This window comes from Gossypium arboreum, chromosome 4, assembly GCF_025698485.1.
Source record: "Gossypium arboreum isolate Shixiya-1 chromosome 4, ASM2569848v2, whole genome shotgun sequence".
Classification (NCBI taxonomy): domain Eukaryota; kingdom Viridiplantae; phylum Streptophyta; class Magnoliopsida; order Malvales; family Malvaceae; genus Gossypium; species Gossypium arboreum.
This window is the reverse complement of record NC_069073.1, coordinates 29,894,403-29,966,491: the sequence shown is the minus strand read 5'-3', so window position 1 is coordinate 29,966,491 and position 72,089 is coordinate 29,894,403. Positions and strand designations below refer to the sequence as shown.

General features: G+C 34.3%; 1 non-coding gene across 1 annotated transcript; it reads left to right on the top strand.

Annotated features, from left to right (window-relative positions):
• Window positions 1-31,210: 31,210 nt before the first annotated feature.
• On the top strand, window positions 31,211-31,317 carry LOC128292428 (small nucleolar RNA R71). Its single transcript, XR_008282413.1, has one exon. It is a non-coding gene; the product is annotated as a small nucleolar RNA R71 (small nucleolar RNA).
• The last annotated feature ends 40,772 nt before the right edge of the window (window positions 31,318-72,089 follow it).

Here is a 72,089-nt window from a genome sequence, read left to right as displayed (position 1 = left end):
GCCGGAATAGGGTTACGAGGTATTACCTGACGAGACACAATTTTTTTTATGTCCTGTGCATATACTTGCTCAAACTTTTAAATCAATCAAATGTTAACATATATAATTAATTTTAAAATTCTTTACGAATCACATCATATCCTGTCTCATGTCAATCATATATCATATTTAATTATCACTAGCTATATTCCAAAATCATACCACTATTACTTTAATCATACATCACTCAAATCAAAAGATCATCATTTTAATAATATTTGAATAATTAATAAAATAAGCATTTTGATTCAAATAAGCATTTTGATTCATACTTCATTCATGCACATATTAAATCAAATAAACCATATAATATAACCCATTATTCAATAACATTCACGGCATTAACAACTCAACAATATGAATGAATTATGCAACATTACATATCAAAGCGTTATGCACATATAACCACATCCAAATCTATGCATTCCATTCATAAACTATGTGCACATATTTGGGTTCATTATTAGGTTAACTTTATTAATTCAAGTCACATTTAATATTAATCATTACAAGCCAAACCTATTGATTTTAAAATATTGCATTTGGTCTCCTAGAATAACATCAATGCATTTATATATATGTGTATATCAATATCTATACTTTTCAACATACACATTTTAGCTTAAATTAAACTATACTTTGTAGCTATATAATAATGTTATACAAATACAAATAAATATACCAAATGATGAAATTTCATATACATCATAAACCAATATAATATTTATATTATTCACTTGACTAACATAAACCATTTTACAAGCACTTTAACCTAGTCAAGATGAGAAAATTCCATATAACTTAGATCCATCCAATGTTTCACATATACAACTCAACTACTTTGTTATATACCTTCAACTATATAATCAAATTTTCAATATATATATAACCAAATATCCTTAACAACTTTCTTACATAACATTTACAGTATAAACATTCTTTATCATACTAAACCAAATAAAATATCAAATCATTCATCATGTTTAATAATTATAATTACATAATCTCAACAAATTCATAACTATCACTTATATTTTATCACCTAACCAAATACATAATTACATAGACAATCCATAATAATACATAATTACATAGATAATCCATAATTTAAACACATTCATTAACCATACATATATATGCCAAGCTTTTATTTTTATAGTAGTAATCAAAAGCCATGTACAATTATTTCATACCAAATCATATTTTATACCTAGCATCACACAATACCATTCATTCATAGCACGTAGCATTTTAACCAAAGTGAAATTAAACCATGATCAAACATAATCAAATTCAAGCATAGAAATCAGGCCATTTTCGCATGAGTTAGATTTATACATAAACCAAAATCCAAGAACTCAAAATATAATCCATCCTATACATGCCATATGTAACATTCCTTACCCGTACCTGAGGACGGGATAAGGTACGAGGCATTACCGGACAAACATACAAACATTAAACTAAAATACAGGCCATAAAATTTCATTCATATTTCAAAACGTTCATTCACTTACACATAGTCCCTTATTTGAGTCTACGAAGCCCAAAACATACTTTAGAAATGGTTCGGGACTAAACCAAGAACTTACAAAAATCTTGGAAATTTCATCCTTTAAGGCTCCACACGCCCGTGTCCCAAAGTCGTGTTTCATACACGCCTGAGACATATGGTCGTGTCTCTGCCTGTGTGGAATATACCTAGGCTATTTTCCAAGCTTTGGTCAACCTTAATCTCTTACACACTTATACAAAATCAAAAGCATATAACATGGTCTTCATTTAATGATTAAATATTCTCAATTAAACCACAAACATAGCATTTGTATGTCATCATACATGTGTATCTCATACTCATTTTACCTTGTTTATTATAGTACTACTTATACATTTATACCAAGATTATCATCTTACCAAATATCTTTAGCTTAATCATCAAGCATTCATATTTAAAACTAGATCATATCTTTGTAAAATACCACAATTCAGATGCGCAAAATAACATGTTTGCTTGAAACATTTCAACTCAACTCCATACCCAACAAGCATTACATTGAGACTAGTCATATATATATATATATACATGTCATGATACATATCATTCTCTTTCTGTTTTCTTATAAACACATATCATTTATTTCATTATATCAATATTTCATATACCATAGTTTCCATGTATTCCACATATATTTATTTTCCTCCTCCTCTCCATTCCACATCCTTAATGTATATAGCATTCTTGTAAGTACGATTTCACAATTTACTAATAAATGCTCACATCAAACTGTCCACACGAGTCATAGTCACTTACTTATTTATAATTCGAGCTACAGAGCTCTAAATTAAGATCCGTAAATTTCTCTGAAACTAGACTCACATATCTTTCCACCATAAAATTTTCATAATTTTTGGTTTAGCCAATTAGTACAGTTTATTCATTAAAATTTCCCCTGTTTCACATTCTGACAGTTCTAACCTCTCTTCACTAAAAATTAATTATCTCACAGTACAGAACTTGGATAATGTTCTTGTTGATTTATCTTAATAATAGACTCATTAGGGATTTTAAAAATATAAGTTTAAGCCTCTAATTATTTTTATCAAAATTTTTGTGATTTTCCAAAGTCAGAACAGGGGATCACGTAATCATTCTAACCCAGTCTCACAAAAACATAAATATCTCCAAATATAAAACTTCTTTTCTTACTCTGTTTCTTTTATATGAAAATAGACTCATTAAGCTTTAATTTTATATCTCATTCAGTCTCTGATTCAATTTCTACTATTTGTGGTGATTTTTCAAAATCACATCACTGCTACTGTCCAAAACAGTTTTATTGCTAATTCACTCTTTCACACTTTCTTTGTATTATCCTCATTTTAACATACATATCACAAATCATTTTCACCACATTTCATACATCACAAGTATAGGCCCATGATCACAAGGTCACCATAAAATCATCCTCATATATAACTTACTTGTTTATAACCTTACCACATCCTGGTTACTTAATGAACACATCATTCACATAACCAAGTTCCTGCACTTATTCATCACAAAACTCACAAAGCAATACATAGAGAGTCTCCCGTTGAACACTTCGGATCAATCCTCGATACTTGGTGGTTTCAGCACATAGCTCCACCCATCATATAGTTCGGCTCTCTTGTACACATGGTGAACACTCAGTACCACCCATGTGACCTAGCCAATTTATCTCGTACCTCTCTTGTCTACATGGTGTCCTTCACCTGGAACCACGCATGCGACCTAGCTACATATATCCCATAGCTCTCTTGTCTACATGGTGTACACATAGTATCACCCATGCGACCTAGCTACATCATAATGTCCTGTAGCTCTCTTGTACACATGATGTGCACTCAGCACCATACATGTGACCTAGCTACATGCTATCTGTATCATCCAATCTTTCCGAAGGTTCAACCGGGATTTCTCTCTCTTTTCCTACAATTTCACCAATCAAGTAATTATCCACAAACATATTTCCAATATTATTATAAAATATCATAATACAAGTAATATTGATGTATTACTTACATATAAACTTACATCTCATTTAATATCAAGGCAATAACATTAAATTACACATTGCCTTATTAAAATCATATGAACTTACAATTTCCCATAATATCCATAATCATAGAAATCACATTTATGTATGATAATTCAATGCACTTCATGTACCATAGACATATTTTTAAATCAATTCATAAACTTGGCACCATAATCAATTAATTTAACATAATTCAATTAATTCACTAAATTTAACTTTCAAATATAAATTACAGCATTATTGTTGTATTATTATCATACCAACTTACATACTTTCAACACCTCGAAAATTATAATAAATATATCAATTTTACATTGAAACATGCATAAATTAATGCTTATTATACATATGAACTTACCTCAATGCTAAAACGGCCATTTTACCAACTTTCCCAACTTTCGATTTTTCTCTCATTCTAGGTTCAAATCTCATTTTCCGGGATCTAAAACATCATATTTTACTTATTTAATTAATGTACTATTCAAAACAGTCCTTAACTCAAACTTTGGAAAATTACAATTTTGCCTCTAAACTTTTGCATTTTACACTTTTGCCCCTAGGCTCGGGAATTAAACTTCATCCCTTATTCTTATGTTTTATGACATCATGATCACTTTTACCTTCTATGGAAACATCAAATTCCCACTCTAACATATACTTATGACTATTAGGTATTTTTACCGATTAAGCCCTTTTATTCGTTTTCACTCAAAACCGAGTAGCACAAGTTGTCTAACATAATTTAAAACCTCATATTCTATCATAAAACAGAAAAAGTAAACACATTTCACCTATGGGTATTTTTCCAAATATGAACCCTAGCTTAAATTATTGCTAGAATAAGCTTAATCAAATTACCGGGATTCCAAAAACGTAAAGAACTTGAAAAACGGGGTTAGAACGGACTTACTATTGAGCTTGGAAAGCTTGAAAACCCTAGCCATGGATTCTACCATGCTAATTTTGGCCTCCATGAAAAAGATGAGTCAATTTTGGCTTTATTTTCCCTTTTTATTTCTTTTAATTACCAAATGACCAAAATGCCCTTCTTTAATAAACTTTCAAAAATTCCATCCATGTCCAATTTTTTTCCATCACTTAGAAATTGGTCAAATTTCTATTTAAGATCTCCTAATTAATATTTCAAAGCAATTTCATACTAGAAACTTCTAGAATGCAAGTTTTGCAACTTATTCAATTTAGTCCCTAACTTCAAATTGAGCACTTTATGCATAGAATTTCTTCACAAAATTTTCACACAATCATGCAATCATATCATAGACTTCAAAATAATCATAAAATAATTATTTCTCTCTCAGATTTTGTGGTCCCGCCATAGGTTCAAAAATTCAGTTTATAAAATACCAAAGGCGGTCGATAGTGTGATAAACTTTGCTGATGATCCCTGAGCTCGTAACTTGAATCCAAAATCTATAAAACAGAGGTAAACATAAATACACAAAGTAAGCTAACTTAGCGTAGTAAGTCATAAGCAAATTAACCATTCAAAAGTATAATCAAAGAATTTAAAACAAACCAAATTATAGCATTATTATTATTATACTTGGTCTCAAACATATCATTTCATTTATTTATAACTTATACTTTTACACAAATAAGTTACCTTGGCCGAATACTCATATATCACATTTAGCATAATATCATTCAACTTTCAAATCCAAAATGACATTGTACCAAGTATACTTACATTCATATACACAAACCCATGAATCAAAACTCAAAGTCTATATATATACATATATATAGACGAACCTACTTTTCATATCTACTCACGTTCTTCACTTGTATCTTACATAACTTGTAATAAATATCAAGAAACTTACTTAACTTGTTTCAGTTAAGTAATAAGCTAAGTTCGTACCTAGTTGTTTTAGCTCATTTTACACATCCGTTCACGATTTACCTTTGCCTGATGAACCATTCGGAATTGGGTAGGACACTCGGATAATCACATATGTATCGTACAACGCCAGCGTCCTAGACCTGGTCTTACATGTAATAACATATCGATGCCACTGTCCAAGATAGGGTCTTACTCACACACATATATTGGAGTCACATATCAATGCCATGGTCTTACTCACAAATCACATATCGGAATTCTATGTCATGACATATGTATCGTAACTATTCCCAAGGTTCATACGGGGCTTTCGGACGTCGTAACTCAGTCTAAACGAACTCGAAAATGTAGTAGCCAAACTTATTCATATTCGGCCATAGCATGTATAATTTCATAAATTTCATACCAGCATATATTTTTAACATTTAACTACAATTTAGCACGTCTATTTGCTTATAAACTTACCTTGGACGATGTAAAACAGAACAGGGCAGCTAGTTGACAACTTTCGTTTTTCCCCAATCCAAATCCAATTTCTTTGGTTCTTGATCTAAACATATTCAAATTAAGCTCATTCAAACATATTTTCATTCAATTTATTCCAAAAGCACATAAATGGGAAAATTACCATTTTACCCCTAACATTTACAATTCTTGATAATTTAGTCCCTATTGCACAAAACACAAAATATGAAAAATCTCAAAATACCCATGTTAGGCCGAATGTTCCTAGTGTTCATACAAGTCCATATATTTCTTTATTTCACATTTTAGTCCCTCAAATTATTATTTTTACAATTTAGTCCTAATTACTCAAAATCATCAAAAACTCCAATACAAAACATGTTAATCTAAAACATATCTTTCTTATTTCATCATCAAACAACAAAACTCACAAGCTCTCAACAATGGCACAACTCAAAATATTCATCAAAATATAAAATTCAAGCATGGGTTTTGTAATACTCGAAGCAATGATTTCAAAAACATAAAAATTATCAAAAATCGAGCTAGACACATACATTGATTGAGCTTAGAAATGGCCGAACCCTAGGTTTCTCTTTTTCTTTTCTATTGTTTCTAGTTTTGGTCAAAAATAATGAATATAAACATGGCTTATTTTATGATATATTTTATATTATATTGGTTTATATTATTAGTTTACTAAATTAACCTTAATGAAATAATATAAAATCATATAACACATGTCTATTACCATCCAACCAATAGACTAATGGGATATTTACAACAAAAATACTCCAATTTAAAAAGCCACTAAATATTTAAATAATTTTTAAATATTTTTCTGACTCGAATTCATGGTCCCGAAACCACCGTTTCGATTAGGGTCTAAATCAGGATGTTATAGTGTCTCCATGGAAAATGATTTTGAGATTTGGTAGGGAAGGCAAATTAAGTCCACACTTTATTGGATGTATGAGATCACTGAGAGAGTAGGGCCAGTTGCCTATTGGTTAGCCTTACCAGTCGAATTGGAAAAGATTAATGATGTGTTCCATGTGTCTATTTTGCGCCGATACTGATCTGATCCTTCACACGTGATTTCACTGACAGAGGTTGAGATCTGACCGGATATGACTTATGGCGAAGAGCCGATTAAGATTTTGGCCCAAGAAGTTAAGAAATTGAGAAACAAAAGTATTGCTCTTGTGAAAGTTTTATGGAAAAGACATGGGGTTGAAGAAGCTACATAGGAGACCGAGAAAACATGAGAAAACAATACCCAAACCTTTTCACCGGTAAGATTTTCGTGGATGAAAATCCCTAAAGGAGAGAATTGTGAGATCCCGAATTAGGGCCTAGTCAGAATTGTAGTTTTGAGACCATAAATTCAAAAAATAATTAAATATTTTATGAATATTATGAGGTCTATGATATGATTCTATGCTTGTGTGAAAATTTCATGAAGAAATTTTGTGAGTAAAGTGTCCAATTTGACTTTAGGGACTAAATTGAATAAGTTGTAAAACTTGTGTTCTAGAAGCTTTTAGTATGAAATAGCTTTGGATTATTAATTAGAGGTCCTTAAATAACAATTTGCCCAATTTTTATTTTTATGGACAAAAATGGGCATGCATGGATAAAATTTGAAAGTTTAGTGAAAAGGGCATTTTGGTCATTTGGTTAATAAAATAATAAAATGGGAAAATCAAGAATAATTTTCTCATCTTCTCCTTGCCATAGCTAAAATTCTCAAGCTCTCCATAGCTAGTGTAATGCCTCGAATTTGGGCCTAAAAGTATTGGGCCTTGAGTATGGGTCCATAAGGAGGTTGTATATAAGTTTTTAATTGTGCTAGGAAATGACACAATTAAATGTCTACTCAAGGCGTTAAGGGTCCTTAGAGGAGCTGGAAAAGTCCTGGGTTCAAACCTGGGCTTTAGTAAAAATTTTGGTTGTAAGTGAATAAAACCCTGGATACTTGGATGAAGGCCTTTTAAATTATTGTGTTAAATAAATCACACAAGGAAGCATGTGGTCTAGTGGTCGTAGCATCATTAAGGTTGCAAGGGAGCCTGGGTTTAAGTATTGGCTCTTGCAATTTATTTTGGTTTTCTTTTTAAAGGAACCTGGACTTTGGCCTATAGACTTTATAATTAATTGAGGATATTTTGTGACACAAGAGAGCTTGTGGTAGGGAGGCAAGTGGCGTGTGGAATGGTGTTAAAGTTCTGAGATTTGAGCGTGGAGCAGCACTATTGGGGTATTTATTTTGTAGTTGGTTTCGGCCAGTGGTTGTGTTACAGTGAAATTTTGATGGAGGGGTTGTGGAGAGTGGTGATGAGTGATTTAAGGAGTAAATCAAGGAGGGATAAGGGGAGAGTTGTAGTCGATTGGTGGATTGGAGTATGCAAATTTAGCTATGAGATTCTCCTCCCATTTTGGTGAGTTTTGGTCATTTTTTGTTTGTGACTCTTAGTGCCGAAAGATATCTTTTTTTGCTCTTTGTTTTGGGTTATTGGTGTCGCGAAATTGACCATTTGGGAAGCTAATTGGTGTTGTCGAATACAACCTTTGTTGACGGTTTTCTCATTCACTTTTAATTCTACTTCTCTTTTCCTAGCTGAATATACTATCTTTGTATCCTCTTTGCCCTCGTTTTATTTTTTCCATTTCCTTGAGTAGTAGCCGAATATCTCTTCTTCATCTTTTGTCCCAATCACTTCCTTTACCATCATCTCTTTCACTATACTGATTTCTTTTCAGTTCTCCCCCAATAGATTGTTTTTCTTAATCTCTTCATTGCTTTTCCTTCTGGTATACCCTCTGTATTTGATTCTTGGCCGATTGCTTTTCACTTCTTCTAGTGACATACGATTTCGATTTACAAGGGTTCTGACAGACTGGCAGGTACTCGCGAGTTCTCTCTTATTTTTCTATTATAGTTATATGTGTTCAAACACGTTCTTCTATCTTTTCTAAAAACTGATTACCTGTTTCTTTTCATGTACCTGGGTTTTCGAAATCATGATCCCTTCCTTATGGGGTGGTGGTTGTTGGATTCTAGGTTTTCAGTGAAGCGAAGGAGTTTTCGAAGGTAGTCATCGGAACTGTTTTCTTACCACGCGATTTAAGGTAAGTATTTTGGTTTAGGACTATGGGGTTGGCCGAATGCCCTATCTTTGGTTTTGGGTTTTTGTTAAGCAATAAAATAGATTCAAGTGCTAGATCATGCATTTGTTGATTAATGGATTCCTTTGTTATTACAACGTTTTGGCAAGTAAGAATGTAGTCATCTTTCGATTAACATTACAAGCAGACAGAATCACACACTTTGGTTAAGGTGAGTGCCAATGCCGTTCTTTTGGGATTAAGTGTTAGTTAAAGGTATTGACATTAACCGAAAACATTGATTGATGTAGGGTTGGTACTGGGATTTTTTGCGCTATTCCGAAAAACGTGTGTAACCATACACTATTTTGTATTGTCAAAAGTCAAAAAGATGTGTATTCACACCCTTGTTTAACTGTGAATCGGCAAAAGTTGAAAAGCCAAAATGCCGAAACCTCGGCATTCGGGGCCTTACGAGAGTGCGAACGCATGTGGGGTGAGCTGAGCCAAAAATCGTGGGCAGTAGACTGTAAAGGCCACCACGTGCATTTTCGTAGATTGGGGGCTGTTATGGGCCTCGATGGGCAAAAAGGGTCGTGTAGGCCAAATGGGCTCGTGGGCTACACATGGATTAAATCTACAATTTGTGATAAATATTGGACTGGGCTATGTAGGTCACATAGCCGTAGCTGAATTTGGGCTAAATGGTCCACGCGAGCGTGTGGGCCCACTTGGGCCCAACAACAGGTTTTGGGCCCATATACACTGTTCTGGCCATGAATGTTATCCGAGTAGCTCGAAGTGACGATAGACCTTCTAGGAGGTTGTAATAAGTACTGAAATACCCCTGATTTATAAAATGATCGTAATACCCCTATAGGGTAAAATGACCATAATATCCCTGTATAGTAGAATGACGATTATGGCCTTATGATCCTTATGATTGATGTGTTTATGATTTACATATATGACTGTACTAATTATGACTTTGCATACACGTATTATTATGACATGACATACTACATGGGGTTGGGTTATTATTGACAGAGGAAGTGTACGGCCTATAGCCGTTCTGTGCAAGGCTTTCAGCCTTTCTATGATACTTATGGCTTATAGCCTTTCTGTTAACTGGTAGCATTGCTGTGATATTTATGGCCTTTAATCGTTCTGTCTACGGTGTTGAGCCGTTCTATGGACTTAGAGCCACAACCAGTGCTGAGCTTGGTGTGTTCGCTGAGTGGGTCGATTTTATCCCCACATGGTGGGTTGGTTGGTACGGGTGGTGTATTGGTTGGACTGGGCTAGGAATCTATTTGCATATCTGCATCGATATTGATTCTGTATTGGGCTAAGGCCCACCTGATACTATTTTTGTGATAGGCTCAGCCCTAGTCTATTTCTGCATACCGTATATCTGACTGCTTGTATTTTTAAGGGATTGCACACTGAGTTTTCGTAAACTAACCCTTTCTATCTAACTGTGCTGGTAATACCCAGCCTTAGATAATTTGTAGCCGCGAGGGACTCGAAGGTGGCCATATGGTTGCAGTGGATCTGCAACTTGACTTTATTTATTTTAAATTTCATATTGGGTTTTTGATTATGTAATAAGGCATTTGTGGGTTTAAGTTTTAATTAGGCTTTTGATTTCTTATATTAAACTACTAGTCTAGGCAAAATCGAGTTTTCAAAATTATTCACGGTTTTCTAAAGAACACGAACTTTAAACAACAAAGTTTCCAAAAGAGCATCCGCGATTTAAGTTGAATTAATATTCCAAAGGCAAATATTTTGGCAAATGTTTGTGACGAGATGATTTGCTCACCCTGTACAAAAAGGTTTTAATTTTAGAAATAAACTTTTAACGACAACTCGATTTTTTGAGTGACACTTTGATGCAACACTCCAGATTTGACCATAACATCTGGGTCAGGTTTGGGGTGCTATAGCTAGGGTTTTTCAACTTTTCAATCTTGATTGTAAGTACTCCCTAGCCTCATTTTTTATGTTCTTTGCATTTTTGAAGTCCTTGAAGCATGATCTATCCATTTCTAGCCATATTTTAAGCTAGGGTTCACGTTCAAAAACTTACCCATGTGTGACATGTTTGTATTTTGATGTTTAATGGAAGAATACAAAAGTTTGATGTGTATTTAACATCTTTTACTATGTGATTTTTGATAGAAATACATGGAAAGGACTTGTTTGTAAAAAAGGTGCAAATATGAATAGTAAAATGTGAAATAAAGGAAAATGTGAGCTGATATGAGCATGGAATAGGTTCGGCTAGGCTTGGGTAACAAAGAAAATTAACACATTTAATTTTATGAGCCTAGGGACTAATTTGTAAATATCTAAAAAATTAGGGGCAAAATTTTAATTTTGTCTAAATATAGTTTTTTGACTGATTTGAATAATGTGATGATTAAATGAGCTGAATTTGCTATTATAAATCAAGAAAAACAACGTCCGGATCTAGACCGGGGAAAGAACAAGGTTTTAGACTAAATCAAATTAATTGTCCATATTTTTTACCGAGGTAAGTTCATTTGTAAATAATGCAATGTAGTATCATGTTTTAATGCTTCATTTCTATGTTTAATTTTTACAATGAGTGTATGAATGATACTATGGTGAATGAGAGTGACATTGGGAATGAGTTCGAAAAAGATGAGACGTCGAGAAAATCCCGTTTGAACCTTAGGAATAGATTAGGAGACAAGTGACATGTCACTAGGAACTATGTGATTATGAGCTCATGAAATTATGTGTATATGTTATTATGTGAATCCAGGTGCTAGTCTTGTACGTTCTACTGATGGTTGGGTAGCCTGGCATGTGTTGCGGGTACCTGTCAGCTTGTTTGAGCAGCCCATGTAGTTACGTCCTGACTATCAGCTTGTGTGAGTAGGCCCGTGATTAGCTTGAGAGTGAGCAATGTGTGATATGTGATATGAAGTAGCACGTGGCTATGTTCGAAGCACTATGTGCAAGTCTTCCATGTATCCGATAGTATTCCAAGTGTTCAATGGGTAAATCTGTGAGTTATTCGACAACTAAGTCAATGATGAGGAAATGTGACAATGTGTTATGAGTTGGTACAGGTATGTACGAGAAATGTGTATGAATGAGCTCGGTATGTGATGAACTTTTGGTAAGAATGAAGTTGTGCAAGTTAAGCCTATGAATTTATGGTAAGAGATAAGTAAACTAAGTTATGCCATTGGTATTTATATATATATATGTGATTATGTTTTTATTTATTTGCATGTGAACATAGTAAGTTTTATACTTATTCCCTTCTCATTTCCATTTCCTTATAGTACCACCAAGCTATCTCAGGAATCGAAGGACATCCGATGCTCGACACACTATGAACTGGACATTTGGGTATAGTTAGTCTCCACATTTTGAGTATGGCATGTATAGGGACCTGGTCTTTTGTTATGTGTCATATTGATTAGGCAAGCGTGTTGGCTCATAAATTTATTACGATAATTTTGTATATGGCCATGAGAGTTAGCTCATATTAATTATTGGGTTGTAACCCTAATTATTGTTGTATGCATGCAAATATGCTTAGGCTTTGATGTGGTTATGATTGCTTATGGCTAATGAGTGTGTGATGAATGGCATGTATGTTTGGTGTATGAAATATGAATTAATGTGCATGACAATAAAGGTGAGTAAGTTTGTAACTTAAAAAAAACTAGATTAGCAAAGATGATAGACAAATTTGAAATTGGTGTGGAATGCTATATGAAAGTATAAAAATTTTCTAAGTGTAGTAGAAGCTCTGGAAGTTTTCGGTTTAGTCCCGAACCACTCCCAACGTATGTTTTGGGCCTCATAGGCCTTTATAAGGGACAATTTCCATGCGATTCAAAAGTTTTAAATTTAGATGAAATTTTATGGCTTGACATTGTATGTTAGTTTACGTTTAAGTCCGGTAATGCCTCGAACCCTGTCCCAACGTTGGATACGTGTGAGGAGTGTTACACTACTCTAGTTCCTACTCCTTTCACTATAAATTCCACCCATCTATTCTTATTTTTTTCCATTCATACACCATTCCCTCCAATTACACCAAAACCCTTAAGTGCCGAAACCTCCTAGCAATTCCCTAGCCACAGCATCGCCCAGCTGAGCGGTCAACAGCATGCCGCACGCCCACCTTGTTCACTCCTACTCCATTGCGCACTGCATTGCGTACCTGGTCCTGCTCAGCACCTAACTGCTCCTTGCCCCTCCTACTATTCCAGCTCCACCTACCCAGGCTATGTCCCGCATCAATGCCCAGCTTCTGTGTGCGCCCACAACAAGCCTGCTCAATGATCCGCACACTGCTCACATCCATCCTCTGCTGCGCACTACTGCCTTGCACACCCGAGCAGCACACCACCCTTTCACGCATCCTTAGCTGAAAACCCCTCTTTTGATTTAAATTTTTTTCTTAAAAGCTCTTAATTGAAAAAAAAAGGTTTATCATGCCTCATAAGAGAACTCGTGCATCTGCCCAAATTGACCAATCACAAAACAAGTTCCACTATGAAGAAGCCAAAGTAAGATACGAGAGTATCTTCAAGAATCAACAAATGCATCCAGATAAAGGCTTCACATTGAAAGAGAGTAATTATATTGATTTTATGGCACGTATCCATTAGGTTGCTGAAACTCTCAATTGGGAGTTGTTTTGGGAAAAGAGACCTACCATGGATAAGGAGTTAGTTCGTGAATTTTATACAAATTTAACATCAAGCGAATTGATAGAAGTTCTAGTTCGCGGAATCAAGGTACCAATAACTTCAAATGCTATTAATGAATTCCTTGAATTACCTAATTTCAAAAACAATGAATATTCTTACTTGATGAGCAATATTGAGCCTGAAAATCTGCAAAAAATTCTCGAGGAACTTACAGTTCCAAATTCCAAGTGGACTATGTCAATTCACACTTGTTGAAGAGAATATTTGGCACCACTTGCGAAGGTATGGTTCTATTTCATCTGATTCAGCCTTATGCCTAGTTCACATGGAACTACAATTTCATTAGAGCGAATGGTCTTATCATACTCTATTTTAACTGGAAAGACCATTGATGTGGGAAAAATCATCCTGAGAGAAATGCAGAATTGTGCCGTTAGACATTCTGACCAAGCTTACTTTCTTTTTACAATAGAAATTCTATGCTTGAAAGCTAAAATTATTGCAAATAAGACAAGTTATAGCCATGGCACAACCATAGATTGGGACTTCTACCGAATAGCTGGAGACTCTGTTCTACAGAAACGAGTTGAAGAAAGTGACGACCCCGAAGAAGAAGAAGATTCCACAATGCAATCAGCTAAAATTCTAGATAAGGTGGAACCAATGGAACCAATAGCTGAACCTAATGTTGAAACTTCAATGTTCAGAGCTCAATCACCTCACCCAAATCTCCAGGATGAGCTGTCAAAGTTGATGGACAGAATGCAACATATGCAATGGCAGCAACAAGCTTACTAGAGATACTAAAAAATAAGGGATGGCTCTATGAGAAGCGCTTTTACAAAAATATACAATGACTCATTTATTTTCGTTCCTGAGTGTCCAGATTTCATATTTGAACCATGGAGTCCACTATCGAAGAGGGAGCGAAGCGATTCATGTAAAAACAAAGATGATGGAGCAAAAGATGAGTCGAATTCATAAGGATCTGCAAATAAATAAAGGGGGATCTCGACTTTATTTTATTTCTGTTCTTAGGTTATTTTTGGATTAAGTTTAATTAGGAAATTTTATTTTCGCATAATAAAACAAGAGATGGAAATCATTAATAAAATTGAACAAGTCGCAAATTATAAAGTGTGGCAATAGATATATACATGTCTAGGATTGGATTTAGAAAGAGCTTGGTACTTAAGCAGTCAAATTGACTCACCTCCACTTTTCTAGAATCCTACCTAGTGTATAATATCTATTCACTTTAAACAATGAGGACATTGTTCATATTAAATAGGGGGACCAGAAAATTTAAATTATTTCCACTCAGAATAAAATTTTCTTTTAGTTATGATTAGGATATACTTTGTTCGATAAATTTGAAATTTTGTTAAGTATGCTAAACTTTACTATAAATAAAGTTCTATTATTTCAATAAATTATTATGTTAGCTTAATAATGATATAAAATATTTTTAATAATACGTGCAAATCGTACCATAAAATTTTTAGTTCCTTAGGAAAGTTAAACGTGCATGAAAGTTTAAGTCTTTAGAATTGACTTAGTAGTTTCTTGAGGCAAAATCCTAGGAAGCATGGAATGTTTAAAATGATTTAGGCAACTATTGTTTGGGCCATTTGAGCCTTTCAAACCAACCATGATGAAATTTTTATCCTTTGAAACTCAGCTTTAAAACTATATGGCCTAATTTTATTTGAACCCTTACACATTTAGCCATCACTTCTCTTTTAACTATCTTAAAATTGACCCAAACACTAGACTCAGTACTATTCAAAGTATTCTTTGAAAAATAAGTTTGGGGGAGTTGAAAAGAAGTATCAAATGCTCTAAAAAATTATAGTACATACAGTAAAATGCTCGAATTAAAAAAAAAAAGAAAGAGCATGAGTTCTTAAAATAAGATGTATAAAAGAGCATGTGAAAGCAAAGAAAGTTGATGTATTGAAGGAAATTATTTTGAAGTTCCGATGCAAGCTGAGTCTAGGGGTTTTAGCCTAAATTTATCTATCTTTTACCTACCCCTAAGCCCAGCCACGTTACAACCTTGTTAAAGACGTATTGATTCAAGTTCTAATACTACCTACATTAGTGGAGAGAAATTGATACGTGCAACATATGAAGGCATAAGTTAACCTTAATGAATTAAGTTTGGGGGTGTAGAAACAAGGAAATTTATGCATTTTTACATACCCTTTTTAACTTAAAATCATACAGTTTCGATAAAATTCTTGTCGAAAACTAATTAATTTTTATAAAATAATTAAAGTGCACTTAAAATATGAACATATTGAATTTTAGTTAATTTTATAATTATTTTTGATGAATTTTGGTTATTTTCAACAGATTTGCACAAAGGGCGAAAAATGGTTTGGCAGACACTGCTAGAAGCACAAAACCAAGAAGCAATTTGAAGTATCGAGGCGAACTAAATATCAACCTAAGACGGTCCAAAATTATATGTATTAATTTATAATATAATTAATTTTAATTTATATCCAATTTAATTTGGGTTAATAAATTATTATTAATTAATTATGAAAAAGTGGTCCAGTTGAACTGAACCAAGTGAACCAAAATACCAAAGAAAAGAATAGGCCAAAACCGTCCCAAGAGCTGACTGAAATTAGCTTATTATCTCATTATTTAAGCTTGCAAAGAGGCCCTCAAAGTCTTGTTCAAGTTGCATTCAAACCCCTCCACAATTGGTGGATTTGTAGATATGCCCCAAGCCAAATTTAGCAAAGTTGAAACCATCAACCTTGCCACATGTGTAGCCGGCCAAGGGATGGCTCTTTGGCTGCTATTTTTAGCTAATTTTAGCAGCCATTTGCAGCTATAAAAACCCCCCTTTGGCTGATCATTCAACACACACCCCAATTCATTCACATCTTTTCTCTCTTCTTTCTGTTTTCTCTCTTATTTGCATTTTAAATTCTCTTGCTCTCTTGCCAATTTCCTCCATTGGAAAAAGGGTGTCCATCAGCCATTTTGGAGCAACATTGAAGTGTTCGTACCAGCATTGATCAACGAGGATTTCATTCTGGATTTCATTCTTATTCCTTATCTCTTTAATTTTTGTTGTTGTTATGATGAACATATCTATGAATATTTATGTTGTTGGAATGGTTAATTTAATTAGTTTACCTTGAATTTAATTCATGTTAGGTTGATTGCATTCCAACTTCTTAAATTGTTAAAATTGTGTTTATGTTATTATAGGCCTCGGTAAGATGCCTGATTACGTAAACTCGTGACTAAGTTATTCTTGCAATACAATTGTTAGGTAACTAATGAATTAATTGCTAAATGGATTGAAATTGTAATTAATAGACACAGTACTTAATCAGTGCATGTTTAATCATCTAAGGTAGCTGAGGGTTAAATTAGCAATGGTATCTAACGATACATTTGCCTTGCATAACTTGCAAGATTATTGTGATTAAACTATTTCAAGGTAAGGATACTTTGTTACCTCACATAGACTTTTATGTGCTTATTAAATCGAGTTAATTGTTTGAATTGACATAGGGATATGTTTAAGAGATTATTTCAATTTAATAAGTATGTATGTACAATAACATCTTTGCCTATTAAGATTTGTTTAATCGATTGAATTGACATAGAGATATGTCCCAGAGATGAATGGATTTTGGTAGGTGAGTATGTTCATAAGTTAGCAAATTACCAAGTTGCTGTGAATTTATTCGTAACAATATAAACATGACTTTAATAATTCTAAGATAAGAAATGTAATTAATCTAACACAATTATGTCATCTTGATTAAACTCGTATTTTGAAATCGTGCATTTGAGATTTATTTATTTAGTTTACTTAGTTTAAAATCTTAATTTTTAATCATCCTCTTCAAACAAAATATTTTTCTTCAGCAAAGTGTTTTAAATAACATTCATAAATAGTTCTTTTCACAGTCCCTGTGGGTACGTGATCGCGTGATTCGTAACAAGTAATAAATATTTATAATGAAGATCAAACCTAGACTAACAATTATCACGATGAAAAGGCAAGCGCACCTATCGAACAATAGTATAGTAATGGCAAGACCGGGATATCGTACCCAAGGGAACCAAAAGTACTAGTAATAACTATCTTTTTATTATTTAACCTATAAATAAAGAGGGGTTATTTATTAAACTAATTAACTAAACTAATTAACTAACTAAACTAAAGCAAAGAGAAAATTTGGAAAAAGACTTGAAGAAAAGTAATTGATAAAGACGACACCCAAGGAGGAATCCACCTAGATTTCACTTGTTATCTGACTCTAAACCAGACGATTTATTCACTTGACTTGATCTGTGAGACTCCCTAACCTATATTATTATCTCCTCCGAGACTAATAACACCTAACCCTCAGTTGAATTAATCAAAATTTCTTTCTTAATTAAAACCCCTAGGGAAGCAGCAAATCAATCTATGGACTCCCATATTAGGTTTCACTCTAATCCGACAAAATCTCGTAACCCTTTTCTAGGTGTTCGATCAACTCCGCTTAATTATGCCAAATCTACTTTTAGACAAGGACTTTTGCTCATCTGCATAAGCACATCAAATCATGAATTAATACCTGGAATATTAACTCAAGCATTAAGAACACATAATTAAGAACAAGTCAAGTATTTATCATACAGTTCAGATAATAATAACAAGATCCATCATAGGTTTCAACCCCCTTAGGTATCTAAGAGGTTTAGTTCATAATAAAAGAAGAGTACATCTCAAAAGTATGAAAATAGCAAAACATAAAGAAAACTCTAAAACCCCTGAATGAATTCTGAGAGAGATCTTCATTCTTGGAGTAGCTCCGGCTTTTGGGATAGATCGTCTAGCTTCCTTCAAGTAATTCCCGGCGTGTGGTTCTGTACTCTAGAAAAGTTTTGGAGGAGAGCCCCCTTTCTAAGTCATACTTAGGGTGTTCATATAGGCTTTGGATTGGCTTTCTTCTTCCCTAAGTATCCTTTTCCGTGTAAAATATAACTCTTTGAAAAAGGGACACACCCGTATGCCACGGCCATTGACATGTTTGCCAGGTCGTGTTCGATCCATTAAATTACACACAGTTGTGTGGGTCAATGGCCAGACCATGTGAATCATGAAACCTTGGTCGACACCCTCGAAAGACATGGGCATGTGAGTAGCCCGTGTGACAAGGCTTAGGTCGTGTCATCTTCTCGATTTGGTCTATTTTGTCCCTTTTTGGCTCATTTTTGGCTCCTTTGGACTCTTGGTGCTCTCATGAGTACAATACATGAAATAACCGGATTAAGAGCACCAAAATCCACAAATCTAGTAATAAACATCCATAAATATGCTAAGTATTTGGGGTAAAAACATGTATAATTTGGCGTTTATCAAATACCCCCACACTTAAGCATTTGCTTGTCCTCAAGCAAAACTCTCATTTACTGCTAGAATTCAGTCCTTTCAATCACATAATCATTACTGATAATGTTACAAACTATTCCACGGAAAATCATGCAATGAGAATTCAACTATAGGGGCATTAAAAGCCTCAAACAATCTAAATTGAATATTTTGATAATAAAATTATAGGTAATCTCCTTCCTCTAAGTAATTAACTTTAGTCCTAAATATACAAGAGATGACATCCTCACTAAGGATTCACTCAAATCACTCAAAGTGTTTAAGGTTCAAAATTAAGCACTTGATTGTCTAACATGAGAAGTTATTACCATAGGCTTGCATGAAAATTAAATCTCTACCACTTGTAAATGATATGATACACTAATCAAATGGTCTTTGCATGGTTGTAACGGGGTTTAGGTTATGGGTATGGATACAAGCTGAAGAGATAAAGTTTAGAATCGAGATAATTTCAATATATGACCTCACTATCAAAGACTTAACTACTGAATCACAAACAAATATCTAGAACTATATTACATGAGCTCATGACAACTTTAGCTTGCTGAGAATTACAATAATGATACTGAGTTTTTTTTTTTAAGAACAAGCATTACAATATAGAAATCATACTTCATGATTCAGTAACAAAAACTGGTGAACATAGTGAGGTAACAATATTAAATTTAATCTCGATAAAAAAAGTAAATTAATTAAGAGGATTTCAACAATAATGGGTTAATGGTTTAATGATGAGGGTTAATCAATAAAAAAATGGTTAGTAGGCTCAAAGGGGGTTCACTAAGGGTTTAATTATGTGGGAAGGCTTTTTATGGAGTAAGTGGGTTAAATCCTAAGTGCCTTTATTATCTCAATATATCAAATCATAGTGTGATCTCAACATGTATAATCGAAGCAAGTTCTAGAATAACAGTTCAATGTTGACACACTCAAACCACAAATGAAGTGAGCAAGAAGGAAAGCTATATGCTCAAAAGGCTAAAAAATCTCACCAAAAATTCAGGTTTTTGATGTCATTCTTGTATACTTAAGATTTCAAGATAATACCTCAATTTAGGAAAATAATCTAAAAAATTTTAGTTCTCAAAATATCAACTTATCATGCTCAATTCTCTAATGTCCTATAATCAAATAATCATGCATAATTCCCATGGTCTAATTTATGACATATCAACAATAATTATAGATTACTCAGAATTCATTCGATCAATATTATGAGAAAATAACTTAAGCACAAAACCAAATTCAGGGATTTGAGAATAATGCAAAAAGTTAGGTTTCATGTTCATGTTCACCCCCCACACTTAAGATGTACATCGCTCTCAATGTACAAAGATAGACTATTCAAAATAAAGAAAATCACAAGAGGGAAGAAGGTGAAACTCCCTGTTAGATGGATGTGGAGCTTGATTCTGAGGCTGGAGTGTTTGGGGAAAGTAGTAGCTGCCACTGTTCTTCGCTAGATGAAGAAATTAGGTTGTTGAACATGGCACTCGTTGGGTACTCTTCCCTACTTGTTTCCTCATTCCGTAAAATATTCTTAGCAGCTTTGCTTGGAAGTCTGTAGAATCATGAAGAGCTTATTAATAGTTGGTGTGGAAGAGAGCGTAGTGGGATTACTTGCTAGAAATACCAGAAAAATGAAGAAAGAAAAATTTACTAATATAGATATGTCTTTCAAAAGAAAATAATAAAATTGAAATGAAAATAAAAATAAAAAGATAGGAGGATTCAATGATCCTCGTTAGTGGGGCCCTCAGGTGGTGGCGTTGGAGTGGCGATGTAGAACTACTGGCACAGCTGCTACATCATGGCCTGCATGTCATCCATCTGTCTGTCTGTCGCTGATCTCACTCGTGAATCATCTTGAACTGTGTAGTGCAATACTGCTTGAAGTGAGCAAGTCGGTAGGAAAGGTATGCCAATGAAGTAGCTGCATGAAATGGTCGTTCCCTAGGTGGTATGGTAGAAGGCTCCTCATGCTGTGGGGGGACATCATCAGCAATGTCCTCAACATCCTCATCGTCAATGGCTTGAGTGAGACTGTACCGAGGAGGACCGGTCCCACGTCAGTGCTCGATCATCCTCATGTGTAACATAGTCGTGATGCCCTGTGGGGACATCTGACCTATCAGTGTAAGCATTGATGACTGGGCCACGGTATTGAGGAGGCTGAAGTGTTTGGCAAGGCAGGTCACGTAGGGGCTGATAGAGATTACTCCCTTCTGATGCCACTCGGTCTGATGGCGAATGGCGAAAGCGATGAAATATGCCAAGTCAGTCACGTGTGCATTCGCCATGCACCATAAATAGTAGGCGTTGTGGGTGTTGACGACGCTGGTGCTCTCGCTCCTTCTGGTCAAGGTGTGTGCTAATATGGCATGGAGATATCGTAGGGAAGGGGTGAGAGTTGAGGCCTTTGAGTGGCTGGGGTCGTAGGTAGAAGAGAGTGGTGCCAAAGCCTTCCAGCACAAGGAGGGAGAAATGTGGATATTGCGTGGTAGTGCATTCATGTCCTCCTTCTCCATAAACTCATCGGTTTAAAGTCCCAGAGTAACTCCAAACTCTGGGACACTCATCACACGAACTAGACCACCTAATCGGAAGTGAATGGTGCCTGGGTCATCATTGTTCATCATCACCACCTGTAAATGAAAAGTAGAGCATAATTCTAAAGTTACCTATAAATAAATGGGCTCGGTGATAGCGAAGAACCGTTCCCATGGTTCTGTGGACAGGAGGGCGCAGATGGCATCAGCTAGCTGGACTTGCTCTACGGCATCCTAGTTAATGTAGTGACCTGTAGTGAGAGGTCCTCCGCATAGTATCTGAAATAGCTCCTCCTGCGAAGCTTGCAGAAACTCAAGGAATGGGTGCTGAACTTCGGCTGTAGAACGTACCAAGGAAGAACCCGGTCCCCCACGTCTCTTTGAGGATGGGACCGCGGCCTTCTTGCATCTCGATGATGACATAATGTACCTAAAAATGTATGAGCATTTGATATAGTAGTTCCAAGATGTGTTAACTGTAATATCCTGAATTAGGGCTTAATCGGAATAGTGGTTTCGTGACCATAAATCCGAGATAGAAATAATTATTTTACAATGATTTTGATGTTTATGATATGATTGCATGATTGTGTGAAAATTTCGTGATGAAATTCTATGCCTAAAGTGCTTAAATTGAAAGTAGGGACTAAATCGAATAAGTTGCAAAACTTGCATTCTAGAAGTTTTTAGTATGAAATTGTTTTGGAATATTAATAAGGAGGTCTTAAATAGCAATTTGACCAATTTTAAGTTCATGGACAAAATTAGGACATGGAAGGAATTTTTGGAAAGTTTAGTAGTAAGGGTATTTTGGTCATTTAGTTATTAAAATGAATTAAAAACAAAATTAAAAGCCAATTTTTGTACATCTTCTTCATTAGGCCGAAATTTCAAGGGTTCTCCATAGCTAGGGTTTGTTTCAAGCTTCCAAGCTCCATAGTAAGTGATTCCAAGCCCCGTTTTTAATGTTCTTTACGTTTTTGGAATCCCGGTAGCTCGATTAAGCTTATGTTAGCAATAATTCAACCTAGGGTTTATATTTGGAAAAATACCCATAGGTGAAATTTGTGTATTTTGATGTTTTATGATAGAATATGGGGTTTTAAATTATGTTAGACAATTTGTGCTACTCGGTTTTTAGTGAAAACGAGTAAAAGGGCTTAATCGACAAAAAAACCTAATAGTCACAAGTATATGTTAGAGAGAGAATTTGATGTTGCCATAGAAGGGAAAAGTGATCAGCATGTTATAAAACATAAGAATAAGGAATAAAATTTAATTCTCGAGCCTAGGGGCAAAAGTGTAATTAGGAAAAAGTTTAGGGGCAAAAGTGTAAATTTTTTTAAGTTCGTATTAAATGCTGTTTTGATAAATGTATGTATTAAATAAGATTAATTTGGTATTATAGATCAAGAAAAACGAGATTCAAGTCGTGATCGAGGAAAAGAAAAGATTGTGGACTAAACGCAAAATCTTTATATTTTGGTACCAAGGTAAGTTCATGTGTAAATAATGTAGCATAAATGTTATTTTAAGTTATTAATGTTAATTATATGATATGCTGATTTTAATCGTGAAATATTATGCTTTGTGGTTAATGTTGAGTAATATGCAAATTATGTTTATTACTTGATAAATATGAATTGCTATCGAGTATCGGTTCCGATATTCCATGGAAGATGGCAATGTGAGATCGAGGAAAAAAGCCCGTTTGAACCTTAGGAATAGATTAGGATACAAGTGACATGTCACTAGGATGGTTGAGCATCCGAACTCGTTGAGTTGAGTCTGAGTTCACTTATGGATGCGAATGTCCGAACTCGTTGAGTTGAGTCCGAGTTCGTGAAATGTAACTAGGCATCCGAACTCGTTGAGTTGAGTCCGAGTTCACTTAGGGGCGGGTTACATGATTTCTTGATTACATATGAGGCACTTATGTGCAAATTATCCGTGTATCCAAGTTGTATTCCGATGTGTTCAACGGGTGAAATTTCTAGTGAAATGAAAGAACACTTAAGATGCAAGCGACGTTTTGGTAAGTGTTGTGAAATGGACACTTTGGACAGGTATGTTCTTAACCCTCGGGTTGATAATAGATACAACAATGATAAGGTAGTAAGATGATGAATGATGTTTAGAAATATGATATATGTTTTGGTGATACCATGCTAAAATTGTTTGGTATATTTGTATTGTTATGTTACTTGTTATTTACATATGAACTTACTAAGCATTTATGCTTACTCCTTCCTTTTCATTCACTGTAGTTTTGAACAAGCCGGCTCAGAATCGGACAGTCGAAAGTTCGATCACACTATCCAAAGGACTTTTATCTTGGTAAATGGCTTGTACAACTACTTAAGTATGGCAAGTATAGCAATATACCTATTTTGTGTAAATAATTTTATGATATGGCCATGTTTGGTTGAGAAAATGTTTGATATTGATAAGTCATGGTGATGGCTAATTTAGATCATGTTTGATATTATGGAAGTTTAATAGGTTATCTAGTTCATAAAAATTCATGGAAAGATGAAACTTGCCTTAAAACAGAATGTTGCTGCAGCCATGACATGAATTTGAAAAATCACTAAAAATAGTATAAATAGAACTAAATGATGAGTAAGTTATGAAATTTAAGCTTAATGAGTCTATTTTCATATGAATTGAACAAAACAGGAATATAAATTATATTTTATGAGATATTTAAACTTTTGCGAAACAGGGCCAGAGTGATTTCTGGATCCCCTGTCCTGACTTTAAAAATTCATAATAAATTTTACTAAAATAATTAGAAGTCGTTATTTATATTTAAAGATTCCTTATTGAGTATAGTTTTAATAGAAACAAACCTCATAGTCATTGAAATTTTTTATAGAGATATATCTGATTCGTAATACACAGAGGTCAGAGTAGTCGAACCCTGAAACAGGGGATACTTTAATTAATAAACTGTACTAATTGGCCCAATCAAAAATTATAGAAAAAAATTATTAAATAGATATATGAGTCTAGATTCAGGGAAAATTTACGGATCTTGATTTTGAGTTTTGTAACTCGAGATATGATTTTTCTTGTAACTATGACGCGAGTAGCTAGGAAGCTGTGAATGTAGAAACAAATGATTTGAAGTTCTTAAATTGATAAATTATGTTCGGTAACCCCTCAAGCTCGACTCCGGTGATGGTTTCGGCCGTGGGGGCGTTACATTAACATTTACCGATATGAAGCGAGAGGTGAAAAATTTATATGATTATTTAGAAACATGTACTGAAATCAAAAATGCATCATCGGTTAAGTAAGAATCCTAGAACTAGTATATGCTATTTAGTAGTTTAAACAATTCAAATATAGAAAATACTAAAGCAAACTCCTAACTTAATTGAACAAATTGGTCATATTAACAATATCTTTGTAAAGCTTAAAGAATAATAATGTAGCAACACAAATTGAAAAAACAAGGTTGAGAAAGTGAACCAAAAACTGCTGTAAGGCGGTGTACGGATGTGTTGATGGCGAGCACGGGCGTGGGGCGTGAGTGTACAGCCCTGTGGAGGAAAAATAGAGGGAAAAGAGAGGGGAAAGTGAGGATTGATGTAGGGGGAGTGGATTTGAGAGTGGTTTCGGGGTTGGGGAAGTGAGAATCTGGGGAATGGTGGTCGAAATAAGGATTAGGGAGTGGAGAAGGGGAGATTTCGGCTAGGGTTTTGAAAAGAAAAAGAAAATGAATAGTGATTTGCTTATATAGGAGAGGTGCACACGGCCTAGGGCCACGCCCGTGTACTCTGAAGGTGAGCCCGTGTTTTTTAAATTTTGCAATTTAGGTCGTGCCCGGCTACTATCCCACACCTGTGTGTCTTGGACCTGTGTGGCACACAGCCATGTCACACGATAGTGCCTAGCTTTGTTCGCTTCTCCCATGCCCGTGTGTTAGGGTACCATGCCCGTGTATTATTTTCCACGGTTTAAAGGCACGGTTGTGTCTCACACCCGTGTCGAAGAAACAAAATCGAGCCTTGCCCCTGGCACGCCCGTGTTGTTCCATTCCCATTCTGGTGTTAATCCTATCAAGTTCACCCACGGCCATGTCGCATGGCCATGGGGATGTATCGCATCCCGTGTTTTTGGGAAATCAATTCTTGCTTCCACAGGGCCGTATCGTACAGTCATGTCTCTTCTCCTATTCGGCCACGGCTTTAGGTACGCCCGTGTGCCTAGCCGTGTGGGTTGAAAACTTTGCAATTTAAAGATAAAGTTAATGATTTAAAGTGTTAGAAATTAAAAATTAAGAAATCAGAATATGTTAGTGCTCGAGTTGCCTCCCGAGAAGGACTTATTTATAGTCTAAGCTCGACTTAGCTCTCTAGTAATGGTCAGGGTGGTTCGAGGAGTTTATACTCCTTATTCCTACTATCAATCTCATCAAAATAGGGTTTTAATCGGGTGTTGTTTACCTTAAAAATGTCAAAATTTGGGTGACTCACCTCCACCATACCGAATGGAAAAATATTGAGTATCGTAAGAGGGATTTCCTCATTCGGTGTGGTAGTGACAATGTGGGGATCTGCAGCATCTAGTAAGACTTTATCGCCAACCTTAAGTTGATTAGGAGAGGTATCGGGCTTGTTTTGGCGTAGTTTCAGTTTATCATGTGTTCTTGGTTTGTGTGCTCGCCATTCATCAAGCTCCTCTATTTGTAGCCTTCGTTCTTCATGAATGTGTCCTCTATCATCCTTAGAACATGGCTCATGAACTTCTTTAAAGCTTAATTTCTGAAAAGTCATATTGTCAGTTTTAGTAGATTGGTGTGGACTATTACCTTCAATGTTCGATATGATGCCAGAATTACGAGCTTGAAGGGTGATCGTTTCATCTACCACACGAAGTGTAAGCTCACCTAAGCCAACATCAATAATTGTTTTAGCAGTTGCTAAAAAGGGCCTCCCTAAAATCAAAGGGGTGTTATTCCCCCCCTCTATGTCTAGAACAACGAAATCAATGGGAAATATGAACTTATCTACTCCTACGAGTACATCTTCAATAATACCCCTAGGGAATCTTATAGTTTTATCTGCAATTGAATGCTCATCCTAGTTTGTTTAGGTTTCCCAAGACCTAGTTACTTAAACATTTTGTAAGGCATAACGTTAATACTAGCCCCTAAATCAGCTAATGCATGACTTATATCTAAACTACCAATTAAACAAGGAATTGTAAAACTCCTTGGATCTTTCAGTTTATGGGGTAGCTTATTCTGTAGAATAGCTGAGCAAACTACATTTAGCTCCACATGTGATGCTTTATCCAACTTCCGCTTATTTACTAAAAGCTCTTTTAAAAATTTCAGTGCATTTGGCATCTGCGACAAAGCTTTAATAAATGGTAAGTTAATATGTAATTTTTTAAAAGTTTAAGGAATTTACCGAATTGTTCGTCTGAGTGGTCTTTCCTTGTCGCGTTAGGGTATGGGACTCGAGGTTTATATTCGGCAGTCACTGGTTTGTTTGTATTTTGATCTACCTCATCTCTCCCTTTGTTTACCATTGTTTCTTGCCTTGGTTCTAGTTCAGGCTCAATGACTCCTTCGTCATCTTGAGTACTAATTGCATTGAAGTGTTCCCTTGGGTTAGGTTTAGTATTACTTGGTAAGCTACCTTGTGGTCGTTCGGAGATTAGTTTGGATAGCTGGCCTATCTGAGTTTCGAGCCCTTGGATCGATGCTTGTTGATTCTTAAGTGTTGTCTCGGTATTTTGGAAATAGGTTTCTGATACCGAGATGAATTTAGAGAGCATCTCTTCAAGGTTCAGTTTCTTCTCTTGTTGATAAGGTGGCTGTTGAAAGCCTTGAGGATTTTATGTCTTTTGATTCCCTTGACCACCCCAAGAGAAATTTGGGTGGTTCCTCCAGCCTGCATTATAAGTATTACTAAATGGGTTATTTTGAGATCTAAAGTTATTATTACCCATATAGTTAACTTGTTTCTCTTTGGTTGGAGTGTTAAAGGATTGATATTCTGTATGCACACCTCTGCCACTTGAGTCACTGTAACACCCCTAACTCGTGACCGACGCCGGTGTCGGACACGAGGGGTTAACGTCCAAACCCTCTCAAGATACCAACCAATTTGACATTACCAGTCAGGCTGGAAAACTGCGTCACCATCGCCTTAAAAATCATATCTCGAGTTTCAAAACTCGGAAACTGGTTTCGTAAATTTTCCCTGAATTTAGACTCATATACCCATCCATGGATTTATTTTTAGAATTTTTGGTTGGGGCAATTGGTACAGTTTATTAGTTAAAGTCACCCATGTTACAGGGACCGACTGCTCTGACCTTCGCGCGTTTCAACTTGAATATCTCTCTGTACAAGGCTTTAATACTGGTGCCGTTTGTTTCTAATGAAACTAGACTAAAAATGGAATCTTTACATATAAGGCATGACTCCTAATTCTTTCTGGATAATTTATGGTAAATTTTAAAAGTCGCGACAGGGGACCCAGAAACCGTTCTGGCCCTGTCTCACGAGAACTTTAATATTTCCCAGTATACTGCTCATATGGTCGTTTCGTTTCATCCATATAAAAATAGATTCATCAAGGTTCAGTTCCATAATTTACTCACTATTTAATTCTACTTCTACTATTTTTAGTGATTTTCAATCTCATCTCACTGCTGCTGTCCGCAACAGTTACTGCAGTAGACTATGCCAATTTCATGAATTTTTCCTTGGCCTTAATCATCCATCATACATGACACAAATTATGGCCACCTTATCAAAATTTGAGTTTCTAAGACTCGTGGCTATAGGTTCTAGCATCCCACTCGACGACCACATAGGCCATTTTCACATGGCTTAAAGTTTACAACCCACAATTCGACAAAATATAATAGCCTATACATGCCAAATGTTCTTCAACAACAAAAACAATACCACAAGATTTCAGCCGGTGTGATGACTTCAACGACGGTTCGAAGCACATAACAATACGAGTCCAAGAGACCTAAAATGGGTGACAAGAAAACACCGAGTGAGTTTACAACTCAGTAAGTCATAAGCATTCATCAATCCACCGATAAAGTTACTACTACATGTACAACAAATGAGGCTAGGTACTCGTCCATATCGAATCTATACCATAATACCTCGGACCTTTCGGTCCAATCTCGTACCAATTCATACATCCACATTTCATATTCTACACAACAAGATAATCAAGCATTTTTTTACACATTAACTCATTTTCCAGCACAACCATACAATTTCAATCATCACATAGATTTAAGGCTTACCAAATTCAACCCCAAGCATGAACGTATTCTCTATTCGTCATGAGCTCGAGGTACTTACCCGATCCGCTGTCCGGGATTAGCTCGATAAATGTCGCACACTCAGTGCCAATTGTAATGCAAGAGCATATAGTGAATCCGCACACTTAGTGCTATATGTATTCAACTCGCACACTTAGTGCTATATAATCAAACTCGCACACTTAGTGCTGTACAATTTAAACCCGCACACTTAGTGCCAATCTTGTCACCGTGTCCATTTATACCCGCACACTTAGTGCCGAGACCAATACCTTATGTATTTTGCTGCCTTTATACATTCAACAATGGCATCATTCCATACACATACATTTCCATTTACACACCAACTCATTTAAACACATTTGCATATATATATTGATCATTTAAATCAACACCAAATATACGCTTAATGACTTACCTTGTGTTGGGTAAAACAGTCCAAGTTGGCTACTCGATGACCTTCGTCTTTCCCTTGCTTGATTCTCCTTCTTTAACTCCTTGAGCTTAATCAATAAATCAACTAGTTTAACCCTCTTGCTAAACATTCATAATTCAATTACACATGCATATGTATGTTTGTATATTCGCAACCATCCTCACTTATTACCCATTTGGTCAACAATCTAAGCCAAGATAAGGCTTCAATATGGTTGCCTCTAACCGAATACATGCACACCAATCTACTTCCTTTGGCGAATATGCATGTCTATGTGGAGGCTAATTTTACACTTAATACTACACAAAAAAACAGCATACATTTTCCTAATTAACGCATTACATATTGTAGTTCTATACACATCTCTCATTTATTTCATAACCAAAACAACATCACAAGCAAATAGACACCTTAAAATAGTATACATGTCATACCAATTCATCATGTGCAAACATATATTCATGTAGGTGCAATGGCGAATTCTCAAGTGGCTTATATCCAAATATACACACATATCCAAAGCTTAAATCTTACTTACCATGCAACATGCATGAATCATACTTATGGATACAACATGGCGAATACCACAACACCATACCGTTTCAATTTGGTCATGGTTAAACAAAGAACTTAGTATCTCATTCAAAAATGCTAAAAGAAAATCTAAGAATCCTCAATCCACCATCACATGAATCATTATCAAGCTTGATATTTAGCATGCAATGGCATTAACACCATATTCACTTTGGCGAATTTCATTCCCATGACATAACAAAGATTTGAACCATGGGCTAACAAGAACATCAAGCTAGCAACTAAAATATACATGAATCTCATGGCAAAACATCAAACTTACCTTAATCTAGGTACAAGTATGGCCAAACCTCCTCCTAAACCTCTTCCAAACCAACATGAAACAAGAATTCCTTCCTTCTTCCTTAGAATTTTCAGCCCAAAGGAAATGAAAATGATGAACAAAAATTCTTCTTTCTTTCTCCACACTCACGGCAATGGGCATGCATGAGACCATTTTTTTCTTTTTTTTTTGTTCCTTTCATTATTAAATTCCCATGCTCACTATTTTATTTTTTCTTACATACACCATTGTTCCAACATGTTTTATGACATGTTTTTACCCATAATCTCTTGTCATGGCGGCCACTAACTATTAGGGGGAAATTTGACATGCAAGTCCTCCCCTTTGGCTACATGCACTATTAGGTCCTTATAGATTAGCCTATCACTTTTCAAAAGTGTCACACAAGTCCTACTAACTGAATTCACATGCTATCGGCTAAATCGAAGCTTGAAATTTTCACACATTCATAATTACATATTCTAGACAATAAATATTACGTTCAAACATTTTGGTGACTCGGTTTAGCGGTCCCGAAACCACTTCCCGACTAGGGTCAATTTTGGGCTATCACAGTCACACCTCATTATTGGATGTACCTGCGTAGAACCAAGTAAACCATCAATTTTTTTATTGAGAAGTTCTACCTAATTAGAGAGCATGGTGACTAAGTCGATGTTATAAACGCCGGTTGTTTTCGTTGGCTTTGTCCTCATAACTTGCCACTGATAGTTATTCAGTGACATCTCCTCTATAAACTCATAGGCATCTTCCGGTGTTTTATTGTTGATGGTTCCGCCAACAGCTGTGTCAACCATTTGCCGAGTCAAGGGATTCAGACCATTGTGAAATGTTTGTACTTGCAGCCAAAGCGGTAACTCATGGTGAGGGCACCTTCTCAGTAAGTCCTTGTATCTCTCCCATGAATCGTAAAGTGTTTCTAAATCCATCTACACAAAAGAAGAGATATCATTACGTAATTTAGCCATTTTAGTAGGCAAAAAATATTTTAGTAAAAATTTCTCAGTCATTTATTCCCAGGTAGTAATTGACCCTTGTGGTAACGAGTTCAACCACTGTTTAGCTTTGTTCCTCAATGAAAAAGGAAATAACCGAAGATGAATGGCATCAGCAGAAACGCCATTGATTTTGAATGTATTGCAAAATTCCAAGAAATTTGCTAAGTAAGCGTTGGGATCTTCATCTTGCAAACCATCAGACTAAACAAACTGTTGTATCATCTGAATAGTGTTAGGTTTTAATTCAAAATTATTTTCAACTACAGCAGGTCTAACTATGCTAGATTCAGTTCCTGTTAGAGAAGGTTTAGCATAATCATACATAGTACGTGGAGCAGGATTTTGATTAACCGCAATTGCAAGAGGTAGTTGATTGCCTTGGTTTTCAGCCATCTCGTCGGTTGGGAGTTGAGTATCATCTTCTTGCTCATTCTCCATGTATCGTAAATTGCGCCTTATTTCTTTTTGATTTCTATGAACTGTACGACCGATTTCTTCGTCAAAAAGTAATGGTCCCGACGAGTTTCTTCTAGTCATAAACTATAAAAACCTGCCAAGAGAAAGAAAAATTAAATTAATAAATAATTATAAAATTAAATTAAATTAAATTGCAAGAAAAATAAATGGCTAAAGTAATAAAAATTTAGTGTTCCTAATATTTTAGTTCCCCGGCAACGGCGCAAAATAGCATGATTCGTAACAAGTAATAAATATTTATAATGAAGATCAAACCTACACTAACTATTATCACGACAAAAAGGAAAGCACACCTATCAAACAATAGTATAGTAATGGCAAGACCGGGATATCGTACCCAAGGGAACCAAAAGTACTAGTAATAACTATCTTTTTATTATTTAACCTAGAAATAAAGAGGGGTTGTTTATTAAACTAATTAACTAAACTAATTAACTAACTAAACTAAAGTAAAGAGAAAATTTGGAAAAAGACTTGAAGAAAAGTAATTGATAAAGACAACACCCAAAGAGGAATCCATTTAGATTTCACTACTTATCCAACTCTGAACCAGACGATTTATTCACTTGACATGATCCGTGAGACTCGCTAACCTATATTATTATCTCTTTCGAGACTAATAACACCTAATCCTCAGTTGAATTAATCAAAATTTCTTTCTTAATTAAAATCCCTAGGGAAGCAGTAAATCGATCTATGGACTCCCATATTAGGTTTCACCCTAATTTGGTAAAATCTCGTAACCCTATTTCTAGGCGTTCGATCAACTCCACTTAATTATGCCAAATCTACTCTTAGTTTGGGACTTTTGCTCTATTGCATAAGCACATCAAATGATGAATTAATACCCGGAATATTAACTCAAGCATTAAGAACACATAATTAAGAACAAATCAAGTATTTATCATACAGTTCAGATAGTAATAACAAGATCCATCATATGTTTCAACCCTCTTAGGTATCTAAGGGGTTTAGTTCATAATAAAATAAGAGTACATCTCAAAAGCATGAAAATAACAAAACATAAAGAAAACTCTAAAACCCTTGAAGGAATTTTGGGAGTGATCTTCAGTCTTAGAGTAACTCCGACTTTTGGGATGGATCGTCTAACTTCCTTCAAGTAATTCCCAGCGTGTGGTTCTGTACTTCAGAAAAGTTCTGGAGGAGAGCCCCCTTTCTAAGTCATACTTAAGGTGTTTATATAGGCTTTAGATTGGCTTTCTTCTTCCCTAAGTATCCTTTTCCGTGTAAAATATAACTCTTTAAAAAAGGGACACACCCGTGTGCCATGATCGTGTGACGTGGTTGCCAGGTCGTGTTCGATCCGTTAAATTGCACATAGTCGTATGGGTCAATGGCCAGGTCCTGTGAGTTGTGAAAGCCTTGGTCGACACCCTCAAAAGACACAGGCATGTGAGCAGCCCGTGTGGCAAGGCTTAGGCCGTGCCATCTTCTCGATTTGGTCCGTTTTGTCTTTTTTTGTCTCATTTTTGGCTCCTTTTGACCCTTGGTGCTCTCCTGAGTACAAAACATGAAATATCTGGATTAAGAGCACCAAAATCCACAAATCTAGTAATAAACATCGATAAATATGCTAAGTATTTGGGGTAAAAACATGTATAATTTGGCGTTTATCAGTATGATAAACTCGACATTTACTTGACGCTTTATTACTTGTTACAATTGTGTACACTTGCACATTTTTGTTGTTCCAATGTGGCGAAAGAATTTAAAGCTACCACAGATGATGATCCGAAAAGGGTAGAGTTTTGGTGGAATACCATAACTTCAGTGGTATCCAGAGAGAATGTTATATGGGAATTCTTCCAAGTTGAATTCAGGAAGAAATATGTTAGTCAGAAGTTCATGGATTAGAAAAAGAAAGAATTTCTAGAGCTGAAACTAGGAAACATGACTGTATCCGAATATGAACGGGAATTTGTTCGATTGAGCAAGTATGTTAGGGAATGGGTTCTAACCGATGCTGAAATGTGTAAATGCTTTGAAGAAGGTTTAAATGAAGAAATCAAATTATCGTTTGGAATCCTCGAGATAAGGGAATTTATAGTGTTAGCTGATCGAGAACACAAAGCTGAGGAGCTGAGTAAAGAAAAGAAACAAGTCGAAAGAGAGGCTCGGGTGTCTGGAAAAAGAACTATGTGTAAGTCACAATCATTTGCTTCTAAAAAATTAAATAAGTATTATGTTCGTGTTACTACCTCTACGAGATATTCTGGATGAGAGAGGGGATCTCAATGTTCTAACCCGAGGTTTTCATCTCCATCTATGACTAGTGTGGGTAGTATTGGTAACCCCAAATCGAAATGTAAACATTGTAACAAATTTTATCATGGGAATGTCAGTCTAGAAGTGGAGGTTCTTTTGGATGTGGTTCACTTGAGAATTTTCCCATAGATTGTCTAGAAAGAGTTGAAAAGGGGATAGAACTAGCTCCAAAGCGGAGTAATCCTATCTCGAGGGGCAGACCACCCCATCATCCCAGCAATACTGGTGGTAGTCGATATACTACCAAGGATACAGCAGTTAGATCTGACGCATAAGCACCTGCATGGACATACGCTATTCATGCTAGGGAAGATGTCTTTGCGCCAGACGTCATTACTGGTACATTTTCTGTACTTGATACTGATATTATTGCATTGATAGATCCTGGTTCGACACATTCATATATATGCACGAATCTAGTGTCTGTTAAAAATTACCTGTTGGATTCACTAAATTTGCGGTTAAAGTTTCAAACCCTCTTGGCCAAGTTTTATGGTGGATAAAGTTTGTAAGAACTGTCCGTTGATGGTAAAAGGTTATTGTTTTTCGGCTGACTTGATGTTATTACCATTTGATGAATTTGATGTGATTTTGGGAATGGATTCATTAACCCGATATGATGGAGTGGTAAATTGTAAGCAGAAATATATTGTATTGAAATGTGAGAATGGTGAATTGCTTTATGTTGAATCTGATAAACTGGATGGATTACTAATGTGATTTCAGCAATATCAGCATAGAAATATGTTAGAAAGGGGTATGATGCTTATCTTGTATATGTGATGGATCTAAAGTATCTGAGTCAAAGATTCGATCAGTGCTGATAATATGTGAATTTCTTGATGTATTTCTAGAAGAATTACTTGGTTTGCCACCGGATAGAGAATTGGAGTTCTCTACAGATCTAGTTCTGGGTACAACACCTATATCTATAGCACCTTACTGAATGGCTCCTACTGAATTGAAAGAACTGAAAGTACAGTTGCAAGAGTTGATTGACAGAGGTTTTGCTCGACCTAATTTCTCACGTTGGGTTGCACTGGTTCTATTTGTAAAGAAGAAGGATGGATCGTTGAGGTTGTGCATTAATTATAGATAGCTCAACAAAGTTACAATAAAGAACAAGTATACATTGCCTCAAATCAATGACTTGTTTGACCAGTTAAAATGTGCCACTGTACTTTCGAAGATTGATCTCCATTCTGGTTACTATCAACTACAGGTGAAAGAATCAAATGTACCAAATACAACATTTAGAACCAAGTATGGACATTATGAGTTTATTGTGATGTCATTCGTCTTGACAAATGCACCTGCAATGTTTACGGATTTGATGAAAAAAATTTTTAACCCATATTTAGACAGGTTTGTGGTGGTATTTATAGATGATATTTTAGTTTACTCTCGTAATGAAAATGAACATGCTAAGCACTTGAGAATAGTGTTGCAAACTCTACGAAAGAAACAATTGTATGCCAAATTCAGTATATGTGAATTTTTGTTACAGGAAGTTAGTCTTCTTGGGCATAGAGTATCTGCAGAAGGTGTCAGAGTAGACCCAAATAAAATTTCAGCCATTGTTAATTGGAACCCACTAAAGAATGTGTCTGAAGTTTGAAGTTTTTTGGGACTAGCTGGTTGTTATCGGACATTTGTAAAAGATTTTTCAACGATAGCTTCCCCGATGACTCGTTTGCTACAAAAAGATGTAAAATTTAAGTGGACTGATAAATGTCAGCAGAGTTTTGACAGATTAAAAGCTTTATTAACAGAAGCTCCAGTGTTAGTTCAGCCAAATCGGGTAAGGAATTTGTAGTTTACAGTGATGCATCATTGGAAACACAAAAATTTACACACTTTTTCATTCCCTTTTTAACTTAAATTCATGCGAATTTGATTAAATTCTTGTCAAAAAATAATTAATTATTATAAAATAATTAAATTGTACTTAAATTATGAACATGTTGAATTTTAATTAATTTTATAATTAATTTTGATTAATTTTGGTTATTTTCGAAAGAATTGCACAAAGGGCGAAAAATGGCTCGACACTGCTAGAAGCACAAAATCGAGAAGTAATTAAGTAGCGAGGCAAATTAATTTCCAGCCTAAGATGGTCTAAAATTATGTGTATTAATTCATAATTTAATTAATTTTAATTTATATCCAAGTTAATTTGGGTTAATAAAGTATTATTAATTTATTATGAAAAAATGGTCCGATTGAACCGAATCGAGTGAACCGAACTGGCCATGAAACGGACAGCCCAAAGCCATCCAAGTACTGACCCAATTAAGCTCATTAGCTGATTATTTAAGCTGCAAAGAAGCACTTGAAGACTTGTTCAAATTGCAATTCAGCCCCTCCACAATTGGTGGCTTTGAAGATTTGCCCCAAGCCATATTTAGCAAAGTTGAAGCCATCAACTTTGCCACATAGATGGCCGGCCAATGGGTTGCTCTTTGGCTGCGATTTTTAGTAAATTTTAGCTGCCACATTCAGATATAAAAACCCCCCTTGCCTGATTATTCAAAGCATTCCTCATTCATTCACATCTCTTCTCTCCTCTCTCACTTTCTCCTCTCATTTTCTCATTCCGAGTCCCTTGTTCTCTTGCTGATTTCTCCCCTTGGAACAGGGGCATTCATCAGCCATTTTGGAGAAAATTTGAGTGTTCATTGTAATAGCCCAAAATTCGGTCTAGTTGGAACAGAGGTTTCAGGACCACAAAATCCGAGATAGAAATAATTATTTTATGATTATTTTGAGGTCTATGATATGATTGCATGATTGTGTGAAAATTTCGTGAAGCAATTCTATGCGTAAAGTGCTCAATTTGAAGTTAGGGACTAAATTGAATAAGTTGCAAAACCTGCATTCTAGAAGTTTTTTGAAATATTAATTAGGAGGTCTTAAATATAAATTTGACCAATTTCTAAGTGATGGACAAAAATTGAATATGGATGGAATTTTTGAAAGTTTAGTAAGGAAGGGCATTTTGGTCATTTGGTAATTAAAAGAAATAAAAAGGGAAAATAAAGCCAAAATTGACTCATCTTTTTCATGGAGGCCGAAATTAGCATGGGGGAAGCCATGGATAGGGTTTTCAAGCTTTTCAAGCTCAATAGTAAGTCCGTTCTAACCCCGTTTTTCAAGTTCTTTACGTTGTTGGAATCCCGATAATTTGATTAAGCTTATTCTAGCAATAATTCAAGCTAGGGTTCATATTTGGAAAAAATACCCATAGGTGAAATGTGTTTATTTTTCTGTTTTATGATAGAATATGAGGTTTTAAATTATGTTAGACAACATGTGCTACTCGGTTTTGAGTGAAAACGAGTAAAATGGCTTAATCGGTAAAAATACCTAATAGTCATAAGTATATGTTAGAGTGAGAATTTGATGTTGCCATAGAAGGGAAAAGTGATCATCATGTCATAAAACATAAGAATAAGGGATGAAGTTTAATTCCCGAGCCTAGGGGCAAAAGTATAAATATGCAAAAGTTTAGGGGTAAAATTGTAATTTTTCCAAAGTTTGAGTTAAGGACTGTTTTGAATATTACATTAATTAAATAAGTAAAATATGATGTTTTAGATCCCGGAAAATGAGATTTGAACCTAGAATGAGAGAAAAATCGAAAATTGGGAAAGTTGGTAAAATGGTCGTTTTAGTATCGAGGTAAGTTCATATGCATAATAAGCATTAATTTATGCATGTTTCAATGTAAAATTGATATATTTATTATAATTTCTGAGGTGTTGAAAGTATGTAAGTTGGTATGATAATAATACAACAATAATGCTATAATTTATATTTGAAAGTTAAATTTAGTGAATTAATTGAATTATGTTAAATTAAATGATTATGGTGCCAAGTTTATGAATTGATTTAAAAATATGTCTATGGTACATGAAGTGCATTGAATTATCATACATAAATGTGATTTCTATGATTATGGATATTATGGGAAATTGTAAGTTCATATGATTTTTAATAAGGCAATGTGTAATTTAATGTTATTGCCTTGATATTAAATGTCATGTAAGTTTATATGTAAGTAATACATCAATATTACTTGTATTATGATATTTTATAATAATATTGGAAATATGTTTGTGGATAATTACTTGATTAGTGAAATTGTCAGAAAAGAGAGAGAAATCCCGGTTGAACCTTCGGAAAGATTGGATGATACAAATAGTACGTAGCTAGGTCACATGTATGGTGCTGGGTGCACATCATGTGTACAAGAGAGCTACAAGACAATATTATGTAGCTAGGTCACATGGGTGATACTATGTGTACACCACGTAGACAAGAGAGCTACGTGATATATGTAGCTAGGTCACATGCATGGTTCCAGGCGAAGGACACCATGTAGACAAGAGAGCTACGAGATAAATTGGCTAGGTCACATGGGTGGTATTGAGTGTTCACCATGTGTACAAGAGAGTCGAGCTATATGATGGGTGGAGCTATGTGCTGAAACCACCAAGTATCAAGGATAGATCTGAAGTGTTCAACGGGAGACTCTCTATGTATTGCTTTGTGAGTTTTGTGATGAATAAGTGCAGGAACTTGGTTATGTGAATGATGTGTTCATTAAGTGACCAGGATGTAGTAAGGTTATAAACAAGTAAGTTATACATGAGGATGATTTCATGGTGACCTTGTGATCATGGGCCTATACTTGTGATGTATGAAATGTGGTGAAAATGATTTGTGATATGTATGTTAAAATGAGGTTAATACAAAGAAAGTGTGAAAGAGTGAATTAGCAATAAAACTGTTTTGGACAGTAGCAGTGACGTGAATTTTAAAAATCACCAAAAATAGTAAAAATTGAATCAGAGACTGAATTAGATATCAAAGTAAAACTAAATGAGTCTATTTTTATATAGAAGAAACAAAGAAAGAAAAGGAGTTCTATATTTTGAGATATTTATGTTTTTGTGAGACTGGTTCAAAATGATTACGTGATCCCCTGTTCTGACTTTGGAAAATCAAAAAATTTTGGATAACAATAATTAGAGGATTAAACTTATATTTTTAAAATCTATAATGAGTCTATTTTCAAGATTAATCAACAAGAACATTATCCGAGTTCTGTACTGTGAGATAATTAATTTTAAGTAAAGAGAGGTCAGAACTGTCGAAAAGTGAAACAGGGGAATTTTTAATGAATAAACTGTACTAATTGGCTGAACCAAAAACTACGAAGATTTTATGGTGGAAAGATATGTGAGTCTAGTTTCCAGGGAAATTTATGGATTTTAATTTGGACCTCTGTAGCTTGAACTATAAATAAGTAAGTGACTATGACTCGTGTAGACAGTTTGATGTGAGCATTTATTAGTAAATTGTGAAATCGTACTTACAAGAATGCTATATACATTAAGGATGTGGAATGGAGAGGAGGAGGAGGAAAATAAATATATGTGGAATACATGGAAACTATGGTATATGAAATATTGATATAATGAAATAAATGATATATGTTTATAAGAAAATGAGAAAGAGAATGATATGTATCATGACATGTATATATATATATGACTAGTCTCAATGTAATGCTTGTTGGGTATGGAGTTGAATTGAAATGTTTCAGAGCAAACATGTTATTTTATGATCTGAATTGTGGTATTTTATAAAGATATGATCTAGTTTTAAATATGAATGCTTGATGATTAAGTGAAGATATTTGGTAAGATGATAATCTTGGTATAAATGTATAAGTGGTACTATAATAAACAAGGTAAAATGAGTATGAGAGACACATGTATGATGACATACAAATGCTATGTTTGTGGTTTAATTGAGAATATTTAATCATTAAATGAATCTAATGTTATATGCTTTTGATTTTGTATAAGTGTGTAAGAGATTAAGGTTGACCAAAGCTTGGAAAATAGCCTAAGTATATTCCACAGTGAAAACACGACCATGTGTCTCAGCCGTGTATGGAACACGACTTTGGGACACAGGCGTGTGGAGCCTTAAAGCATGAAATTTTCAAGATTTTCGTAAGTTCTCGGTTTAGTCCCAAACCCATTCTAAAGTATGTTTTGGGCTTCGTAGACTCAAATAAGGGACTATGTGTAAGTGAATGAACGTTTTGAAATATGAATGAAATTTTATGGCCCGTATTTTAGTTTAATGTTTGTATGTTTGTCCGGTAACATCTCGTACCCTATCCCAGCCTTGGGTACGGGTAAGGGGTGTTACATTCATAGACCGGTGAGGACAATAGAGTACGAAGACGGAGAAAATTAGTCAACCCATAGAGAAACACCGGATTTGATTATTGTTCCCTATCTCTTTAATTTTTGTTGTTCTTACGATATGCTCTACTTGCAATGAATACTCAGTTAGCTTTATTTGATGACGGCTCGATTTTAGTTGAGCTGGTAGCAAGACCGTTGTTTTTAAAGCAGATTTGTGAAGCTTAGAAAGTTGATAATGAAATAGCCTAATTTTATTCGAACCTTGATTCAGAGGTTCAAGTTGATACTGATGATTGCTTAAGATTCAAAGGCCAAATATGTGTTCTGAGAAATTCAAAGTTGATTTAGATGATTTTGAATGAAGCACATAGTAGTCAATTGTCTTTTCATCCAGGAAGCACGAAAATGTAAAATGACTTGAAACAACTTTATTGGTGCCATGGTATGAAATGGGATATCTCAGAGTTCGTTTCTAAATATTTGATTTGTCAGCAAGTAAAAGCTGAGCATCAGGTTCCGTCCGGGTTCTTACACCTAATTATGATTCCTAAGTGGAGATGGGATAGAGTTACTATGGATTTTGTGTCGAGATTGCCCCCATCCCCGAGTAAGAAAGATGCGATTTGTGTTGTTGTTGATCGATTGACAAAATCAGCTCATTTCATTCCTCTACGTATAGATTATTCGCTTGACAAGCTTGCTGAATTGTATAATTTTTAGAGTGTGAAATTACACGGAGTAACTATTTCTATTGTTTATCTGTACAGGTAATCCCTAGGCTTAGGAGGATCGGTGTTGCGAAAGACTCAAAGGTGGCCACACAATTGCATTTACTATCATATTTGCTTTATTTTTATAACTAATTTTAATTTGAGTATTTTACTGTAATAAGGCCTCTATGGATTTAACTTTAATTTTGGGTTTTTATTTTCTTTGGCTTATTACTGCTAGACATAGGAAAGCTCGAGCTTTCAAAATAAACAATGTTTTTACAAAGTAAATGCAAGTATGCAACTATTTTACGCTGTAGAATGATATTTTTGAAAATGAATAACGATTTTTAAGTAAATACTTTTTGGATAGTAACGCAAGTTTCAAAAAGATAACTGTTTTTTTTTCAACAACACAGAAAGAGGTTAAATATTTAGTAAGACTTTTTATCGATATAACACTTTACAAAAAACATCCAATGTGACATCGCTAGATTCAGCCATAACGTCTAGGCTGGGTTCGGGGTGTTACATTAGCATTGCCATCTGAGTTAGAAAAGATTCACAATGTATTTCATGTATCGATGCTTCGACGATACCAATCTGACCCTACACATGACATATCCCTGACTGAGGTTGAAATTCAACTAGATTTATCGTACAGTGAAGAACCGATCCAAATTCTAGTTCGTGAGATCAAAGAGTTGAGAAACAAAAGAATAGCATTAGTGAAAGTATTATGGCATCGACATGGGGTTGAAGAAGCTATGTGGGAACCCAAGGATGCTATGAGAAAGCAATATCCAAACTTATTCATTGGTAAGATTTTCGGGAACAAAAATCACTAAGGGGGGAGAGTTCTAACAACCCGTTTAGACCCTAGTCAGAACAGTGGTTTTGGGACCACAAATCTAAGTCAAAAAAATATTCTAATATTGGTTTCCGTGCTTATAGCATGTGAATTGATATGTGTGAAAGTTTTGAGAATTAATTTTATCATTTGAGTGTCCAATTTGACAAAATGACTTAATCCCGTAAAATGAAAAGTGGCATGCTATATGTTAAATGTGCCTATTTGTTATGGCTTATTAAATGTTAGGTCCTTATGATGTGAATGGACCCTTGGATTAATGCATGGACAAAGTTAGACATCAGTTAGTGGATTATTAATGTTATAATAAAGGGTAAAATTGGTAATTGATAATAATGTTATTATAATTAAAACAAAAGCTAAAATTTAGCTCATTTTATTTCTTCTTAACCGAAAATACAAAACAAAAAGAAAGAAAAAGACTAAGCTAGGGTTCAACACTCATTTTGCTGAATTAATGTAAGAATTTTGTTCGGTTTTTGATGATTTTTATATTTTTGTGATCGTTGCTTCAAGTACTAGCTAGCCCATACCTAATTTCTGAATTTTTTGATGATTTTGAAAGTTGCCATTGATGAATGCTTGAGTTTTTGAATGTTTGATGATAAATAATGAAACCTTGGTTCTTGATATACATGTTTTGTGAAGTGATTTTGACTAAAAATGCATATTAGGGACTAATTTGTGAAAATGTGAAAATGTGGGGTTAAGTGTGTAAATAAATGAATGTTTTGGGCTGCTAGAGACCTTAGGAATATTCTTCTAAGGAATGGTTTTGATGAAATTTCGTAGATTTTGTGTTTTGTGTAATAAGGACTAAAATGTCAAAATGTGTAACTCTAAGGGCTAAAGTGAAAAAATGTCCAAATATGTGTTTATGGATGAAATTGAATGAATTGGTGATTAAATGAGTTAATTTTGAATACATATAGATCAAGAAAGAAAGAATTAGGATTTAGATCGAGGAAAATCAAAGGTTATTGAGTAATCAATCCGATTCGTCCATTCTGAGTACGAGGTAAGTTCGTACATGATAAACTTTGTTACAATTATGTCTTTAATGCTTTAATAATGCATAAGATGTATATATATGTGTACGATGACAAATAAAGTATATTTAGAACTTAGTGTGCGTTTCAAAATAGCTTCGGCTATAAATAGCACTTAGTGTGCAAATTGGAATGGCTTCGATTGTATGAGGCACTAAGTGTGCGATACCGAGATAGCTTCGGTTTAAATGTGATGGCACTAAGTGTGCAAAATTGTTATAGCTTTAGGTAATAACTGATGCACTAAGCGTACGAGTTCTTGGAATATTGAAAGATTTCCGAATGAATCAATGCATTAAAAAAGAAGTGATAATGAAATAAATAAATAAGGGAAAGTATAGGTACGTACAATACCTATGTGGTAGTTGATACTATGTGTATGAAGCTTGATGAAATGGTATATACATGAAAAATGGTTATAAGTTAGAACTGAATGATGATATGAGAACTACTAAGTGTCTATTAGTTGATGATTTAGATAATATGAACTGTTGAATATTTTTGTTACGAACTTACTAAGCTATGAAGCTTACTGTGTGTTAATTCTCTATGTTTTGTAGATCATCAAAGCTAACTTGGATTTGTGGATCGTCAGGAAACGTCATCATACTATCGATCATCTTATTGGTACTTCTGAAGCTTGTATATATGGTATATGGCATCTATAGGCTAGTGATATTTTAGTATGTTTTGTGTAACACCCCTAACCCGTATCCGTCACCAGACTAGGGTTATGATGCATTACTAGACATATCAAAACATTACATAAACATTTCACAAACAAAAATTATACATCATCATATCATCATAGTCAAATGTCATAAATAAGTCCCTTTCTTAGGTCAACGAGACCTAAAATCAGCATTAGGAAGGGGTCGGCACTAAACCAAACACATACAAAAAATTTTTCCGAAACTCAACATTTTTTTCTAAGTTACAAAGGTCACACACCCATGTGAACAGGCAGTGTGCCTTGCACGGCATTAGACACATCTGTGTGTCAAGGCCGTGGCATAACAGGGCATATATACTGACTTATCCACATGGCCACAAGACACACCCGTGTGTCTAGTCTGTAGTCAAAAATGACTTTGCCACACGGTCTGGCACACGCTGTATGTGTGCGACCGTGTGGTCTGCCCAGGCTCATTTCGAAATGGCCCTTGAGCAACACGGTAGAGACACACACCCATGTCCTTGCCCGTGTGGGAAAAATACGTCATATGCAATACCAATTTGCCACCCATTTGGGTCCTCCCTACAAGCCAAAATCAAGCAACATATATGCAAAATTTTTAGCCAAATTTAACTCCAAACATGTATTAGTCAATCTATAATATCATCAAACAATTTCATGTTCATTCTTTATACCAAACATACTAAAATCATATGCCAAATATTACCAAATTCTCAACTATGAACATACGAAAATGACTTTCACTTGGCCATATACATATCTCAAATCATATCACATTAATTAACTCAAAGTTCAAGTCGAATTATATAACAAATTACACCATACATATAACCCATGAATCATACTTCCCAAAATGAGCTTAATACATAACCAAATATAGACAATATTAGCATCATAATTAAGACATTTTCGCATGCCTATATATATTCTCAAATCAAAATGAACCATCTCAGAACTAACCTATACATGCCACATAACCAAAACTCAAAGCTTTTATTTACCAAAGCAGTAGCCTGATAGTGTGATGACGTCTCCTACAACTTCCAACCCGAGCAAGTCTCTAAAACTCTACAGACATAGGAAAAGCACACAGAGTAAGCTTTGAAAGCTTAGTAAGCCATAAGCAAATAAATCATTTCAATAATATAAACCAATATCACTAAACCGAATTTATCAAATCTCAATGAAAAATACATTTATTGTACTCGTAAATTCATATAACCACATTAAATAACTCCACTTATCTTATTTATCAATGAACATATAACCTTGCTTTCAAATTCGAATAACAATCGATAACTCAATCATATAAGTTAAGCTCGCACATATTCATTACATCACCAATCAAACTATGTTCATTTATTAAAAATCATACATAACGTTATATCAACTTCTTTATAAACACTTCCAAACTCGAACATCCATAATTACCTTATTCACATAAACCAAATTTGTATTTATGAACCATATGGCCAACTCAACAATTTTAATTTCATTATGTATTCAAGTTTTTGAACCAAGAAATCATGCATCAAATCCATGTTTCATATTTCATAAATCTCATGTTTGAAACGTAGAACCACAATTTCCTATAATGAGCATATATAACACATCATTCATTTATATACATTCATATCATTCGTTGTCAAATATTTCATATATGGTCATATGATACATACTCACATTTCGTTTCTGAATTTCATAACAAATCACACGTACCTGAATCAGATATAGTTTCACATGGTTATTCATTTCTCAGAATGCCCATTGAATTATTCAGAATCAATAAGGATACTTGGATAACTCATAAGCTCATACAATGAAAACGTCCCAGATGTGGTCTTACATGTAATCAATTATCGATGCCACTGTCCCAGATAGGGTCTTACACGAAATCATATACGATGCTAATGTCCCAGGCATGGTCTTACACGTAAATCACAAATCGATTCCAACGTCCTAGACGTGGTCTTACATGATAACAGATATTAGAATCCTATTTCATGACATATGTATTCTAACTATTCCTATGGTTCATACAGAGCTTTTCAAACATTGACAGATTATCGAAACTTTCTCAATTTCACTTATTCGAATAATCCATGATCGGAACAGATTCTCCAAAGCTCGATTCAATTCGGCATCACATATATATATATTTCTTTATAACTCAATTCAACATATATAATGCACATATATTTCAATTTAACAACATTTATTTACTTATGAACTTACCTCGTACTAGCACGAACGGACCAGAATGACTATTCGATAATTTTCGACTTTCCCTGATCCAAATCCGATTTCCTCATTTCTTGATCTAATTCAATAAAAAATTGACTTATTTAATCATATTCTCAATCAAATTCATCCAAAAACACATAAATGGGATAATTACACTTTTGCCCCAGACATTTCATATTTTTCACAATTTAGTCCCTATTTCACAAAACACAAAATATTCAAACTTTGATAACAGCCATGCTTGGCTGAAATTCTCTAAGGTCCCTAGCAGCCCATTTCTTTCATTTATTTCACATTTTAACCCTTCAATTTATAAAATTTACAATTTAATCCCAAATAGGCATTTTTACTAAAAATCACTTAATTAAATATGAAAATCTATTAACACATATTTATTTTTCATCATCAAACACAAAAACCTCAATCTCTCAACAATGGAAAATCACAAATTCTTCATCAATTCTAAAAATTAAAGCACGGGCTAACTAATTTACGAAGCAACGATCTCAAAAACGTAAAAATTATCAAAAACCGAATAAAATCCATACCATAATTTGATCTCCAAAGTGTCGAACCATAAACAAAGAAACAACTTCTTTTTCTTTCTTAATTCAGCCAACAATGTGTAAAATGACAACCAAAATCCAATTTTGTTTTATTTTTATTATCATTATTAGCATAATTACCAAACTATCCTTAATGAAATAATATAAAAACTTAATAATGGTTGTCCATTATTGTCCATACTATCATTTAATGGTCTAATTTCATTTTAAGGCCTCCAAATTAAAAGAACATAGCAATAAAGCACTTTAACAAATAGCAAGACATTTCTACAATTTACGCAATTAAGTCTATTTTCACAAATTGACACTCAAACAATGAAATTTTCATACGAAAATTTCACACATATCAATGTACATACTTTAAGCATGGAATATAATATTAAAATATTTTTATAACTTGGATTTGTGGTTTCGAAACCACTGTTTCGACTAGGGTCTAAACTGGGCTGTTACATTTTGAGTCTTGATATTAGCCATGAGATTTGGCCTGTAAATGTTGTATGTATAACCATCTAATTTGGCTTGAATTACGTGTTTGGCAAGTGTTATATGTGATGTATATAATGCTTTATGAACTTGTTTGGTTTGAGATGATGATATGATGAGCTTTGTGATATGAAATGTGATGATTTTGTCCTAATGATTTGGAATAATTTGAATATAAAATTGTGTGGTTGCTTATAAATGACTTGAAATGGTACCAAATAGGTTGATTTGTATACATGATTGTAGGGTGTCAAATTGGCTTTCCAAATGGCCTATTTTTGTCCACACGGGCTGTGTGCAACACATGGCTATGTTACATGGCCATGTGTCCCTTAGGGTAGCCCTACGATATTAAGTCAGTCTCAAGCACGGGCTAGACACACGGGCATATGACCCAAGTCAGTAACCCCTCTAGTTTTCCCCGGCCAAGGCACACGGGCTTGTCTCTAGCCGTGTGGTACAAGTGAGTATGTATGCTCTGTTTTCAACATTCTATGAGACAGGCATGTCTGGTGGCTGTGTGAGGCACACAGACTATTCACACGGACGTGTGACCCTGTAATTAAAGAAAATTTTCTGAGCTTCCTAAAGTTTATAAATGTTATAAGTTTAGTATCGAACCACTTCTAAGCATGTTTTAAGGTCTTGTAGACCTATGTAAGGGACATTGAATGATTTATGTGAACTTATATTATGATTTCTTAAATGTATGAGAATGAAGTGTATGGATTGGTAATGCCTTGTAACCCTGTTCTGGCATCAGATACGGGTTAGGGGTGTTACACGCGGGGTGAGACTATTTCTATTTTCTCGATGGATACTTGGTGTATAATCAGATTACAGTAGCACTGAAAGATCGACACAATACTACATTCACCTACTGGTACGTTACATTTTCATTTAGACGCATGTCATTTGGTTTATGTAATACACCTGTTACATTTCAAAGATGTATGATGTCTATTTTTACTTACATGGTTGAGAAATACTTGGATGTCTTTTTGGATGATTTTTCAGTATTCATAGACACATATGATGATTGCCTAGCCAATCTAGCCAAGATACTAAGGCAATACGGAGAAACAAACCTCGTACTCAATGGGGAGAAGTGTCATTTCATGGTACGAGAAGGTATTGTTCTAGGGCATCAGAGAACGAGACATGGAATTGAGGTAGATAAAGTAAAGGTAGATGTTATTGAGAAACTCCCACCTCTAACATCTGTAAAGAGGGTTAGGAGCTTTTTGGGCTATGCTAGTTTCTATCAAATTATCGAGGACTTCTTTAAAATTGCTAAACCCTTATGCAAATTATTGGAGAAGGACACGGCATTCAAATTTGATGAGGAGTGCTTAAGAGCTTTCAAAGATTTGAAAAGTCGGTTAGTTTATAAACTCATAATTGTCACACCAGATTGGGATTTGCCATTTGAATTGATGGATGAAGCAAGTGACTTCATGATAGGACCTATCATGGGCCAGCGAAGGAACAAAGTTTTTCATCCCATCTACTATGCAAGTTAGACTTTGACAGGAGCTCAATTGAATTATATGATAACAAAGAAAGAGTTACTTGCTATTGTGTTTGCTTTTGACAAGTTTTTATCTTATCATGTAGGTACCAAAGTGACTATCTATACGGAACATTTGGCAATTATGTATTTACTTGCCAAGAAAGACGCTAAGCCGAGACTGATCCGATGGGTAGTTCTACTTCAAGAGTTTGATCTAGAAATTCAAGATTGAAAGGGAGTAGAAAACCAAGTAGCAGACCACTTGTCCAGATTGGAGCCACAAGAAGGGAATTCTTCACTTATACCCATTCAGGAGACATTTCCAGATGAACACATACTAAAGGTAAATCATGTCTATAATATCCCTTGGTTTGTTAATATTGCTAACTATTTATGTTGTGGTTTGATGCCAATTGATAAGATGTATCATCAAAAGAAAAAGTTTCTTTACGATGTGAAGTACTATTTCTAAGAAGAACCATACTTGTTCAAAAAGTGTGCAGATCAAATGATCAGGAGATGCGTGGCAGAAAATGAAGGACATAAGATTCTATATCATTGCCGCTTAGCTCCGAGTGGGGGAGACTTCAGAGGTACACGTACTGCAGCCAAGGTATTGCAAGTTGGATTCTTTTAGCCAACACTATTGAAGGATGCATATGCTTATGTAAAGAGCTGTGATCGATGTCAAAGGGTTGGAAACGTCACCAACAGAAATGAGATGCCTCAAACAAACATCATTGAGGCATAATTTGTAACAGCCCTATTTAGACCCTAATCAGAACGGTGGTTTCGGGACCACGAATCCTAGTTAGAAAAATATTTAAAAATTATATTCTTTGTTTATTTTGTGTGAATTAATATCTGTGAAATTTTCGTGATTTAATTTTGTCATTTAGGTATTCGATTAAGAAAAAGGACTTAATCGCGTAAATTGAAAATTTGGTAGCTAAAAGCATAAAGGGCCGAATTGTTATTGGCTTATTAAATGGAAGTCCTTAAGTTGTGAATAGCCGTTTGACATAATAAGTGGACGGCAAAAGACATATATTGTAATATCCTGAATTAGGGCTTAATCGGAATAGTGGTTTCGTGACCACAAATCCGAGATAGAAATAATTATTTTATAATTATTTTGATGATTATGATATGATTGCATGATTGTGTGAAAATTTCGTGATGAAATTCTATGCCTAAAGTGCTTAAATTGAAAGTAGGGACTAAATCGAATAAGTTGTAAAACTTGCATTCTAGAAGTTTTTAGTATGAAATTGTTTTGGAATATTAATGAGGAGGTCTTAAATAGCAATTTGACCAATTTTAAGTTCATGGACAAAATTATGACATGGAAGGAATTTTTGGAAAGTTTAGTAGTAAGGGTATTTTGGTCATTTAGTTATTAAAATGAATTAAAAACAAAATTAAAAGCCAATTTTTGTCCATCTTCTTCATTAGGCCGAAATTTCAAGGTTCTCCATAGCTAGGGTTTGTTTCAAGCTTCCAAGCTCCATAGTGAATGATTCCAAGCCCCGTTTTTAATGTTCTTTACGTTTTTGGAATCCTGGAAGCTCGATTAAGCTTATGCTAGCAATAATTCAACCTAGGTTTATATTTGGAAAAATACCCATAGGTGAAATTTGTGTATTTTGATGTTTTACGATAGAATATGGGGTTTTAAATTATGTTAGACAACTTGTGCTACTCGGTTTTGAGTGAAAACGAGTAAAAGGGCTTAATCAACAAAAATACCTAATAGTCACAAGTATATGTTAGAGAGAGAATTTGATGTTGCCATAGAAGGGAAAAGTGATCAGCATGTTATAAAACATAAGAATAAGGAATAAAGTTTAATTCCCGAGCCTAGGGGCAAAAGTGTAATTTTTTTAAAGTTCGTATTAAATGCTGTTTTGATAAATGTATGTATTAAATAAGATTAATTTGGTATTATAGATCAAGAAAAATGAGATTCAAGTCGTGATCGAGGAAAAGAAAAGATTGTGGAATAAATTGCAAAATCTTTATATTTTGGTACCAAGGTAAGTTCATGTGTAAATAATGTAGCATAATTGTTATTTTTAAGTTATTAATGTTAATTATATGATATGCTGATTTTTAATCGTGAAATATTATGCTTTGTGGTTAATGTTGAGTAATATGCAAATTATGTTTACTACTTGATAAATATGAATTGTTACTGAGTATCGGTTCCGATATTCCATGGAAGACGGCAAATGTGAGATCGAGGGAAAAAGCCCGTTTGAACCTTAGGAATAGATTAGGATACAAGTGACATGTCACTAGGATGGTTGAGCATCCGAACTCGTTGAGTTGAGTCCGAGTTCACTTGTGGATGCAAATGTCCGAACTCGTTGAGTTGAGTCCGAGTTCGTGAGATGTAACTAGGCATCCGAACTCGTTCAGTTGAGTCTGAGTTCACTTATGGATGCGAACGCTCGAGCTCGTTGAGTTGAGTCTGAGTTCACATATGAGGCACTTATGTGCAAATTATCCGTGTATCCGAGTTGTATTCTGATGTGTTCAACGGGTGAAATTTCTAGTGAAATGGAAGAACACTTAATATGCAAGTGATGTTTTGGTAAGTATTGTGAAATGGACACTTTGGACAGGTATGTTCTTAACCCTCGGGTTGAAAATAGATACAACAACGATAACGTGGTAAGATGATGAATGATGTTTAGAAATATGACATATGTTTTGGTGATACCATGCTAAAGTTGTTTGGTATATTTGTATTGTTATGTTACTTGTTTTTTACATATGAACTTACTAAGCACTTATGCTTACTCCCTCCTCTTTATTTACTGTAGTTTTGAACAAGCCAGCTCGGGAATCGGGACGGGTCGAAGGTTCGATCACACTATCCAAAGGACTTTTATCTTGGTAAATGGCTTGTAAAACTTAAGTATGGCATGTATAGCAATATACTTATTTTGTGTAAATAATTTTATGATATGGCCATGATTGATTGAGAAAATGTTTGATATTGATAAGTCATGGTGATGGTTAAATTTAGATCATGTTTGATATAATGGAAGTTTAATAGGTTATCTAGTTCATAACAACTCATGAAAAGATGAAATTTGCCTTAAAACAGAATATTGCTGCAGCAATGACATGAATTTGAAAAATCACTAAAAATAGTATAAATGGAAATAAATGATAAGTAAGTTATGAAATTGAATATTAATGAGTCTATTTTCATATGGATTGAACAAAACAGGAATATAAATTATATTTTATGAGATATTTAAACTTTTGCGAAACAGGGCCAGAGTGATTTCTGGATCCTCTATTCTGACTTTACAAATTTATAATAAATTTTACTAAAATAATTAGAAGTTGTTATTTATATGTACAGATTCCTTATTGAGTCTAGTTTTAATAGAAACAAACCTCATAGTCATTGAAATTTTTTATAGAGATATATCTGATTCGTAATACACAGAGGTTAGAGCAGTCGAACTCTGAAATAGTGGAGACTTTAACTGATAAACTGTACTAATTGGCCCAACCAAAAATTCTAGAAAACAATTAGTAAATAGATATATGAGTCTAGATTTAGGTAAAATTTACGAATCTTGATTTTGAGTTTCTTAACTCGAGATATGATTTTTCTTGTAACTGTGACGCGGGTAGTTAGAAAGCTGTAAATGTAGAAACAAATGATTTGAAGTTCTTAATTTGATAAATTATGTTCGGTAACCCCTCAAGCTCGACTCCGGTGACGGTTTCGGGTGTGGGGACGTTACATTTAGTGGTATCAGAGCAGGTTTAGTCGGTTCTCAGACTACATGTTGTATGTACGGATTTTGCTATACATGCCATATGTATGAATTGTGATAGTGTGACGACTTCTGACCTTTTTAAATGATTTTTATATAGTAAATGGATCCCGATCTAGCTGTGGTAGATGAAGTAGAGAGTAATGCGCCAGCTCCGGCTGAAGGGGCAGCGCCGACTGAAAACCCACCTCCTACTGTTGGTCAGGGAGGAGGAGAAAGGGATCGGGAAGCCTTTCTCCAAATGATGAGTGCATGGTACACTGAGTTCGTTCGTACGAACCCAAATGTACGACCTCCCCCACCTCCCCCAATTCCTCAACCTATGCCTCCGATGCCTCAGGGAGTGGATATGATAAAATTTCACAGAACCCCGTTGATGAATTCGTAAACAAAGGGTGAAGAATTTAGAGCAAATATTGATGATGATGCAGAAAGCGAGTTCGGCTTGAAAATTCTATCCGGTATTTGATGAATTATCTTGTACACCAAGAATGTTTGAAATGTGCTACATCTTTTTTGAGAGATTCAGCCTATAATTGGTGGAAGACTTTGATTTCAGTGGTACCGAAAGAGAGGGTAACATGGGAATTCTTTCAAGAAGAGTTTCAGAAGAAATATATTAGTGAAAGATTTATTAATCAGAAATGTAAAGACTTTCTTGAGCTGAAGCAAGGTAATATGACAGTCTCAGAATATGAAAGAGAGTTTGTTCGATTAAGTAAGCATGCCAGGAAATATGTTCCTACAGAAGCCAAGATGTGCCGACGATTTGAAGATGGGCTTAACGAAGACATTAAGGTATTTGTTGGGATCCTTGAACTAAAAGAAATGGTGGTACTTGTCGATCGAGCTTGCAAGGCTGAAGAATTACTGAAGGAAAAGAAAAAGGTAGAATTTGAAACACGAAATTGGAAGAAAAGACCAATGAGTAATGCACCCTCACAGCAAACCGGAAAGTCAAGAAATATGAATCCTCGTTCCCAAGTTTCAGCTGGGCAATCATATGGAAATTTTAAGAAGCGAAATGTGGGTCCTAAATCTCAGACTACTTCTGCGGCTAGTGTGGGAAATACGAGATTTGTTAAACCCGAGTGCCAGTGGTGTGGTAGAAATCATTTTGGTCCGTGCAGAGCAAATGAATGTTTTCGATGTGGTTCTCTGGCTCATTTTATTAGAGACTACCCAGAGAGAGTTGAGAAAGAAAAATTTCAGAGTGTAAAATCTAGTGGTGCAGACTCGAGGGGAAGGTATCCGAGAAAGGCTGGAAGTGAAACAAGCAGTAAGAATGTAGCCAGAGATGCAACAGTTAGATTTGAAGGAAGAGCTCCAGCTAGAACTTATGCTATTAAAGCGCGTGAAGATGCTTCCTCACCCGATGTGATTACCAGTACATTTTCTCTTTATGATACTAATGTTATTGCTTTTATTGATCCCGGTTCTACTTATTAATATGTATGCATGAAATTGGTGTCTAGTATGAATATACCTGTTGTGAACATAGAATTTATGATTAGAGTGTCGAACCCGTTAGGCAAATGCATGATAGTTGATAAAGTAAGCAAGAAATGCCCTTTAATGATTCGGGGTCATTACTTTCCGGCCGACTTGATGTTGTTGCCATTTGATGAATTTGATGTTATTTTGGGTATGGAGTGGTTGACATTGCATGATGCTATAATAAATTGCAAAGAAAATGTTATAGAATTAAAGTGTGAAAGTGGTGAAATTTTGCGGGTTGAGCCAGACAAATCAAACGCATTATCTAGTATGATTTCTTCGATGTCGGCTCAGAGATATTTGAGAAAGGGTTATGAAGCTTATTTGGTGTATGTAATTAATACAAAAGAAGTTGAAAAGAAAGTTGAATCAGTGCCGGTTGTGTGTGAATTTGCAGACGTATTTCCAGAAGAATTGCCGGGTTTGCCTCCAGTCAGGGAAGTAGAATTTGGTATAGATTTGATATCGGGAACAGCTCCGATCTCGATTGCTCCATATAGAATGGCACCAACAGAGTTGAAAGAATTAAAGTCGCAGTTGCAAGAGTTGACTGATAAAGGCTTTGTGAGACCAAGTTTTTCACCTTGGGGTGCTCCCGTGTTATTTGTGAAAAAGAAGGATGGTTCTATGAGATTATGTGTTGATTATCTGCAGTTAAACAAGGTGACAATCAAAAACAAGTATCCATTGCCGAGAATTGATGATTTGTTTGATTAGCTAAAAGGAGCGACATGGTTTTCAAAGATTGACTTGAGATCTGGGTATTATCAGCTACGAGTGAAAGAGTCAGATGTGCCTAAAACTGCTTTTAGAACAAGGTACAGTCATTATGAATTTTTAGTTATGCCATTCGGGTTGACAAATGCTCCTGCTGTGTTTATGGATTTAATGAATCGCATATTTCGGCCATACTTGGACAGATTTGTTGTGGTGTTTATAGATGATATTTTAATTTATTAAAAAGATGAGATAGAGCATGCTGAGCATTTGAGGATAGTTTTGCAAACTTTGAGAGATAAGGAGCTGTATGCTAAATTTAGTAAAAGTGAATTTTGGCTCCGGGAAGTTAGATTTTTGGGTCATATTGTTTCAGGTGATGGTATACGGGTTGATCCTAGTAAAATTCCAGCCATTGTTGATTGGAAACCATCGAAAAACGTAACTGAAGTTAGAAGTTTCTTGGGGCTAGCTGGGTATTATCGGCGGTTCGTAAATGAATTTTCTATAATTGCTGCTCCTATGACTAGACTACTCCGAAAGGATGTTAAATTTGAATGGACGGAAGAATGTCAACAGAGTTTCGAAGAATTGAAAAAGTTATTAACTGAAGCACAAGTGTTGATACAACCCGAATCAGGTAAAGAATTTGTGGTGTATAGTGATGCTTCTCTAAATGGTTTGGGGTGTGTACTCATGCAAGAAGGAAAAGTGGTGGCTTTTGCTTGAGGCGCTTAAAACCTCATGAGAAGAATTATCCTACTCACGATTTGGAATTGGTCGGTGGTATTTGCTTTGAAGATTTGGCGACATTATTTGTATGGTGAAAAGTGCCGAGTATATACCGATCACAAAAGTCTTAAATACTTGATGTCACAAAAGACTTGAATTTGAGACAATGAAGATGGTTGGAGTTATTGAAAGATTACGAGCTTGTTATTGATTATCATCCGGAAAAGCGAATGTGGTTGCCGATGCTTTAAGCGAAAGTTGTTGTTTGCTTTGAGAGTTATGAACGCTCAGTTGAAAATTTTAGATGACGGTTCGATTCTAGCAGAGTTAAGAGCAAGACCGATGTTTTTACAAGAGATTTTTGAAGCTCAGAAAAATTATCAAGATTTGCTAGCCAAGAGAAAATAGTGTGAAGCTGATACGGGATCAGATTTCAGAATCGGTTTTGATGGTTGTTTGATGTTTAAAAATCGGATTTGTGTACCGAAAAATGATGAGTTGATTCAAAAGATTTTGCATGAAGCACATAATAGTTGTTTGACGGTTCATCCGGGCAGTACGAAGATGTATAATGACTTAAAGAAAATGTACTGGTGGAGTGGAATGAAAAGAGATATTTCCGAGTTTGTATCAAAGTGCTTAGTTTGTCAACAAGTGAAAGCTGAACACTAGGTACCTTCGGGATTAGTTCAGCCTATTATGGTTCCTGAATGGAAATGGGATCGGATTACTATGGATTTTATATCAGGGTTGCCGTTAACTCTAGGGAAGAAAAATGTCATCTGGGCAATAGTTGATAGACTGACTAAATCGGCTCATTTTATTCCGGTACGTACAAATTATTCTCTTAATAAGTTGGCTGAATTGTATATCCAAGAGATTGTTAGACTTCATGGGATACCTTTGTCAATCATTTCGGATAGAGATCCGAGGTTTACCTCACGGTTTTGGTAAAAGTTGCAAGAGGCATTAGGTACAAAGTTAAATTTCAGCACTGCCTTTCATCCACAAACTGATGGACAATCAGAGAGAGTAATTCAGATTCTTGAAGACATGCTCAGATGTTGCGTATTGGAATTTTAATATAGTTGGGAAAGGTACTTATCATTGGTAGAATTTGCTTATAATAATAGTTATCAGACGAGTTTGAAGATGGCACCTTATGAAGCATTATATGGTCGTAAATGTCGGACGCTATTGTATTGGACTGAACTCAAGGAAAATCAGATTTATGGAGTTGATTTAATAAAAGAAACCGAAGAAAAGGTGAAAGTGATTCGAGATTGTTTGAAAGCTGCTTCAGATAGATAGAAATCTTATGCGGATTTGAAACGAAAAGAAATGGAGTTTCAAGTTGGTGATAAGGTATTTTTGAAAGTGTCTCCATGGAAGAAAGTCCTTAGATTTGGACGAAAGGGCAAGTTAAGTCCGCGTTTTATTGGACCGTATGAAATAATTGAAAAAGTTGGACCGGTAGCATATCGGTTAGCGTTACCACCCGAATTAGAGAAGATTCATGATGTGTTTCACGTATCTATGTTATGCCGGTATCGTTCGGATCCTTCACATATAATTTCACCGACAGAAATTGAACTGCGACCGGATATGACTTATGAAGAAGAGCCGATTAAGATTTTAGCTCGAGAAGTCAAACAACTAAGAAATAAAAGTGTTGCACTTGTGAAAGTGTTATGGAAAAAGCATGGGGTAGAAGAGACTACATGGGAACCTGAAGAAACTATGAGAAACAAATACCCACACCTATTTACCGGTAAGATTTTCGAGGACGAAAATCCTTAAAAGGGGGGAGAGTTGTAATATCCTGAATTAGGGCTTAATCGGAATAGTGGTTTCGTGACCACAAATCCGAGATAGAAATAATTATTTTATAATTATTTTGATGATTATGATATGATTGCATGATTGTGTGAAAATTTCGTGATGAAATTCTATGCCTAAAGTGCTTAAATTGAAAGTAGGGACTAAATCAAATAAGTTGCAAAACTTGCATTCTAGAAGTTTTTAGTATGAAATTGTTTTGGAATATTAATGAGGAGGTCTTAAATAGCAATTTGACCAATTTTAAGTTCATGGACAAAATTAGGACATGGAAGGAATTTTGGAAAGTTTAGTAGTAAGGGTATTTTGGTCATTTAGTTATTAAAATGAATTAAAAACAAAATTAAAAGCCAATTTTGTCCATCTTCTTCATTAGGCCGAAATTTCAAGGGTTCTCCATAGCTAGGGTTTGTTTCAAGCTTCCAAGCTCCATAGTAAGTGATTCCAAGCCCGCTTTTAATGTTCTTTACGTTTTGGAATCCGGAAGCTCGATTAAGCTTATGCTAGCAATAATTCAACCTAGGGTTTATATTTGGAAAAATACCCATAGGTGAAATTTGTGTATTTTGATGTTTTATGATAGAATATGGGGTTTTAAATTATGTTAGACAACTTGTGCTACTCGGTTTTGAGTGAAAACGAGTAAAAGGGCTTAATCGGCAAAAATACCTAATAGTCACAAGTATATGTTAGAGAGAGAATTTGATGTTGTCATAGAAGGAAAAGTGATCAGCATGTTATAAAACATAAGAATAAGGAATAAAGTTTAATTCCGAGCCTAGGGGCAAAAGTGTAATTATGCAAAAGTTTAGAGGCAAAAGTGTAATTTTTAAAGTTCAGATTAAATGCTGTTTTGATAAATGTATGTATTAAATAAGATTAATTTGGTATTATAGATCAAGAAAACGAGATTCAAGTCGTGATCGAGGAAAAGAAAAGATTGTGGAATAAATTGCAAAATCTTTATATTTTGGTACCAAGGTAAGTTCATGTGTAAATAATGTAGCATAAATGTTATTTTTAAGTTATTAATGTTAATTATATGATATGCTAATTTTTAATCGTGAAATATTATGCTTTGTGGTTAATGTTGAGTAATATGCAAATTATGTTTACTACTTGATAAATATGAATTGCTACCGAGTATCGGTTCCGATATTCCATGGAAGATGGAAAATGTGAGATCGAGGGAAAAAGCCCGTTTGAACCTTAGGAATAGATTAGGATACAAGTGACATGTCACTAGGATGGTTGAGCATCCGAACTCGTTGAGTTGAGTCCGAGTTCGTGAGATGTAACTAGGCATCCGAACTCGTTGAGTTGAGTCCGAGTTCACTTAGGGGCGGGTTACATTATTTCTTGATTACATATGAGGCACTTATGTGCAAATTATCCGTGTATTCCGCTGTGTTCAACGGGTGAAATTTCTGGTGAAATGGAAGAACACTTAAGATGCAAGTGTCGTTTTGGTAAGTGTTGTGAAATGGACACTTTGGACAGGTATGTTCTTAACCCTCGGGTTGAAAATAGATACAACAACGATAACGTGTTAAGATGATGAATGATGTTTAGAAATATGACATATGTTTTGGTGATACCATGCTAAAGTTGTTTGGTATATTTTTATTGTTATGTTACTTGTTATTTACATATGAACTTACTAAGCACTTATGTTTACTCCCTCCTCTTTATTTACTGTAGTTTTGAACAAGCCAGCTCGGGAATTGGGACGGGTCGAAGGTTCGATCACACTATCCAAAGGACTTTTATCTTGGTAAATGGCTTGTAAAACTTAAGTATGGCATGTATAGCAATATACTTATTTTGTGTAAATAATTTTATGATATGGCCATGATTGATTGAGAAAATGTTTGATATTGATAAGTCATGGTGATGGTTAAATTTAGATCATGTTTGATATAATGGAAGTTTAATAGGTTATCTAGTTCATAACAACTCATGAAAAGATGAAATTTGCCTTAAAACAGAATATTGCTGCAGCAATGAGATGAATTTGAAAAATCACTAAAAATAGTATAAATGGAAATAAATGATGAGTAAGTTATGAAATTGAATATTAATGAGTCTATTTTCATATGGATTGAACAAAACAGGAATATAAATTATATTTTATGAGATATTTAAACTTTTGCGAAACAGGGCCAGAGTGATTTCTGGATCCCCTGTTCTGACTTTAAAAATTTATAATAAATTTTACTAAAATAATTAGAAGTTTTTATTTATATGTACAGATTCCTTATTAAGTCTAGTTTTAATATAAACAAACCTCATAGTTGTTGAAATTTTGTATAGAGATATATCTGATTCGTAATACACAGAGGTAAGAGCAGTTGAACTCTGAAATAGTGGAGACTTTAACTAATAAACTGTACTAATTGGCCCAACCAAAAATTCTAGAAAAAAAATTAGTAAATATATATATGAGTCTAAATTTAGGGAAAATTTACGGATCTTGATTTTGAGTTTCGTAACTCGAGATATGATTTTTCTTGTAACTGTGACACGGGTAGTTAGAAAGCTGTGAATGTAGAAACAAATGATTTGAAGTTCTTAATTTGATAAATTATGTTCGGTAACCCCTCAAGCTCGACTCCGGCGACGGTTTCGGGCGTGGGGGCGTTACATATATTATATAGTTTTGTTATTATTTCATTAAGGTTATTTAAGTAATTTAGTTAATAAACATATATTAGTTAACAATAAAGTTGTCAAAATTATTTAGTTTCATTTGTTCTTCATTTTCGAAATTTAAAACAAGAAAAAAGAAAGAAACCAAGCTAGGGTTCGATTGGTTCTAAGCTCAATCGAGGTAAGTGTTCAGCTCAATTTTTGATAATTTTTACGTTTTTGAGATCGTTGCTTCGAGTACTACAAAACCCATGCTTGAATTTTTGATTTTGATGAATATTTTGAGTTATGGCATTGATGAGAGTTTATGATTTTTGTTGTTTGATGATGAAAAATGAAAGATATGTTTTAGATTAACTTGTTTTGTATTGGAGTATTTGATGATTTCAAGTAATTAGGACTAAATTGCAAAAATAATAATTTGAGGGACTAAAATGTGAAATAAATGAAATATATGGACTTGTATAAGAATGGATAAAATTCGGCCCAACATGAGTATAGGGAATTTTTGTGTATTTTGTGTTTCGTGCAATAGGGACTAAATTGTAAAAAATGTAAATGTCAAGGGTAAAATGGTAATTTGCCCATTTATGTGTTTTTGGACTAAATGGAATGAAAATATGTTTGAATGAGCTTAATTTGAATATATTTAGATCAAGAACCAAAGAAATCATGTAACACCCCTAACCCTTATCCATCGCTGAATTAGGGTTATAGGGTATCACCAGTCAAAAACATATTTTCAGATAATCACGTACACACACACTTATAATAACTAAAAAGAAAACAATCGTTAAATAATTTCATACTCTATTTAATTACTAGTACTAAAGAGCTGAATATACTTTTAATTCAAACTCATAATACATGCGATATATCTGCACCCCATTACACTTTAATCGCACACTGTAACCATATACAATTACATTACACAAATGTACCACTATTTTTTTTTTTATAAAATGTATCAAATTCAGCATACATTTAATATTAAGCTAAACACTTATTCACCACACCAACACATATAATTATTATAATTTATTATTCATCTAGTCATTCTTTCATGCATTTAGCTAAACCAAATTTGATTTTAACTATTACTCATTCACGGTTCAAATCAATTGACTTATAAATATATATATACTTCAATTGCCTAAATCATTATACTTATTCTATAATATAATATTACAACATTTAATATGCTACAGTTGGATGCAAATTTACTATAACTACCTATATTAATTACATTTACCAAAATATGGTACAATATAAATTAATGATTTCATATAATAATCCCAACTTGTCATTATTAGATCAAGACATTGATTAGCTTCCACAACCGAATTTAAACATCTTATACCCATCCAAAAACATGCATGCATAGTTCAACTAGTTAATCGAAAATACTTAATAACTAAAAGAGATTATTCCTGAAATTTCAAAATATTAATCACGCATATAGACATATACAGAACGTAATTATTACATACTTTATATCAAATATATCAAGTCAAATTATCATATACAAAAATATTCATAGAATCAATGCCAAGCCACAAATAAACCAAAATTTTCTTATTCAATGCATCTTATAACTGAATATACCGATATATTATTGAGTTAGTTTCAAACTAATTTATGTATGTCTTACCTGTTCAAAACCTTGACCAAATCAATTTAACATGCTATGAAAATGCATACACACAATGATCATTACACCATCCATTTTAAGTTTACCAACCATTGTCAAACCATTACTAACACATATAGAGTCTATCATGTGAATTATTCTTGCATAGCATATAGTATTTAAGCAAAAGTGAGCTCAAACCAAAATCCAAAAATACAAGCAGAATTATCAATAACCAAGACCATAAGACATTATAACAAATCCCACATAAAGTCAAACTTAAACATAAATAGGAAGCCGTTTTCACATGGCTAATATACAAACACATTCAAAATAATTAATCCCAAAACCAGTCAATACATGCCATAATTTAAGTTTAGCTATAAGGTACCAAAACAGTAAATAGTGTGATGAGCTTGGCTGACAGTTCCCGAGCTTGTAGCTTGACTCCGAATCTATAAAATAAAGACAAATATACACACAGTAAGCTACTAAAGCTTAGTAAGTCATAAGCAATTAAACTAGCTGATAATATAATTAATTTAATTTAATTTAACCAAATTTTAATATCATTAACAAGCTTACTCTCAACTTATATCTTCAATAATAATATACCAACCACATATATTTATTACCTTTAACGGATATTCACAAGTTAAGTAATAAAACCACTGCTCAATTTTCAAAAGCCAAAATGTCATAATTAATAACCACTGCACAATTATAAAAGTCCAAGAACCTTAATTCAATATTATGTACATATAACTCTTATGAGACCAATTATTTATGATCACTTATATATGCATAACCAAAAATCAATTCCATAATATACTTACCATTTGTACAAAGCCGAATACACTTATTTAATTCATGTATATATTTAACCTTACGTCACATATAATTTATCAATGATCAAGTCACACACATACCTTATTATTGATAGCTAACAAGCTAAATCATACCTTGCCTTTTAGCTCATTTTACACATTCGATCAAGATTTACCCTTGCCTGATGAACCATTCGGAATTGGATAGGACACTTGGATAATCACATAAATCGTACAATGCCAACGTCCCAGACGTGGTCTTACATGTAGCCACAAATCGATGCCACTGTCCCAAACAGGGTCTTACACGTAAACACATATCGGAGCCACATATTGATGCCATGGTCTTACTCGCACACATATATCGGAATCCTATGTCATGACATATGTATCCTAACTATTTCTAAGGTTCATTCGAGGCTTTTGGACGTCGTAACTCGGTCGAATCGAACTCGGAAGTGTAGTAGTCAAATTTAATCACGTTCGGTCATAACATATTTAAATTCTAATATTTCATAACAGCATATAAATATAACATTAAATTTCCAAATAAACACATCTATTTGCTTATAAACTTACCTCGAACGGTACAAAACGGAATTGGGCGGCTAGTTGACAACTTTCGTTTTTCCCCGATCCAAATTCGATTTCTTTAGTTCTTGATCTAAAAATATTCAAATTAAGCTCATTCAAACATATTTTCATTCAATTTAGTCCAAAACACATAACTAGGCAAATTACCATTTTACCCCTAACATTTATAATTTTTACAATTTAGTCCCTATTGCACAAAACACAAAATACACAAAATTTCCAATTACCCATGTTTAGCTGAAACTTACCCATTACTATACGAGTCCATATATTTCATTAATTTCACATTTTAGTCCCTCAAATTATTATTTTTGCAATTAAGTCCTAATTACTCAAAATTATCAAAAATTCCAAAACAAAATATGTTAAGCTAAAGCATATCTTTCATTTTTCATCATCAAACCACAAAAATCACAAGCTATCAACAATGGTACAACAAAAAATATTCATCAAAATCAAAAATTCAAGCATGGGTTTTGTAGTACTTGAAGCAACAATCTCAAAAACGTAAAAATTATCAAAAACTGAACAAAAACGAACCTTGTATGGGCTTGACTATTGACCGAACCCTAGCTTGCTTTCTTTTCTTTTTCTTTTGTTTAGTTTCGGCTACCAAGAACATATGAACACTCAAATATGGCCTTGTTTATTTTATGTTTTATATTATAATATAACATATATAATATAATATTTAATTTACTTATATATCTTTAGTAGTATAATAGAAAAACCATGTAACTTATATCTTATGCCGTCCCACTTACTTATTAATGGGATATTTACATCATAAATGTCCCAACTTAGAAAGCCATTAACAATCTGGCCCTCATGCTTTAAACTATCAAGTTTTTAATTTATGCGTTTAAGTCCTTTTATTTAATCAGACACCTAAACGACAAAATTAAATCACGAAAATTTCACAGATATAAATTCACACAAAATAAACATGAAAAATAATTTAAAAATTATTTTTTGACTCGAATTTGTGGTCCCGAAACCACCGTTCCGATTAGGGTCTAAATCAGGCTGTTACAAATTAGATTTGGATCGGGGGAAAATGAAAGTCGTCGACTAGCTGCCCTGTTCCATTTACAACGTCCGAGGTAAGTTTATAAGCAAATAGACATACTTAATTTTAATCTAAAGTAAATAATATATGCTAATATGAAATATATGACTTAATATGTGCTAATGCCGAATGTGTAAGCATGGTAACTTGTTCATGAAATTGTTTCGATCGAGTTACGACGTCCGAAAGCCCCTTATGAACTTTAGGAATAGTTAGGATACATATGTCATGACATAGGATTCCGTTATAAGTGTACGTGTAAGACCATGGCATCAATAAGTGATTTTGATATGTGTGTATGAGTAAGACCCTGTCTGGGACAGTGGCATCGATATGTGGCTACATGTAAGACCACGTCTAGGACGTTGGCATTATACGATTTATGTGATTATCCAAGTGTCCTATTCGATTCCGAATGGTTCATCGGGCAAAGATAAACTATAATTGAATATGTAAAATGAGCTATATGCCAGGTATGGATTAACTTGTTACCTATTCAAGGTAAGGTAAGTAAGTATTTAATGTTTGATACAAATGACGTATGAGGCAAACATGGAATGTGTAGTTATAAAAGTGTAATCGATCTTGATAATATATATATATATTGTGATTGTCTTCGAAATGATATGAGATATGTTTATTGACGTAACCATGTGTATTCGGCCATTTAGGTAATGTGTACATGATGATATATTAAGATGCTTGAGTTGGTGTTTATGAGTATAAGTATATTTGATTGTCTAATGATACATTGGCTTTGTAAGTGAAATGTGAATTACTCATATTGGTTATATAGGCATTCAACCAAAGTAGGAATTTTGTATAAAAATGAAAATATCATGTATGAAATTGGTAGGTTGACACTAAGCATACTTATACTATTATAATTTGGTTAAGTTAAAAATGAGTTGGTTATATCACTAGATTGTTTATTTGCTTATGGCTTACTAAGCTATGATAGCTTACTCTGCGTGTTATGTTACTCTATTTTATAGATTTTGGAGTCAAGCTACGAGCTCGGGGACTAGCAAATAAACAATCTAGTGATATAACCAACTCATTTTAAACTTAACCGAATTATACTAGTATTAGTATGCTTAGCCTCAGCCTACCAATTTCACACATGATATTTTTGTTTTTATACAAAATTCCCACTTTGGCCGAATGCCTATATAACCAATATGAGTAATTCACATTTCACTTACGAAGCCAATATATCATTAGACAATCAAATATACTTATACTCATAAACACCAACCCAAACATCTTAATATATCATCATGTACACATTACCTAAATGGCCGAATACACATGGTTACATGAATAAACATATCTCATATCATTTCGAAGACAATCACAATATATATATCTTATCAAGATCGATTACACTTTTATAATTACTCATTCCATATTCACCTCATAAGTCATTTGTATCTAACATTAAAAATTTACTTACCTTACCTTGAATAGGTAACAAGTTAATCCATACCTGGCATATAGTGTAACACCCCTTACCCGTACCCGAGACCGGGATAGGGTATGAGGCATTACCGGACAAACATACAAACATCCAACTAAAATACAGGCTATAAAATTTCATTTTTATTTCGAAACATTCATTCACATGAACATGGTCCCTTATTTGGGTCTACGAAGCCCAAAACATACTTTAGAAAGGTTTCAAGACTAAATCGAGAACTTTGGAAAGTTCTAGGAAAACATAGTAAAATTTACCATTAAAACAGAGTCACGCGCCCGTGTGTGTTTGACACGCATGTGTCCTCAGGCTGTGTAACTCTCTGTTTATGACATCAGCACACAAATTGAACCATACGGCCAGGCTACACACCCGTGTGTCCAGGCCTTGTCCCTCACACGGTTGAGACACGCGGCCGTGTCTCAACCCGTGTAATTAACTCTTAGGCTATTTTCCAAGCCTTTCTGTCACCCTACATGCACCTATATGGTTTCAATAACATTTAACATCCTTTTTTTTTATACAAATATATCATTTGCCTACCATCATGCATGTAATACACATTCTTACATTAACCAAAACTAGATGTACCAGATCTTGTTCTCATTTTATACCAAGCCTAGACATACCATCCATTCACATATATAGAACAACGTGCTTGACTAAGACGTTCCACACCAACTTCATGTTTAACAACAGTATTACTTATTCTTACCTTACACCTTTACATTAAGAATATGGTCACATATACTGATCATAATCTATTCACCACATAAGCATGACATATGATACATTCGACCGTATCAAGACATCACCACGCACATATCATAAAGCAATGGATCAAGCATGCATAATCAATTAGACTTGCAACCCAATAATCGAATATAAACCATATCACATGGCTATATATGATTTAACCATAATACGCCAATACGTTTGGCCAAATCATACTAACAACTGTCATACAGACTAAACCTCTATACATGCCACTCACTTGAAAACACTTGAAGTTTATCGACACTTCACTTCAACATTCTGGTAGTGTGATGCTGCCTCCGACGATCTCTAACCCCGAGCTGACCTACCAATACTAAAACAAATGGAGAGGGGGTTACACTTAGTAAGTCCATATGAAATTAATAAGCAATTTACCAATATGTTTCCTTAGGTAAAACAACTATAATTACACTTTTATTCATATTCTGGTCAATCTGTCTACTCGAGATATAGTTGGTAATTTATTTATAACTTGAGCTACAGGATTAAAAATTAAGATCCATTAATTTTACCAGAAACTAGACTCACATATATTCTTACCATAAAATTTTAGAATTTTTGGTTTAGCCAATTAGTATAGTTTATTCATTAAAGTTTCCCATGTTTCCCTGTCTAACAATTTGACCTCTCTTCACTAAAAATTATTTATCTCATAATACAGAACTCGGATAATACTCCCATCTATCTTTATATAAAGTAGACTCAATAAAAATTTTAATAATATAAATTATAACTTACAGTTATTTTTTTACAATTTTTAGTTATTTTCTAAAGATAAGACAGGGGAGTCTGGAATCACTCTGACTTTTTCTCACAAGAACTCAAATATCTCATAATACAAACTTATTATGCTTACACCGTTTCCCTTATGTGAAACTAGACTCATTAATCTTTAATTTCATATATTATTCAGCCTCTAATTCAACTTCCACTATTTATGGTGATTTTTCAAAGTCAAGCTACTGCTGCTGTTCAACACTATTTCGGTGCAAAATCACAATAGCTATCATAAAATTCATTGTTACTTTATACTCATAGGCATGATTTAATATCATACATGTATCTTTCCACAAACGCTCATACTTTAATCAAATCATATAACATTACCATTCATACATAATACACAAGGATATATATATCGCCATGAATCATCATAGTCATACGAGCACATAATGGCAAATACATACTTTTGCTTTCTTTCACATATACATGTAAACGTACCTGAATCGAATCCAATTTCACAAAATCATTTACTTTCTCGAAATGCCCGTTTGAACCATTTGAAAACATAAGGATACGCAGATGGCTCGGAAAGCATAAACAATGCCAACATCCTAGACGTGGTCTTACATGTAATCAAACATCGATGCCACTATCCCAGACAGGGTCTTACACGAAATCAGATACGATGTCAATGTCCCAAACATGGTCTTACACGTAAAACAAAAGTCAATGCCAAAGTCCTAGACGTGGTCTTACACGATATCACATATCGAAAATCCTATTTCATGACATATGTATCCTAAGTATTCCTAAGGTTTAGACAGGGCTTTTTGGATGTCGGAACTTTGTCGATACTTTTTCGGATGTCTCATTTTATTCAACTCATATATTCATTCATCATAGTTCAATGGAAAATAAACATAAATAAACCATTTCAAATACATTTATTTGTATATAGACTTACATCTCATAAATTATCAAAGCAATAACATTAAAATACACATTACATTATTAAAAATCATATGAACTTACCTCGTACACGAAAATGGCCAATTTTACCATTTAAGTCCACTACTTGGTATTTTCTCGATTTTAGCCCGAATCTCGATTTCCTTGATCTAACATTACAAATATAGTTCATTTATTACTCACATTATTCAAATGAGTACATAAATCATATTTTTACAAATTTCTATTTTGACCCCTAAACTTCTGCATATTTTCACTTTTGCTCCAAGTTCGGAAATTAAACTTCATCCTATTTTCTTATGTTTTATGACATGCTGTTCATTTTTCCCTTCTATGACAACATCAAATTCTCACTCTGACATGTACTTATGAACATTAGGTATTTTTACCGATTATGCCGTTTTACTCGTTTTCACGTAAAATCGCTTAGCAAAAGTTGTTTTTCTAACACCAAACACTCATTTTATACCATTAGACATCAAAATGCATGCATGTCACATATGGTTCAATTTTTAAACATGAACCCTAGCTCAATTTAATGGTAGAAATGGGTAAATCGAGCTGCGAGGATTTCAAAAATGCAAAGAACATTAAAAATAAGGCAAAGATGGACTTACAATCAAGCTTAGAAGTTTTACAAACCCTAGCCGTGTCTTTCATCTCCATATACTGTTATGGAATGAGAAAAATGAAGAAGATCACATCTTTTTCTTAGTTATTTTGGCTTTATTCTCCAAATTACTAAAATACCCTTAATGAAAAATAAATAAAAACATACCATGCCATGTCCATTTTTGTCCACTAATTACAAAATGGCTATTTACCATTTAAGGATATCCAATCTAAAAACCCATTACTCACAAGTACTTAGTACCTTTGTGAACTACAACACACATTTTGCAACCTTTTACAATTTAGTCCTTTCGACTAAATTGAGTGCCCAAACGTCAAAATTTTCGAACGAAATTTTCACGGAATTATTCCGTGAAATCGTAGACCATAAAAATATAATAAAAACAAAATTTTCTTCGTCGGATTTGTGGTCCCGAAACCACCGTTCTGACTAGGCCCAAAATCGAGATGTTACATATAGCTCATTTTACACATTCAGTCATAGCTTACCTTTGCTCGATGAACCATTTGGAATCAGATAGGACACTTGGATAATCACATAAATCGTACAACGCCAACGTCCCGACATGGTCTTACATGTAACCACATATCGATGCCACTGTCCCAGATAGGGTCTTACTCGTACACACATATCGGAATCATATATCGATGCCATGGTATTACTCGCACACATATATCAAAATCCTATGTCATGACAAATGTATCCTAACTATTCCTAAGATTCATACGAGACTTTCGGACGTCGTAACTCGGTCGAAACGTTTTCATGAACATAGTTACCATGCTTACACATTCAAAATTAGCACATATTAATTCATATATTTCATATCAGCATATATTCTTTACATTAGATTAAAATTAAGTACGTCTATTTGCTTATAAACTTACCTCGGATGTTATAAACGAAACAGGGTAGCTAGTCGACGACTTTCGTTTTCCCTCGATCCAAATCTGATTTCGTTGGTCCTTAATCTAAACATATTCAAATTAAGCTCATTCAAACATATTTTCATTCAATTTAGTCCAAAAACACATAAATGGGAAAATTACCATTTTACCCCTGACATTTACATTTTTAACAATTTAGTCTCTATTGCACAAAACACAAAATACACAAAATTTCCCTATACTCAGGTTGGGCCAAATTTTACCCATGCTTATACAAGTCCATATATTTCATTTATTTCATATTTTAGTCCCTCAAATTATTATTTTTGCAATTTAGTCCTAATTACTCAAAATCATCAAAAACTCTAATACAAAATATTTTAATCTAAAACATAAGTTTCATTTTTCATCATCAAACAACAAAAATAATAATCTCTCATCAATGGCATAACTCAAAATATTCATCAAAATGAAAAATTGAAGCATTGGTTTTATACTAATCGAAGCAACGATCTCAAAAACGTAAAAATTATCTAAAACCGAGCTGAACACTTACTTTGATTGAGCTTAGAACCAACCAAACCCTAGCTTGGTTTCTTTCTTTTTTCTTGTTTTAACTTTCGGCAATGAAGAACAAATGAAACTAAATAATTTTGACAACTTTATTATTAAATAATACATGTTTATTAACTAAATTACTTAAATAACCTTAATGAAATAATAACAAAACTATATAATATATGTCTTTACCGTCCACTTATTATGTCAATGGGCTATTCAAAACTTATGTACTTCCATTTAATAAGCCAATAACAATTCCTCCCTTTATGCTATTAAATACCAAATTTTCAATTTACGCGATTAAGTTCTTTTCCTTAACCTAAACAACAAAATTAAATCACGAAAATTTCACATATATAAATTCACACAAAATAAACAAAGAATATAATTTTTAAATATTTTTCTGACTCGAATTTGTGGTCCCAAAACCACCATTTTGATTAGGGTCTAAATCAGGCTGTTACAACTCTCCCCCTTAGGGATTTTCGTCCCCGAAAATCTTACCAGTGAAAAGGTTCAGATAGCGTTCTCTCATTTCATCTTCTGGCTCCCATGTTGCTTCCTCAACCCTGTGTTTACACTACAGTACTTTAATTAACGAAATTTTCTTATTTCGCAACTCTTTAATCTCACAAGCCAGAATACGAATCGGTTCTTCCTCGTACGTCAATCGGGTTTAATCTCAATCTCAGACAGACTAATCACATGCGGAGGATTAGATCAATATCTACGAAGCATCGAGACATGAAATACATTGTGGATCTTTTCTAACTTAGGTGGCAACAATAGTCTGTAAGCAATTGGCCCGATAGGCTCTGTAATTTCATACGACCCAATAAATCTCGGACTAAATTTGCCTTTACGACCAAATCCGAGTATTTTCTTCCACGGTGAGACTTTCAAGAAGACTTTATCTCCAATCTGAAATTCTATGTCTTAACGTTTCAAGTCCGCATATGATTTCTGATGGTCCGGTGCTATTTTTAGACTTTCACAGATTACTTTCACTTTCTGTTCAGTTTCTCTGATCAAGTCAACCCCGTGTATCTTATTTTCACTGAGCTTAGTCCAGTATAATGGCGTACGACATTTACGACCATACAAATCCTTATAAGGTGCCATTTTGATACTCGATTGAAAGTTGTTATTATACGCAAATTCAATCAGAGGTAGGTATCGTTCCCACGTACATTGAAACTCGAGAATGCAACATCTCAACATATCATCAAGTATCTAAATGATTTGCTTAGATTGGCCATCTGTTTGCGGATGGGAAGTAGTACTAAAATGTTGTAACACCCCTATCTTGTATCCATCACCGGAATAGGTAAAGGGGCATTACCGTACTTGAAACTCATATCAGAACAGTAAAAATTTTGAATTTTTTTTTATGAAATAAAGAACATTCCTTTAGATAAATACTAAAGACATCCAGGGATACAATTTAAACTTCTATAAGTACACATTTAAAAGATGCCATTTTCTCATGGCTTAAATATATATTAACCAAAATATTCTTCTGCCACTGGTCTATTCTACACATGCCATAAAATAACCCAAAACATAACAAATACCAAGCGTTGGATAGTGATAGTGTAACAAGTTGTCGACGATCCCCGAGTCTCAGTAGCTTCCAAATGAGATCTATAAAACAGAGGAAACAAGGTAAACGGAGTAAGCATTACAATGCCTAGTAAGTTTTAAGCAGTGTCAACAGATAACAATCAAATTATAACATGGTTGTTCGTATTTTTATTTCACTCTTCCTTTGGGTATATCATCCCTTTACCGAATATGCACATCTCATCATATACAATAGGCAGATAAACTTTCACATAAAAGTGAGCTCATATAACATAGATATATTGTATAATTTCACATAACCTTTCACACTAATCCGATGCCACATAATCATAGGAATAGTCTCATAGATTGCTCACGTATGCATCACATAACTACCTTATGATTTAGTTCAAATCAAGCTCACATATAAACTCAGAGTACATACCTGTTTAACCTTTCGCATTGAATATATTTATAAGCAATTCTTATTGCAAAGTCTTATAGCTTTAAACTCTACTCGGATTATTGGCGAGACCTTTAGCTCAGATGAAATCTCCAGACGAAGTCAGCGGGTCTTAACCCGGACATAGTCACCACATATAGTCATCGGGTCTTAAATCCCGGATTTACATCACAAAGTTTCATGCATATTTATTCACATG